This window comes from Zeus faber, assembly GCF_960531495.2.
Source record: "Zeus faber genome assembly, chromosome: 8".
NCBI classification, from domain to species: domain Eukaryota; kingdom Metazoa; phylum Chordata; class Actinopteri; order Zeiformes; family Zeidae; genus Zeus; species Zeus faber.
The window spans coordinates 20,573,774-20,645,862 of NC_137195.1; the positions used below are offsets into that span (position 1 = coordinate 20,573,774).

At 45.4% G+C, this 72,089-nt stretch overlaps 1 protein-coding gene across 1 annotated transcript; it reads left to right on the forward strand.

Moving 5' to 3' along the window:
- The first annotated feature begins 8,798 nt into the window (after positions 1-8,798).
- Positions 8,799-35,804, forward strand: emc2 (ER membrane protein complex subunit 2). The gene is made up of 11 exons (XM_080005898.1): positions 8,799-8,849; positions 10,585-10,698; positions 17,143-17,207; positions 18,334-18,419; positions 20,186-20,243; positions 24,696-24,781; positions 25,006-25,065; positions 28,269-28,350; positions 28,609-28,719; positions 30,563-30,667; positions 35,128-35,804. The coding sequence occupies exons 1-11, from the start codon at positions 8,810-8,812 to the stop codon at positions 35,212-35,214; spliced, it is 894 nt and encodes a 297-aa protein (XP_079862024.1). The 5' UTR covers positions 8,799-8,809; the 3' UTR covers positions 35,215-35,804.
- The last annotated feature ends 36,285 nt before the right edge of the window (positions 35,805-72,089 follow it).

The window sequence follows — 72,089 nt, forward strand, 5'->3', positions numbered from 1 at the left end:
TTCCACTGCATGGGGATGGGGTTTGGTTTCTGTCGTTTTTTAACTCGATCCAGAATTTAGGTAATAATCGCTGCTTGCGTGTATCACGTATTAAACCTGGGAGAGTTCCTGGACAAGAAACTGCTCTCACGATAATCAGAAGGAAATCTTCCCAAAAGAAAACCTCAAGTCGGACCCCCTGAGGGGAAATCCTAAAAATGTTGGGGGAGTGAAACTGAAGCAAACAATTTGCTGAAACTCTAATGAATCTGCTGGAGTCTCTTGTCTTGGGAGGAGAATAATGTGTTCTGGGTGAGAAAGCTGTGGCATTTGACTCAGCGGTGTATAACCATAATGTTGTGGACACTGGTGGCTAGAAATAACACACTATAAATTAAAAAAATTATGATAGTCTGTAGTAGTAAAATAAAAAATATCATTTATTATAATAATAATAATAATAATAATAATAATTAAAAAAAAAAAAAAAAAAATAATAATAATAATAATAATAATAATAAAGATACATGTATCTAATATAACTATAACTATAAAGGAAGGAATCTTTGTCTGTCTATCTGTCTGTATGTACTGCATGTCCTTTGATTATTTCGACAATCGTTCATCCGATCTACTTTTCTACCTATCTACACTTAGCAGGTATTGCTGGGGACCCAGGACGTGCAATGTCGAATTTAGTGCAATTTGGAAGCGCACCAGTCAGAGTCACAAAGGGTGGCGGCCAGCAGGAATGGCAGATCAAGCAGGCTTCACATTCTTGCTCAAGATGAAGAGACACAGAAGCCGCGTTCCCAGCCAAATTCTGGAAGGTAGTGAATTCAACTAAGAATAAAAACACAATTTCCTTGCCCACACATGTAAATTCTGGTCAATGTGTAATATCTGATCACAAGGAAATATGCATAGCATTTCAGAAATGTTTTGCTGCAGCTGGTCACCTATTTGAAAATGAGAGCACGGGATCTGGTAAATCTATCAGTAATCCAAAGCTCACACTCTATAAGTCCTGTCCCTCAGTTTGCCCTTCATCTTCTCACTCCTGATGTAGTAACTGGAGCAGACAGTCTGAGAAGACAGTCTAGACCATTTTTCTCCCTTTGCTTCGATGATTTCAGACTATATAACACATATTTTCAATTTATCCATTTCCTCAGGTATAATTCCCAAAGTGTGGAAAGTTGTTCACATTACCCCATTACATAAAGTAGGAGATAAAAGTGATCTTAATAACTATTCTCCAATCTTGAACTGATCCTATCTTTCTGAAATTCCTGAATCAATAGTAAACGATCAACTCAAGACTTGTAGCTCGGTATTCTGTGTTGAGCCCTCACCAGTCTGGTTCAAGGGCTAACCACAGCACAATCTTTTTAACATCTTTCATTTTAAATTATATCATGACAGCGGTGGATAGAAAGATGCGTTGTGCTGCCCTGTTCATCGACCTATCAAAAGCCTTTGGCACAGTTGATCATTACCTGCTCTTACACAGACTGTTAAGTACCCTGTGACCCTAATGCTTATAGATGGTTCCAAAACTACCTCTCTGAAAGAGAGCAGTGCGTGAAAATGCGTAATGTTCAATCTTGCATTTCTTTCAAAAACAAAAGGTGTCCCTCAAGGTTCGATTTTAGGACCGGTCCTTTTCACAAACTGCATCAATGATATTGTCCAGTCTTTGAATATCGGTAGTGTCCATCTGTACGCAGATGACTGCTCATAGATTTATTACTGGTGATGCCTACACTACCCATCATTGTACTCTCTATGAAAAAGTTGGCTGACCCCCTCTCTTTGCGAGACAAGATCAACACTGGTACTGTATATGGTTCATTTACAAAGCGCTCCTAAAAACGTTACCAATTTACATTACTTCACTATTACACCTTAATGTAGGAGCTTATTAAACCCGCTCTCAGGACTGGTCAACTGTACATTAGATGTTCTGTGGGTCAACTCCAAACTCGGAAAGACTGCTTTTAATTGTTTTTCTCTGGACTCATGAAATAACCGACAAAACACTTTGGGACGTTTAAAAAAAAATATGCTTAAAAATGTCATTGTTTTCAAATGCAATTTTTTTAAACTAGGAATTGTTTTAATCAATGTTGATGTTTGTGTTCTGGTCTTCTTGACTTTTTATTTATTTATTGTTTTTATTTGTGTTATTTTTTTTCTGCATAATGTGATCTGGGCCTCATTGAAAATGAGCGTTGCAGACCTCAATGTATCCCCGAGAACTTAATACATCTGAATTTAAAAAGAAGGACTGAATGATTGACATAAGAAAGCTGGACTCGACTGATCCTCTTGAAGTTCTCATATAGCTATAATTTTCACATTTGGTGCTTAATTTTTATGGCAACATTGTCTGAACATTTTGTTAAACTGTGCCATTAAAATGTCTGAGAAAGTCTTACATCTCGAACAAGCATGCACTAGTCTAACTATAACGGAAGGAATCTCTGTCTGTCTGGCTATCTGTCTGTCTGTCCGTCTCAATGTCCTTCAAGATCTCGACAACCGTTCATTGGATTTACTTTACGCTTGGCGGGTGTACTGCTGGGGACCCAAGGATGTACAGCGTGGAATTTGTTGCAATTTGGAGACGCAACACGTGTAATAAGCAGCTGGGCGGAGCGTCCGGGCTCTGCGACTGAGTCACTTAAGTCCAGAGTCACAAAGGACGGAATCTCTGTCTGTCGGTCTGTGTTTTGAACGGGCATGCACTGGCTCTGCGGCTGAGTCATTTGCTTCCGCAGTGCAGCGCATTTCGACCAGGCATGTTTTGAACGAGCATGCACTCTGAAAAATAAATGGATTCATAAACATTGACGATTTAAGGCTAAAAACAAGGACATCCTGTTTGACTTGTAGTCATATCACTGTAAATCATATGCAAATGCATGTGGAATGTGTAGTGGCTTGAAGTTTAAATAATGTAGAAAAACACAATGAATAAAAAAGTGTGGTGTGGGGATAGTGTGGTTTGAGCAGCCACACCTGACCTGGATCTAGATAATTGGTGGATCCAGGACCAGAGTGGCTGCATACCTGTTGCTCGTTGGTTGGTCTAACGAGCAACAGGTAAAACCCCCATCCTCACACACACTCAGGAGAGGAGCCCTTGTCATGACACATGTTCATCTGCTGCTGGGCTTATTCCAACTGGCCCACTCTCTACGATAAACTGGTGTGTCTACAACCCCGACGTCTGTGGCTCTGTGCCGGAGGGCCCTGCATACGCCACTTGGGTGGCGCGTGGTAGGAGAAACGGCAACAAATAGCTATTTTTATTTTGTGCACACTATAGGGATGTGGCAGTTTCTCCTGCCACGCGCCACCCAAGTGGCGTGTTCAGGGACCTCCGGCAAAGGGACACAGAAGACGGTGGGTTGTAAACACCAGTTTATGGTAGAGGGTGGCCCAGTTGGAATTAGCAGATGCAGGAGCAGATGCAACATGTCATGACAGGGCTCCTATCCTGAGTGTGTGTGGGGTTGGCGGTTTTACCTGCTGCTCGTTTGACCAAACAACGAACACCAGTTATGCAGCCACTCGGACCCAGTCACCTAGATCCAGGTCAGGTGTGGCTGCTCAAGCCACACCAACCCCACACCACAAGGGCTTCATGGTTGCTATGGGTTTCTATGGACTCAGATCGCCATTTTTGGAGGATAACTTCCATTCAGTAGCATAGAGAAATAGCTAAAATACACAAAATGTAGAAAATTGGAGAAAGGAAGGGAGAAAAAGAAGGTTCAAAGTTTCACACAAGATGGTTGCAAGATTTCCTGTGGCGGTTTTTCAGACTTGGACGACTTTCAAGCCATCGTTTAACTCAAAAATGCCGACCGGCATTTACAGTCAATGCGAGTGATCCTCCAAATATGGAGCTTTCTCCAGCAATGTGACGTCAGATTCACATTCCCTATAGTATATGAGTCTAGACATAGAAATGCTATGCTTTGATTGGCTTTGGAAATTAAATCTCCTGAAATGTCCCTGTGATTGCTTCAAATTTGAGTCTGCATGGATAAATGTTGAAATACTTACTTTGGAACAAAATTGAAAGTCGTGAAAAAGAGAAAATGACTTAAGTAAAATTAAAAGCAGTCCGATTTTTTTTTCTACCCAAAATAGTACTGTTGAAAATTTACTTTGGTACTAGTAATGAGAGTAGTTGGAACTAGTTACTTTCCACCTCTGGAGCCGTATATAGGCTGCATGTGAGTGAATACCAGGAGAAGTATCAATCCCATTCCTCGTGATATCAAAAAGATCCTCGTCTCATTTATCTGAATTTAGCTGAATTGAACTAGCTCTGAATCCCCAATCGCAGCAATGCATGACATACTTCCATGTGGTAATAGTCCTCTTCCACAATAAGCCATCAGCACACTAATATTACTACTACTACTACTACTACTATGTTGGGAGGAGTCTGGGGAGCCATACGTCTTGAACTCAACACTGTGCAATATTACTGGTATGGGGTCTGGCTGGATGACACGGGGCTCGATATTGATCTTGGCTCCGAAACCGGAAGTCCTTTCGGAAAGCTGTGACAGGCGGCAGTGAGGAATTTCCGCGTACGATCAAGGTTCCGGGACGCGTTTTCCAACTTCATGCGACAAGTACGACCGGGAGAGACCCTGGCCAGGTTTTTTTTTTTATTGGAACTGGGCTCAAGTACACAGTCACGTATTTCAAAATGATGACATATTTAACGTTAATGTTGGATGTCGCCAAGTTGACCATCAATAAATCTGTTTTATAAATCAGTGAACATGGTTTGTCAAACTGATCAAATCACTGGAAAAAACTAGCTCTCCCATTTTCCATGACATGTTTTTGATTCAAAACCAAGACGCAAGTTTATCCGACGGCCACTAGGTGGAAAGATCCGACCGTCACAGGCGATTACGGACAAGATGTGAAGCCGGAGATTCACAGCAGATTGAAATGGTGAGAAAGGCCTGATTGTGTGAGATGAGATCAAAGTTGCGATGGAGGGAAGACAGTTCTTCACTGAAGTGAAACAACTCGGTTTGGACGACGTGTCGAATCCGATTCCTAAGTAAACATAACGCCGCCGGCTCCAGGGGGAGTGGGGGGTTTGGGGGTGGGGCGGGGGGGGGGGGTGGAAACGTCGTCGCTAATTGTATCTGTCTTAGTTTTCCGCTGCTTACTGTAAAGACAGAATGAAAAAAAAATTGCAAAATTTGATGGAACAGGAAAACCGCAGAGAACACCTAAACCCTACCTCAATTTAACGTTCATGACCGTTTATTTTCGACATTGTGTCAACCCTGATTGCTTCTGTCAGAAATCAAAATAATAAAGCCAGTGAAGTGTTTTCGACTGGAATATTTTTTTTTTTCACACACGGAGAGCAAAAAGGAAAATTTATGTTTGCGCCGTAATATGCATAATATGCATAATGTACTTCCAGAGCACGGAAACCTCCGTAAGCACCAAGTGGACGGTGCTCACGGAGGTGGATAACATAAACTTACAATGTTTCCAGATGGAGAGACATCGATTTTTTTACCTTTTTATTTTTGAAATATTTTTTTTATTTTTACTGTTTATTGTAATTTTTTTAAGGTTTGCTGTACATTGTCTGTTTATTTCTTGTTACTGTTTACTTTTAGATTCATTTTCTATAGCTTTTCATCCATTTTTATCTTATATTTAATGTCCTTCAATGTAATTAACAATTCTTTAGCTGTTCATTGTTTATGTTTAGGTTCATTTTTCTGGTTCATTGTTAGGGTTATATGTTAGGGAAGAGATGTGTGTCACGGGAGCAACCGGAAGAAGAAGATTGTTGGAGTTATTTCATTAGTTATTGTTGATTATTTTTAGGTTCATTGTCCCTGTAAATGTATCTATCTTGTAGTTTGTGTATAGCATTAGGGTGTAATCCTATACACTAGCAATACACCTAATGCTACACAAAAGGTTTAAAGTCGAAATTTTGAGAATAAAGCGATATAACCTTTCGAGAATAAAGTCAAAATTCCGACTTTGAAGTCGGACGCGCCCGGAGCGGGGGGAGTCCCCACACCCGCCACTGGGCTCCGAGCCACACCAGCACCACCCCACGTCACGTGGCACGGTGGCGCAGTGCATTGCACTGCTGCCTCACAGCAAGAAGGTCCTGGGTTCGATTCCTGCCTGGGGCGCTGTTGGCACCGTGCTCCGGCGGGTTATCTTCCAAAAACAGGAGCCTTTCTGTGTGGAGTTTGCATGTTCTCCCCGTGTTCACATGGGGTTTCCTCCACCTCACGTCAGTAAGGACCCCCACCAAAAACATGCACCCATCATTGTCTGACCAGCGATGGACACTTATCACCTGGTCCCCGGGCGCGTCCACGTATGCTGCCCACTGCTCCTGGCTGTGCCCCCGGAGGAAGGACAAGCCAGGATGGGTCAAAAGCAGAGGAGCCATTTCACCGGCCACGTGTGTGTGTGTGTGTGTGTGTGTGTGTGTGTGTGTGTGTGGATCTGAGGAGCGTCTCCACTCTCAACTGTGGGGAAAACCGGGCCTGGTGCGTGGAGAGCTGGCACCCGGACTTCATATGCCCTACGTCCCCGCACTCAAAACATTTCATGGCCCCCGAGATAGCATAAACCATATAAGGCCCCACATCGTGTTTCACCCTCAACTTTATGTCCAGGTCCTGCTTCGGGGAGCTGAGCAGCATGAGCACATGTCTCAGCTCCTCGTTTTTTGCATTAAATAGAATGGGATGACCATCTCACCGCCTCATGGGAGATGAACGGGGGAACTTGCGTCGGCTCACACCCGGGTCTGATGTCACCCGCACTCTGTGGGCGAGAGACAGGGCCGTCCGGCTGAACGCCACGCCGGCAAAACCCGTCATGGCTGTATTCTCACAATGTATTTTGACTTTAATCTCCGAATTCCGACTTTATGCTCAAAACCTAATTTCGACTTTTAAGTCTGAATTCCCAGTTTATTCTCGCAACATACAGATTTTTATTAAATTTTTTGTGTGTGGCCCTTATACTCTTCCGTAGTAAAGGTTAATTGTATAAGACCAACTTTTCTTGTTAATGTTTTGGTCATTTTTATTGTTTTTTTTTGCTACTTTTTTATTCATATTTATTGTTTATTGAATACTGCCATATAGTTGCCATACTGTCAACTGTTAGGTTTATTGTATAATTTCACATTATTTCTCGTTTACTGTATATTGCCATATACTTTTTATATTTTTGTTCTATTGCTTTATTATTATCATTGCCTATCGTTTCTGCCTATCCATCCATCCATCCATTCATCCATCCATCCATCCATCCACCCACCCATCATCCATCCCTCTATCTATGCTGCAGAACGCAGGTTGTAATAAGGACTCTGGCCTGGAGTAGCACCCTGGCACGGAGGGGAAAAGCCCTTCACCCCAAAGGACACTGTTTGCTTGTTTTAATGTGGCCACGTTGGTATGTGGTGTTCCAGCAAAAAGCCTGACCACATATCAACCGACTGCCATGTGCAGACTCGAAAATTACATTTCCACAGTTCACTAGAAGCCCAACGTAACATAAACTGTACACAATGTTATTTCTTGTGTCCATAAAAACGATGATATTTTACAGTCCTCCTTTTTGCACTTGCCCAACACGGATGATGCTGCAGCGTTTTGCGAAGCAGTACGTGTCCGTCAGAAAACGAAATGCGGGTGCAGGCATAGTCTCCTTCGAAAAAAAAGAGTGCATTGTGGTGATAGTGAAGTGTGTAACGTGCGGTAGGTAGGATGATGAGGTCTGCGGGGCCCCCGGGGGAAATCAGAAGGAGAAAAGGGGAGATCTGCAAGGAGCGCACATTTCATGCTCCCGGGGGGGGGGAACTGATATTTTCTCAAGTTCAAACCGATGTTGTCGCCGATTTGTCTGGAGGGAAAAAAAAACAACAAAAAACCTTGACAGGGGGTGACACAGTAACATGATCGTTAATACTGGTGGAGGTGTCATCTTAAACAGATATTATGCTGTCTGTACAGCAAGGCACTAAACCCCCACAACAAATTCCTTGTGAAAATGTGCTTTGTGAAATAAACTGATTCTGATTCTTGTACATAACTTCATGCATTTGTACTATAGTGTTATTAGATTAGATTGATACTTTATTTTACTGAGAGAAATCGCATAATAATTAATATTACTATTATTATTTTATTGTATGATATAAGTATATATATGCATATTATAGTATATACAAAAAAGTAATTCAGTAACTATAATAAACACATATTGCACTATCCACAACCGGAAGCGGAAGTGTCATAGTTAATCGCAGGTGTTTTCTAGTCACGCCCACAACATTCAATCGCTTACGTAACAACTTGCGGTGGGCGGCATTCAAGTCAAATTGGAGAAATGGCCACTTCGAACCTCCAAAAGGGAAGTTGGCGATTTTTGTAGTTCTTCCGCTCAACGTTACCACCAAGGACGCTAAAAATATTTAATGAGGCAAAATGAAACGGATAAGATGTGTTTCACTCACCTTAAAATAAAATACATAGGCTGTAAGATAAATGGAGACACATTTCTATATTGTCACGTATAAACTGGCTGATACACTTAATATTCACGATATAATTATTTTAAACTGATTCAACCTACTCGCGGTCGCTGTTCATAGATGTATTTTGGTGGCGTACAGAACGTTGTAATCGACAGGCGAAACGAGTTCGGCCAAAGTCAAACGCTCTTGTCGGAAGAAAATCCAATTCTTCCCATATGACTTGAATGCAACATTATCGGAGAAAGAAAAATGGCGTCCGTGTCAGAGCTCTACGATGTAGGCTGGGAAGGTAAGACCCGAGGACGTGGAGTTGTTCGAAATATTTGGCACGTTGTGTGTATGATCTCTAGCAAACATCAAGTTTGCATTTTGCAGCTGGCTTCGTCGCAGGTAAACGTGAGCGGAAGATCGCTGCTGTATCGGGACCGACCCGCAGCACTGAGCTAGCAGTGAGCTAATGCTAGCGGTTAGCTAATTCTAACAGTAGCTCGGCTGTGCAGCTGGTCGAACTTCCCCTTCTGGTTGTAGGTTAAGCTCTAAATTCATTAAAAATAACCGTATCGTGTGTTTAACATAGGCCAGCTCTCTCTCTCTCACACACACACACACACACACACACACACACACACACACACACATATATATATATATATATATATATATATATATATATATATATATATATATAAATAAAAGTTCAATTTAACACCAGGAATGGAATTGTTTTGTTTAATTGCATACCCCAGCAAGTTATTACACTAATATTATCGTTTGCTGACTTTTTTAATAGTTAATTATTTGGGAGTAATGTAGAGGGAATGCTAATAAGTTGCATTTAATATATCAAATGTCAAATAGTGGATGAAGTTGTAAATTCTCAACTACGTCCCACAATAATTTCAAACTTTAAGAATACTTCCCACGGAAGCACTGGGATGCATCCTCGGTTGATGTGTCCTGGGGTCATCGGGTGTTTCGGGTCTGTTTGAACATCGTACACCCTCGCCCCGGCGACCTAGCCAGGGGTGATCAGTCCCCGGCTTGCATCCCAGCGGCGGTTAACCATTGGGCCTCCCTCTTCAGCCAGAGCCACTTGGTGGCCCTCTCTGCGGCATCGATGGTTGATTTGATGGCCGCCTTCTTCGCCAAGCCCACTATGCCTAGCTTTGTCAAGACTCTGTGTAAGACTGACCTGCAAAGCTGTTTGCTGGGAGCCATTGAATTCTCCTTTTCTGCGATGCTTTGCAGAATGTAGGGGGCTGAAAGGCGTGGAGATTCTGGGCTCTGTGGCGTGATTCCCGGCCGAGGTCCTCCTTGTGAGCAGTTCACACCACAAGCTCCTTGCTCACGGGAGCGCACTATTATTTTCCTCTGATCTGGGGCTTTGCACGGCGATCTCCAAAAACCTGTCGGCGAGTGGAAAATCAGGCCAGAATCTTGTAGTCTGAACTTGCATAAGTTCACTTGGAAAGTGGTAGAAAAATGGTAGAAAATATAACCTGATCTGGACTGCTTGTGCAAATTAACTAAGCAGTAACAAACGTTGGATATCAAGTACTTGATTATTAGCACACAAGCACAGTTTTCAGATAATTATTATATTATATTTCTTGGTAAGTGATAGGCAAGATCAGTGATTCTCAACCCTTTTTCGTATCAAGGTTTATGGTTCGATTTAGTCCAAACTTCCATACAATCCATACTATAGTAAGGTAGATACCAGTGAAACTATGATCAAAACAGGCATTATTGTACATTCTATAATGGTGTGGTTTATCTGCCAATCACTTTGCTGGGGACCCCCTGGAACCTCTTGAAGGACCCCTGCTGGGTCCCTGGCCCCCATTGAGAACCACTGTTCTAAATGATCCATTTTGCATTTCCAATATATGCAGAGATATATTGGAAATGTCATATTATTGGAAGAATTACTACAAATGATTAGTCCCAGGAAGTATGAAGTACACTATTGTATTGGAATCTAAGTGACAAACCAACAACATCCCCGCCCCTGTTGTTCACAGAGATGAGAGACAAACTGCGCAAATGGAGAGAAGACACCTGCAGAAATAGTGAACAAATAGTGGATGTGGGTGAGGAGCTGATCAGTGAACATGGATCTAAACTTGGAGACGACAGTAAGTCTATATGAGCACAATATACACGTATTTATTTTAAAGATACTGTGCTGGATAGTTTAAAATAAAACTACTTTGTAATCTTAAAGGGAGATCATGGATTTGGTCCAACGCAGAGACCGAATCCCTGCCTTGTACATGACTTTTACTTCCAATATTAATTTTTACAGCATGCTATTGCATATGCAGCAAATGTTGGATGGGATTTGGAGGGAAAAAAGTAAGTAGTAGTAAACTCTCTGATGTGATGAAGGCCTCTGAAGGATTACAGCTTGTATCCATTCCCAGCAACACATTATGGAGGAAAGAGACATGCTTTCATTTCTATTCATTCTTTTAATAGTTGGATTAGTGTTTTGAAAACCTTTTGCTATGTGGACTCAAGAACCACTAAATGTCCCAAAGTAAAATCCTAGAAAAACAGTGAGACTAATGTGATTTACGGCGGGTTCATCCGTGCAGCTGAAAGAGATATTCTGTCCTCCACTACATGACTACGTTTGTTCTGGCTTTTTGTTTTTGCGGTTGTCCTAATTGGAGAAGTACTCTGGATGTAGACAATCCAATGCAAACAATGCTCCTGGAAACTAAAACTAAACTAAAATGTTTTATTTAGTTTTGTCAGTACCTGCAAATAACAGCTTAAAGCACAGATTTTAGGAAAATTACATTTGAATACTGTTTATTTGTGTGCCTACGCAATACATTTTCAAAAATATAATTATCTCAACACATAATTTCAAAACACTTGCTGCTAATCGATAGCTCTGCACATAAGGCGTTTGCATTGGGGAAATGAAGAGGTGGTGACCTTTTCAAATTGACTACGTGAACTGATTTACTAAACAGTTAAACATTTAATTGTGCGCTCTGTTCTCCACTAAGGACCCTGTGGCATGAAATACCAAGCACGGTTACACGACAAGTGTCTTGGTCTTTGGATTTTATCGGTGCAATTCACACAAGACAATCCACACGTGTTTACCGTGATCCAAAAATCTATCCCTGTCTACAAATTAACATTTGTATACATGACTGGAAACAGTGCAAGTCCATTTGTATACCTCAACAGTCTGTCATCTTCGTAATGGTCACATTTTTGGTGTAATTTTCTTTATACCTGTTTTTTGGCAAATCTTTTTTTATTTAGCTGTTTTAAATGTTTTCCGTTACAAAATACATTAACAATGTAATTTGGTTTCCTTCTCCATTTGAATTTCTAGTGGCAAAATCTTCCTTTTCTAAGTTCTGCCTCTAATTTCAAGGCTTCGCAAAGTAGATGACATACAGTCAAGCATCTATACAGGCTTCTCTGTTCTTGTTATGTGGAAATAAAAGGCTGTAATCCTTGCTTTAGTCATGGGAATTTAAAATAAGCTCAACATTACTGCTTTTATAGATGCAATGAAGACCAGAAAGGACAACATATGCAAATCGACAGTTGTAAAAAGTCTTATTTTTTATTACACAACAATTGTTTTTGAGGCACGGCAGTATAGACAAATGAATGGAATATCGATTTCCACGAGAACCGTGCTGTCCTTCTGAAACCCCACTCCTTTTGATTCATAAAGTTCATAAAGAGAAGGATAAAACTTTTAACACGCTTTGGTTTTTATTCAAACCAGCACTCAAATTGGTTGTGAAACAAGACGGCAATCATCAAAACAAGGGTTGGAATCATAAAAAGGAAAGAAAAACTTTCAACATTTGTTTGCTTTGGCGTAGCTGTCATTTGTTCTAGAGTAGATTTATTTTTATTGTTTTTCTTTTTCAATTAGAAGGATGTGTTGATTTGGCAGAGGAAGTTTGGCTTGCTTGTCAAACAGACTGCGCTGATATTTGGTATTAATCCCATTAATTGGGCTCGGTGGCCAAGACATCAGTCAGTGCATTATATTATTATAGCCGACCAATTGAATAAAGTTTCCAATAAACATTTAAGCTTTTATTACTACTCACTGAGCCACGTGTGGAAAGAGGAGCCAGTGGAGTTCAAACGGCTGCTGCAACTCTCGGCCTCAGTATAATAAAAATGAAGGGACATTTGTGTTGAGACGATAAATTTAATAGGGGTCCACAATATAGTGATTAATACAAAATCAATGAAAGAAATCAAAAGATTCAGGATGAAATTAGAGATAGATATGCTATCTGTGGGAGACTACCCACAGATACAGGTTCAGGTAGGGAGAGACTTTCAGGCAGTGAGGTGCCGACATGGCGTGTTTACTTAAAATAAATTTTAAACGGGTTAACAAAAAGGCTCGCTGGCCAAGAAGTGAACATAAATCAATTATCAGCGTCCAGGCCCTTTTTGGGTTGCAAGCGGTCTGCAGCATCTCGTGTCCTGCACAACGTGATCCCTCATTGCAAGACAGACAACACATGAAACCTCTCCCAGCTGGGTCAGGCCGATCAGTGGCAATGTGACTGATTTGGCCAACCTAGTACAGCTGACGCAGGACCGTGCCAGCCGTTTCACCTGCCGACCATGGCTAAACTATGCCCCCCCCCCGTCTGCCACATACCCCCACCACCTGACTCCACCTGGGCACTAGGCCCCACCTTCAAGAGTGAGAGAAGTCAGCTACAACCATTTGCACCTCTGGCCTATGGATCACCTGGTATTTAAAGGGCTGGAGAGCCAGGTACTAATGAGTTATCCGTGTGTTGGTATCCTTCATGTGGTGACGCTACTGCAGCTGGCGTGGTCTGAACAGAGGGTGACTGGGCGCCCCAGAAGGTAGTAACGGAGGTTGCTGACCGCCACTTGATGGTCAGACACTCCTTCTCCACAGTGCTATACTTGGTCTCCTGCTTGGAGAGCTTCCAGCTGATGTAGACCACCGGCTGGTCAGCGCCCTCCACCTGCTGGCACAACACTGCCCCATTCCTCTGTCAGACGCATCAGTTTGCAATTAGAAAGGGAGAAAAAAACGGGTTTAAACAGCACTGGCTTCACACAAAAAGCTGATTTTACCTTCTGAAACACCTGCTGGCTCTTTGCGTCCACTGGATCGAATCTCATGCACCCTTTGGAGTTAAATCAGACAACAGGCTAGTCAGCTCTGAAAAGTCGGCTACAAACCTCCTGTAGAAGCCGCCCAGCGCCAATAACTGCTTTACCCCTTTCTTGTCTTGGCCTCGGATTGTTCGTGACCGTGGCAGTTTTATCTACCTGGGGCTGGACCAGTTCCCCACCCAAGTGGTACCCCAGATGCTGTACCTTCCTCCTCCCAACTCCACACTTCTTCGGGGTGACAGTGAACCCCGACTGGAGCACTGCCCCCACCTGCTGCATGTGCTGCCACCAACTGTCACTCTGGATGATGATGTCGTCCCAGTAGGCGGCGGCTGCATAGGCCGCGTGTGGACGTAGGACCAAGTCCATGAGTTTCTGAAAAGTGTCCGGGGCCCCGAACAACCTGAACAAAAGCATAAAAACCTGGTACAACCCCTGCGCAGTGGAGAGATACCATTTTTCCTTGGACTCTTGAGACAAGTGAATCTGCCAGCAGCCCTTGGTTAAATTCAGTGTCATGAAAAATTGAGCCGTGCCTAACTGGTCAAACAGCTTGTCGACTTGAAGAATCGGGAACGTATCTAATTTTGACTTCTAATTCACCTTTTGGTAGTCTACACAGAACTGGACTGACCCATCAGGCTTACTATCACGATTGGGCTACAGCAGTCACTTGTAGACTCCTATCACCCCCATGTCCAGCATGGCCTTCAGTTCTGCCTGCGATTTTGTGCTTATGCTCGGACAGGCGATACAGTTGGAAGCGTACTTTTACGCCCAGGGTCGTCTCCACATGATGGTGTATGAGGGGCGTGCGGTTTGGCAGAGGGAAGAAGACGTGAAAAGCGCTGCTGTAACGCGGCCATGTCCATGCTCTGGCCTGGTGAGAGACCGCTACTGGAGAGGGCCAGGGTCGCTTTTGGTACCTCCAGCCCAGACTCACCCCTACATTCACCGCAGTGGCCACAGACACAGACTCCCGCTCTTTCAGAAGGTTAAGGTGATAAATCTAAGTTCGCCCGCCCCTGTCCTACCACTCAACCCTATAATCAACCTCTCCAAGGGCACAACAAAGGGCCCTTGCCACTTTGCGAGAATTTTAGAGCTAGACGTAGAGAGCAACACTTACACCGTGTCTGCCGGTGCAAATTGCGTGAGTCGAGCCCCTGTCATACAACCGGCACTGATGTTCCTGGGCCTGGAGCAAATTCTCCTGTGACAGGTGTCCCAGCACGTGTAGCTTTGCTCGCAGGTCCATAACGTACTGAACTTCGTTCTTACTGGTGCCAGGCCCTTACTCCCATTTTTCCTTAATTAGGTCAGGCACCCCTTGGTCTCCTACCGAAGAGGAGTTCAAAAGGAGCAAATCATGTCGAGGCCTGAGGCACCTTCCACACTGCAAACAACAAAGGGTCCAACCATTTAACCCAATAACAAATATCGTCATGCACAAACTTAAAAACCATGTTCTTCTGCGTCTTATTACTATTATGTACTTAGTACTGCGCCATCAGCCCATTGGTCTGGGGGTGGTACACGCCGCTCTGAATTGAGTGAATGGCCTTTAGCTTGTAGAGTTTGGCGTGTACGTGACATGAAGGAAGCGCCCTGGTTGGTCAGGATTTCCTTCTGAATCCCGACTCAGGAGATGACCTGAGACAGTGCCTACGCCACACTTCTGGCGGTAATACTGTGAAATAGCAGCCTCCTCAGGATACCGGGTTGAATAATTCACTAAGATTAACATAAAATCATACTCATAAGCACTGCAGTTTAAACTGCCTGATGAGGTCCATTGCGAGTCTTTCGAACGGTGCCTTGACTCGGGAGGGGCCTCTACGGAGCAGTTGGTGTCGCTGGAGGATTGACTCATTGGCACTTGGGACATGCGGTGCACTATTTGCGCTCGTCTGACCAAATGCCAGACCAATAAAAGCGAGCCATTGCAGTGTTTTATTGTGTACGAGGTGACCGGCCACTGGGTCATAGTGGGCCGCCTGGAAAATAATTTTCTGGCGGCTTTTGGGAACCAACAACTGGTTAAATTTCTCTCCTGACTAAGTGACACGGCCCACTCGATATAACCTTTCCCTAATCACCGAGAAATATGGGTGAGTTAGCGCGGCGCCAGTACACCATAAATTTTTAACTACCCATTCAATGGCCACGCGTAGGATATCTTCCCGCGACTGCTCTACTGGGAAATTGTCCATGGAGGAGACCACTGGGACCGGGGAGGACCAAGTGGGGACTTGTCCCCTCCCAACCCCGTAGCAACCGCTAATGACTCCTCAGCATCACCGCACGCCACGCAAGTTCCCTACCGACCGTGAGCCCTCAAGTGTCAAACTCTGGCCAGTCTGACCCAAAATCAGGGAGTGTGACAGGTGGGAGCTAACCGCAGCCTTCACTGTATTATTTTCCCCTTGGAACGAATTTCAAGCCCCACCATCAGATAGTTGTGAATATCTCCATGCATACACAGAATCTCCACCCGTGACACCTCCACCAAAGCCCCAGGTCGAACTAGGCATTGCCAGACCATCGTCTGAGAACAGCCTGTTGAGGTCCCTTGACCTCAACTGACCCTTGGCGGACAACCTGTCCAACCTCCATCATGGGGCAGTCCCACGGAATGTGGCCGGGTTGCCCGCAGCGGCACCACCACTGTCCTGGCGTTTGAGCAGCTGTCTGTGGGCCCACGGTGGCGCCGCCCTGGGTCCTAACGGGGGACAGAGGGAACAGCACGTGAAGCAGCAGGATTAAGTCAGCGCTGTCAGTTGCAGACCGTGGTTTAACTAGGCCCTCTCGTCTGCCACACTATCAAACATAGCTTGAATCTGGCCACATCAAATCAATATAATATACTGTTTTGCAAAATATAACAAATATTGTCTTGCCAATAGTCTTTAAGTGTTTGCTCTGACAACATAAAATAAATGCCCAAGAAGTTTGGACTGTATTTGATCTAACTTGTTGCCTTTGCTGTTCCTTTTATTAACAGACTTGATTACCTCTGTTTACAATTTTGTATGGATAGGCTGATTTTAATTTTTAATTTTATGGATTTGTTTCTTTTCAGATATTAAGTTACTAAATACCCAGGCTCAGACTCACTCAAATATGCACTCAATTGGTTGGTACTAAAATGTGTAACCTATTACATAAATTTTCACCTAATTTTCTTGATATGTAATATGTTCTGAATTGGCAAAATTATTCTGTCAAAGCTCACGAAAAATGTATCTCCCGCTGTGGAACAACATGTACCATATTTATCGGGGTAGCAAACGTGGCGTGCCACTACGGAGGTTAGAGCGCCAGATGGTACGACAAGTCTACCGGACAATATATCACTTTTTCATGTTCCACCACTCAGTTGGTGACAGTCTTCCTCTCTCTCTTTTCTGTCTCTTCAGTTTGGATTATTTACGAGCAGGTGATGATCGCAGCGCTGGACTGCAGTCGGGATGATTTAGCCCTGGTAAGTTGGCTCACAAGCTCCAAGTCTCCAAAAGCCATGGCTCACTTCCCCACAGCCATTGATACTTTGACGATCCCATCTGCCAAATGGGAGAATGAGTCTGGCAAACAGCTTTGCCCAGTGAGTACACACAGTTTTGAGTATTGGAATGAGAGATTATCAAAGGAGTAGAAAAGCAATCTGTGATCAGAGCTATGAATATGATATTAAGGGTTTTTAGAAAATCAAACCTAATTCTTTGGTCATTGTGAATCATTTCACTTTCTTTCATCTTTTAAATTGATCCAGTATCGAGAGAATTGCTTAAGGGCTGTGATTGCAATTGCCCAATTGTACTTTGCATTGCAGCTAGGTGCGCGGCAGTTGTCTGACGGTATTCTCTCAATGCTGTATCAATTTCAGATATTCTCATGTCAATAATATTCTTTCAAGAACCCAATTGAAAATATACATCATTTTTGGAGCAGTCATATCTGCAGTCTTAATACAACCGACTTATATTATTATAACAATGTCACTGAGTGATGACAGAGCAAAATACTGTTTGGCAACTGGAGGATTGTTGGTTCAATCCCATGGCTCCTCCTGGCAATAAGCGTCGTATGTCCTTCAGCAACCCAGCTGTTCCCAGTGAGCTGGTGGTCGCCTCGCATGGCTGACATCGCAGTTGATGTACGAATGCTTCTGTGTGTGTGTGTGTGGTTGAATGAGAGGCATAAATTGTGATGCACTTTGCGTTGTCGTTATAGCCAGAAAAGCTCTGTATAGACGCAGTCCATTCACATTCCTCACCTCACTCACGAGTGTGTGGAGGAAGAAGAAGAAAAATAAACCTGGTAGGGCAGACTATCCTCGCTCCTCTTACTGTAGCGATAACAACTGCCCACATGGGGGACATGCTAGCGGCAGATTTGCACGTGTTATATGCTGTCATTGACATTCAGGGCAAAAACATACCTGTCTATTTTTGGAACTTATGGTCGACTGAATGCTGTTCGTTTGCCCTCCCCAATAACAGATTTGTGAGAAGTGTTCGTGTTCTAGGATCGGTGTGCAAAATTGTCTGTAGCGTAAAGCAAGTTCCTGCCAACTATAATTGCCCATTCTGTGCCCACATCCTTTGCAGACCTGTCTACAGGAACTGAAGAAGCAGTTTCCAGATAGCCACAGAGTGAAGCGATTATCGGGCATGCGGCTGGAAGCTTCGGAAAGGTAAGCACCTAAATCTGGAAAGAAGGGGCTGGGGGCAGCATGGCCTCAATGGTGTGTGTGTGTGTGTGTGTGTGTGTGTGTGTGTGTGTGTGTGTGTGTGTGTGTGTGTGCGTGTGCGCGCGCGCGCCATGTTTACATTGAATCACCCGCAACTCGTTTCTGTAAAAGAAAGAAACGGGGGGGGCAACGGAGTAAGAAGGGTTCAGTGCTGGGTAGTTCTGTGGCCCTGTAGCCTGAGTGAGGGATTCCCGGGAAGGAACTGGTCGGTTCCCACTGTTATTCTGGTGGTCCCTCAATCGTCTCTGGTTTCAGTCTCTTGCTCCTTTATCTCTCTCCCACTCTCTCTCCCCTTCCATCCTTTACCCTCAGCCTTTTTATATTTTGGTCTTGGTGTTACTGTGAGGTGCTTTGCCCCTGTGAATATCGGTGAGTTACCGCAATCTAAACTTCTTTTTCCCACTCTCACTCAACTGTTTTATTTTTAAGTCTGCGATTCATAAAAAAAAAAAAAAAAAAAAAAACAGCCTGAGAGCGTAAGGAAGAAAGATAAACAAAGGGTATTTCGGTCTTCACCGAGCTGAAGTCAGGGCAATTCAATTTGCTTACAACCTCCCCTTCACTCACTTTCCGCATTTCTCTGATCACGATCGCCGGTTTATCGGTTATGTCGGACTTTATGTGATAATTGAGAGTGATTGCTTCGGCACCGTCAAATTAAATAAATGCCACACTGGGCTTCTAATTGGCAACAGACAGTGCTAAACTTGAATGACACAGCTTCAAACAGCAAGGCCGCTTCCTCCAACCCTCTGAGACACACACACACACACACAGAGTGCCTAAGTAAATAAAACAAATCAAAGTGGCTCATGAGTGGTTGCCTGGTGCCATCTGAAATCTCCCAGAGTGTGTCTGAGTAATAAAGTGAATGTGAGGGAAGGAGCGGGGCCGTTTCACTGCTAATGGGAACCAGAGTCCCTTCTGTCTGTTGTAGGTTGTTGGCTGGACAGTTTTTGATCCTGGAACACCCCCACACCGAACTTCGGCTAGCAAACAGACTTCATTGCTGAGTTTAACCACCCACTCCAAAAATTCAGATTTTTATATAATATATATATGTGTGTGTTTTCAATCATTCTTCAGCGCCTGATTTTACAGGACAACCGAGGTGCACATGCCTGCTGTTTCCCAGATTTCTTTACCTTTTATGATTTGATATTTACAGCTCATACCCTCCCTTGAAATAGAACCACGTGGACGTGCGCTGCTAGATTTTAGACAAACTTTTGGATCCAGTTGCTTATGGGATTCATATGTTCAGAGTGAAGGGGTTTCCTGTAAAGCGAGCAATGGATTCAACAACTCCCGCTGCTGGACGAGCTGTAAAAGCAGCAATTTGATTTGTTTAAAGGTGAATCAAAATGGATAACGATCAAATGAAAAGACAATCTTCAAATCAGTGGGCTTTGTTTGTATTGATTTCATGACTCATTGTGAAGTGATACAAGTCCCTCACGATGCTGGCTGTTTGACCAGCATCCTTAACTTTAATGACTGTTTATTTCTTCCTTTGGATCGCTGCTGCTCTCTGCTTGGCCCCACTGTAATCATAGGAACCTGCCGTGCTGTATACAGAAACCTGATTGCTTAAGGCTTGGACTCTGTTTGATTTCCCCACTACCTCATTTCACTCAGCTGGTGGCTGTGATTGCTTTGAATTAGAAAAAATGCTAAATCCTTTTCCTCTATTTCTCTTTTGTCTCAAGGTATGACGAGGCTAACAAGTGCTACGATGCAATCCTACAAGACGACCCCACCAATACGGTAGTGTGTGTGTGTGTGTGTGTGTGTGTGTGTGTGTGTGTGTGTGTGTGTGTGTGTGTGTGTGTGTGTGTGTGTGTGTGTGTGTGTGTGTGTGTGTGTAAATAATTTGTTTGCGGTCCCAAAACCTTTTTTGGCTGGCTTTAAATCTGCTGAGGCACTTTGGTGTTTGGCACCATGACTTTGCTCGAGTTAAACTCCCCGGTGACCCCTTCTGACCTCAACCACACTGCTGATCGCACTCTCACCCACACGGCTAACAAGTGTTTGAGGGAGACGAGTGGGGAGGGTGCGGGGTGATTCACTGTCTTTAGTCAGTGGTTGACTTACTTAGTTGAACTGAAGCTTAACTGAAGGTCTGGCCTTTGAAGGCGGTGATTTACTGGTCATTTCAGAGCCTTGTTAACAGGCCAATGCTCCTAGCCCTGCCTCTTCATTTATTGTCTATGGGCTCTGGGGTCAAAAGCCAACAGCGTCTAAGCAGGTGAAACAGACTAGCCTTATTAGTTTGTACCCCTCTAATGGCTGTTTATGCATTTTTTTTTTCCCCCTTACCATCTGCTTTTTTTTTTTCTTTTTTTTTTTTTCCCTTCCTGGTATCGCTGTGCAATAATGCAGAAAATTGTAGTGTGTGCTGCCAATCCCATACCAGCAACCTAAAACATTATGTACCTGCTGCTAATTGTTTCCATAAAGACATGTGGCCATGCTAGAAAATAAATGTTTTTAAGGAGTTTTCAAAAGCGACCGCAACATTATTTAATTTGGCAATGTCGTCCTCCCAAAGAGATTTGACAACTTTCCTGCGCTGGTCTGACACATGGACTCGCTTTGGATGTATTAAGCAGTTTCTCTCGGTTGGCAGACTCTGAGAGACGAAGCGTAGATTTTTGTTCTTTGGATGCCATGTGAAGATTCCTCAGATCGTTGACTATCTGTTTCAAACAAACGGAGGCCTTTGCTGACAAAGTCAATAAACCACACCATGCTGTGATACACTCGCTCCCTCTGTGGCGCAAAAATAATGCACGCCTCATCTTTATCTATCCCTGTGGCTAACGAAAGATGCTGCCTCCCTGACGCTACATTTCAGTCTCACCTTTACTTTGCCATGACCGTCGTGCTTATTTTACCCTCATGTTGCCCCTGGGACTGATGAATCAAATTGGTAGTACTGAAAACCTGAACCCCTGCTGATGTGGCGTCATCATTATTATTATTAGTTATTTATTTTTCTCAAGCATAGGATAGGACACAATTTGGTTTTGGCAACAGAGGTGCAAATGATTAGATCGTATTTGTGTAATTGTTGGCGTTTCTTCAAGTTAGTGTACGCCTAGGCCAGGCCCTCTTGTTTTTTCTGGGGTTGTTTTTTATCAGTTTTCTAACCAAACTCTTATGTCTAAGGAATCAGCTGACAAGAGTAACAATATTAAGATGGACATGCACAATAGTTATTAAGGTACACGTCCAGTCATGCTGTCAAGTAACTGCGGTACATGAACTCAAGCAGTCTCTTTATTGATTTTCGTGAAATGACTTTGACTTCCCTTTAAAAAGTCACGGGTGTCTCTTCAAGTTTAACGGAATGTGAGTTGGCATGTCAAGTCCCAGGGTGCCACCCCATGACGGTACAGATTCTCTTGGGCTCCCAGGGTCATATCTCGGAAAGGGAGCAGTGTGTTTCCTGCACTCTGAAAGCCGGTGACTACCATCCGCAAGTACAGAGGCTTTAAGTTAATCCTGGGAGCAGGAAGACAACTTAAAAGACAAAACAGGTCAAATCTCCCTGGGGTGTCAACTCAACTACTAATCCACGCAATGTTGGCAGTTGCACACAAGAGGGTTGTTGTAGTAGAGTGAGAATGTGACATATCCTCGGGGTCACCTGTCTTTGAGTGGTGGGACATCTCCCCGTATGTTCTCCAACATGTTCTTTAAATCCAGGCCGAAGATGGGCCAGAGAAAAGGCGGAAAATTGGCGACCATGGAGCGGACTTGTGAGGCATCCCAGTATGGGGAGCAGAGATTGGAAACTGAGTTGTTGTAATTACAGGCTGTGGAATAGATGTGGTACCCATTAACCAAAATTGTTGAATCAACAAAAATTGCTCAAGGTTTCTTTGCCATAGCGGTGTCCAAAAAATGTTTCAAACTCTAGCCCTTCCATCGCTTGCTATGTTCCAGTACCTACAGCAATGATCTGGAGAATTTCTTGTCTGCTTGTGTCAGTGCCGTTCTTTTTTTCCTGTGTTATTTGTGCCATTTTGAGCACTTGGATCATATGATTCTCATATCAGGAAGTATCAGTTAATACATTTTTGTTTTAACATTAAACTGACTAAATGATTGATTTCTAATTGAATTCTAACCCTGTGATTTCATTCTAATTGGTTTGTATATAAAGCTAGCCTTTCTTAAATAAGCTGTTGAGGTTACAGAATACCCCACTGTGGTTGATTTGAGGATTATAAGAAATTACAGCCCCTGTGCTGGATGTTTTCGGAAGTCAAGTGCTCTCAAATCGCAAACCTTAATAGAATATTTGGTAATATTGATTTGAATGTCAAGTGTCAGAATTATTTTGGGGAGTTTATTTTTAATAAAAAAAATGTAATTCTCTCTGTCATCTTCATGTCTCAGCCAGCAGAAAGGTTGCAGTCTATGCCAGGGGTAATGTAAATAATTCAGTCCTCACTCGTAAGGCTCAACTGAACCCTAATTAAAAAGGAATCATGACAACAGTGGGATCAGATCAACGGCCAGGTTTTTTTCTGGAACATTAGTTAAGAGAAAGAAGGCAAGGGCAAGAGAGGAGTGGTTTGGAATTGCTCCTCATTTAATAAAGTGCCGTGTGACTCTGGGCTACCAACTTCCATATGCTGTTCCTTTGAGTGTTCTTTTCATCTTGCTCTTGGGGGAGAAGTGGATGGGGGACACTGAGAGAGCCCAAGTGCGAGAATCCACATTCGCCATTGCACACTTATGTCCTTATCGCACTCCTGCTTCGTCCTTTTTATTGGATAGGGAATGAGAACAGATGCTTGTAATTTAATCAAATGTGAGTATGAACTCCAGAATCTCGCAGAGCATCGGCTCCCAGTTAAACACACTCTTGTGTAAAACGTGCGATTAGTGTTTTACAGTCAGAGGGGTGAAAAGAGGAAATGCTGATGTGACCTTCCAGCGCTTGATAACTCCATTTGAATAGAGCGCTCGTAAATTTCCCAAAGACCACCCACCCACCCTCTTTCTGAATCTAAACTTGACCACTTTTTATTATTTTTCTTTTTTTTTCTTCTTTTTTTTTTTTTACATATGTTTGTTTTGGAATAAGCTGCAACATAGTACGGGTCAAGTTGAAATCCTTTTTGTTGACATTAGAAATTCTATTAGGCCTCTCGGTATGAAGTTTTGCTTCCTGTGTGTCCCGTCCAGTAAATGGCCAAGCATAGCAAGTCTCCCTGGCTTGCACTCCGCCAAGGCAGCAGCGCCCCTGCAGGCCCCCCGTTCCTCCCTGTGATGGATAAGTAGATTTCTGGTTCTGCTGGTGTCAGAGGAGTCCCAGATTTACAGCCCCCTAGACATGACTCATGCACAGCCCTCAGTGGCTTTGGTTATGAGTGTGGGAGAGGGAGAGAGGAAGCCTCACTCAATCAAGTGCCAGTCCATAAATAAAATGGGCTGTGGCAGGGGCCGTACACTCCTAATGGAGCGGTGGCCCCCCTCTTAGGTTTTTCACTCCCTACTGGGGAGAAGGAGAGTGTGTGTCTGGGCGTTGGAGGGCGGGGGTCTGGAAAAGTCGGAGGAGCAGGCGTAATACTCTGTGATTCAGATTGATGAGAATCTAATCCACCCTAAGGTCACTTCCAACATCAAACGAAACGGAAAGCAATTTTGAGCTGATGTAAGTTGGGCTGGTGCAGCTCGGGATGCATGCAGCGGGAGCAGGCGTCGGGTTTGGGGGAGAATGCCATTTTCCTCACTTAGATTGCGGGGGGGGGGGCTCAGCCGCGAAGTTCGCTTCATTTTCCAGGCGTTGACTCATGATACAGAGATGTGTCCATCTCTGCTCTCGCTCCCACTCAGCCACTACACGGCCATTAACTACCTCTAATGATGTACTCTTACGATGATATTAATTATAAATTCCCAGTAACAATATCAATAGATTTGGCGTCACTGACGATAAAAGTGACGTCTTCTTAACCACCCTTCCCATCTCCACAACAGTTAAAAGTACAGCAGCAAAGTGCTGCTTTATCACGCCGCTGTTTAGTCGTGTTTAAGTTTCACAACAAATGGCAGAGGAGAGCTCGAGAGCACTAAAAGGCCTTAGCATCTACCCACAATGCACATGCTCTGCATTAATGTTGACACACACAGGATCTCCAGTCTGACAAACAAATGGGGAGAAGAAGAGCCCCCTAATCCTTTGCTGATGCCTCCTCACAGGCAGCGAGAAAGCGCAAGATCTCCATCCTGAAGGCCCAGGGGAAGAGCACTGAAGCCATCCGCGAGCTCAACGAGTATCTGGAGCAGTAAGTGTGTGTGTGTGTGTGTGTGTGTGTGTCTTGTAAGACTGTTTTAATTAAAAAAGGGTTTTCAATTTGGATTGAGAAGGCGTAACCTGTCTTAAACCTCCAGCAGCCTTTCTCTCATTGTGGGTCATTACCGACCATAAGAACTGCAATGTAATGTTTGTGTATATGAATTTTTTTTTTTTTTTTTGTGGTCTGTATAAACTTTCTTTTCATATTTGCAGGTTTGTCGGGGACCAGGAAGCATGGCACGAGCTCTCAGAACTCTACATCAACGAGCATGAGTAAGCATTTTTGTAACTTATTTAAATATATATTTATAATAACATAAAACACATATACAGATTTTCATCATGTACTCAAGAAAATAGTCCTTCCTTTTTATTTTAGCTTATCTGTTGGTTTAACAAGGCTTACATCAGGCTGATGGCTTGATCTCCATTGGGCCGTTGTCCGGCCACAAAGGCAGACAGTGAGATGCCTAACTCTGCCAGGGGTCTGAATCGAGCCCTGTCCATGTTTGTCACATGGAGTAGTTTAATAGGATTTGGGTCTTAAGCCCCCTCTCCTACACATGAGAGGCAGAGAGGCGCTCGCCCCCCTGCTGATATCTCTGTTGCCAAGGAGAATTGTCAGTGAGACAAGGGGATTGTGAGAAGAAAAAAAACGTGAAGAAAATCAGTTTGTTTTTGTCACCTTTTATCCCTCCTTAATTGTCTGGGGCTTGGAAGTCAGCGGAGCAACATGTGGAATTGAACAGTGCATGTTTTGCGTGTGTGCAAGGGCTGCGGTTGCCAAGGTGTACGGGCAGCAGCCGCAGGAATGTTCAGCACGGTGAGAAGGCTACTTATTGGATATTTCATGCTTTTGTCTGGGCGGCTTTATTGCTGTAGCAGCTAGAGGAAATCCAGGGGTGAGCGGATTATCTCTGAGCTTAACACAACGTGTCTAATATCACACCATTCACACCCACGGGCTCTTATCTGCGGGTGGGTCAATTTCTTTTCTTTGTTTTCTTTATTTTGGGTGACAAACTCCTTTTTTCCCCTCCTCCTCCTCTTCCGGATAGCATGGCATTATCTCCCCTCTTTTCTGCAGGGAGAGAGTGGGAGAGGGAGAGTTAAAGAGAGGGAGTGGCTGCTTTTCAATTCCCAGGAGAAGGTGGTGACACTTTCCTTTTTTTTTTTTCTGTCCGGCCAGCGAAAACAGGCTTACGGAGAAGTGAGGAAGATAAATAAACACTCCTCCCTCAGCGCACCGGGGGCTCAAAAATAAACAAGCTGCTCTCTGTTTCTGCACGGCCATTGTTAGGGTTCACGGCAAGCAACGGCGCTAACACATTAAGGCTGTAATTAATAGCCCCTAAGTTGACACTTTTAAAACAATCCCTGTGCCAGTGGTGTTTAGACAGGAGATTGGCCTGTCTCTTTGCGATGTTTGCACGGAACTGCTCAGTTGCTTCAACATGTGTTAGAAACATGTCAGAAAATCCCGCTGACTTTATTCAGACCTAGCTTATGAGGTTCATTTAAAAAGAAAAAGAAAAAAAAATGGATCGCAGGATAAATGGGCATAGTTTTGGTAATGCGTGTTTTTGCCCAGCATGGATCTGTTGTGGACTGTGGTATAGAAATGATTGCTTCGCTGAACTTCCACAGACATAAAATTGTGATTCGTACAGTGTGACGTTCAAACAGCTTTTTTGCTGGGATCCCGCTTCAGCACCAGAAAAGGCATCGAGTGGCACGACAGTGGTGGGGTTGGAGGACTTGGTCGAGGGCAGGATGGGTTGGGGGCACGGACCAGACACAGGACTCTGGACTCTGATGAGGCTGGCTCTGTTGCAGGCTGAGGCCACTGCACAAGCACATCTGAAAGTCTTTATGGGGAGGAAGTGGTAATTGTAAGCAGCTCCCAACCTTCCGAATCCCCCTTCCTCCTCCTCCAACCTCACCCCCCCCCTTTCATTTTTCTTTTTCTTGATTTCTTCCATTGTCCCAACCTTCTTTTTCCCCTTGTATGCCTTCATTGTCTTTAAACTTATGGAACTAGCAGTCTTTAAATGGACTAATTGGTCCTTCATATCTTGGCAGGCAGCTTTTGGACTACTTTGTTCCCGTGGGACCCCCCCACCCCATCCTGCGTCAGAGCATTTCCCTGCCTTCTTCATTGGCAGTGAAATTACTATAAATTATCATCTTGATCTGTAGTTGTGAAGCCTACCGCCACAAGCACTATTTTAGTTTTTTCTTCTCTGATAAAGTGCAGAATCACGCACAGTCTGGCAGGCATAAGCACTCTTGGAAAAAGGAAAAAAAGAAAAAGCTACACAGGCAATAGGGCATTAGACAAAGGGCAAAGGTAACAAATTGTACAGAATGACGTCGCCTTTTTGATTTGTTTGGATGTGTTGATAGAAACCCAGCTCTTTTTTTTCTTTGATTGGTGTGTATTATGTATATGGCCGTGTATTTGAAATTGAGTGGCAAGGGATTAGTGTGAGGTCAACAGCTCAGCAGTCTACTGAGAAGTGATCTCATCAGTGTATGGGCACGGCATGCCAGGCCTTACTGTAGCGCTGACCTCAGGAAGGTGGTTAATTACACATTAAAGACTGAAAAATGCACACAGACAGACAAGATTGATCCTCACGGTCTGCTCCCCCCTGCTCCTTGCAACATCCCCCTAAGGAGGGAGAATCACAGTGCTAGATGTAAGCTCTTACCTTACGCCGACTGTCTGGATCTGGCAACCCCTTTCTGTTGCACTGTCAATATACTCAAAGTCTGTGTTTTATTTATCAAATGCACAGCATAAGACATGGTCATTCTGAACAGTGACATTGTTGTGACAGCTACGGAGAAGGCATTGAAAGAAGATATTCAATTGTTAAAGAGTCAGCAAATGAGGGCAAAACTAGCAAAAATATGGCAAGAATAGCAAATATATACATAATAAAAAATAAAACAAAACACTAGCAGCAGTTCCAGAGAATTTAAAAATGGGCGATATAGGATATGTATCCTGATGGTTGTAGACAGAGGGTAATACTGGATAATAAGAGTTGAAATATTATAATATAAAGTGGACGTGTGCCGATGAATATGTACATTAAATTAGGTAATCCACATTGTATGTAAAAGTGATCATATGTAGAATTGTTCATGTCATCAATCTGATCAGAAGCTTAGTATTGCTGGTTAAGAAGCCTGATGGTCTGGGGATAAAAACTGTTTGAGTCTGGTAGTCTGTGCCCAACTCACCGCCATGCAGTAGAACCTCACAGATCCCCGTTATGCGGGCTTAAGACCCATTGAAGGGAAACGAGCCGAGAGGTTTTTCTATACAAATATATTCCAATAAATGTATGGACGAAGACTTAGTGCTTCGCAGTTGAACGAGATCCAAAGTTTCACTTCAGTCTTTAAAGGAGGACACATCCGCAGCCATATCAATGCACTGCCTGCTTCCCTTGTCATTTCCACAGCTATGGGAAAGCTGCGTTTTGCCTAGAGGAGCTGATGATGACCAATCCACACAATCACTTGTACTGCGAGCAATACGCTGAGGTAGGTACCTCTGCCTGGATGTCCGTCATGAAACCGGGGGGGCGCTTATCTGTGGTATGAATGTTACCTCCCTGTGAGCAGCCCCCTTCTCGGCGACCAGAAAGATGCAGCCGCTACACTTAACCTCACTGGGAATACAGACTTGTGAATGAGGAAATATTTATGTGGATCTGTCATGTTTTTGCTTATTCAGATGTCATTGCATTAGCCGCCCCTCCGGAGCAACTCACAGCCGTTATTTAACGCCTTCTCACACAGGTGAAGTACACTCAGGGGGGCCTGGAAAACCTGGAGCTGTCCAGAAAGTATTTCGCCCAGGCACTGAGGCTGAACAACAGAAACATGAGGGCGTTGTTTGGGCTGTACATGGTGAGTACTGCCTCTGAGAAACGAAGAAGGGAAAGAAAGAAAATGTGGTCATGCGACAGAAGTTTTTTTTTTTGTTTTTGTTTTTTGTTTCACTCTGTGGTTTGTCAAGGTTGAGGCATGCTACTGAGTGTTTGGACAGAGACTGTTGTGTGTTATGTGTAATGCGTGTATGTGTGTTGGGGGGGGGGCGCGTAAAGAAGGGGCTCTCAGACAGGTCAAGCTCCTGCTGACTCAGACGGTGAACTCCAGCGCGAGGAAAAGTCTGCCCCTCTGGAACCCTCCATTCTAGTAATAATACCCCTTTGGTGAGACCTTGCTCATGTTTACGACTTGGATAAATAAAGTTGTCATGGAGTGAACAAGAGAGAATGGAGTTCTACTGCAGTTAGCATTCTGGTGCTGCCAAATGAAGCAGCCAGATGCTAGCTCAATTTTTTTTTCGTCTGCACCAAAAGGTCCTTTCATCTGCATATTTGTTTAAACAGGATGTTGTCCATTAGCACCAATGCATCATATGTAAGTGAGTCCTGACATAAAAACACAAACAGAGTAGGGCGGGAAGCGCAGGGTGGAGCAGAGACAGGGGGAGGCGGCTCCCAGCACAGAGAGCGCCACTGTTTCTTCTCTCCAGCACTGGGATCCTTCAGGTGGTTCAGACACCTTCCACCGAGACAGGACCCATACATACCCCCCTCTGAAACCACTTAGGATGCTTATAGGTGTAGGCACCGTGCGCAGGAGGAGCGCAGACATATTTGGCTCTGTTAACTCTCAAGTATATCCAAGAGACAGAGCAGGCACCAATACGGTTTTCCTTGAAGTTCTCCGCTGACACGTCGGTGCTTAATGAGAGGTTCAGGTGGAAGTTAAATCTCGATCAGCGCTCTGTCGTGATTGTGTTTTGCGGACTGTCAGCCGGTCTCTGCTCTCGAAACTTTGACAGGTGCAAGGAGTTCATTGCAGGGGCAGCCCGCTTCACCTTCAACCATCTCCAACAGCAGCGGCGGCAGCAGCAGCAGCAGCAGCAGTAGTAGTATTCTAGCCCCAGTCAAAAGACAAAGACCTGGTAGCATCAACCGCTTTCTTGGGGAATGCCCTGTCATTAATGGTCCACATTGGCATTCAAGGGTAGCCTGTCTTTGTTAAACCATCTTACGCTGAGGTAATGAAATGAATGAAAACACCCCAAAAAAATGACCCAAGCCATATTTAAAGAGAGAAACCAGTGCGAGGTTGATTGGTGTATGGTTAAAGTTTCAGCACGCTGGTCGGGAGGACTTTGAAGTGCAGGTCAGCTCAGCCCACTGGGGTTTGCAGTGTGGGGATGATGGCAGCAACGTGGGAAAGACATGGGATTTGTGGTTCTAGGGGGAGCTGCCCCCCTCAACCGGAGAGCGTGATTCACATGCCGCTTCTCTGGCCGCACGTCGGGCCTCTTCGCCTCAAAGACATGCAAGGGCTTTTCATCGCCGCAAGTTCACGGTGTCTGAGAAATTAGGGGAAACCATTTTGGTGACACTTCACATCGGGGTGGGGAACGGTGGAGGTTTTTTTTTTTTTTTTTTTTTTTTAACGTACGGAGGCATTAAAACACTCACTTTTTCCTCCCCGTAAACCACTCTCCCGTGTCATCAGGGAAACAGCCTGTGTTTTATTTTGTTTTTCATCCCCACTCATCCTGCCGCAATGACTGGTGAGGTGGTGGATGGTCGGGGGGGCTGCCCATTCATCTCAATTGAGTTTTTCGTGCTCTTTTCAACCAAGTTTTGTTCTAAGAACATCCCGCTTTATGGCTCTGAGACTTGTCTTTTCTTTTTCTCCTCCCCCCCCCACACTTTTTCAGTCTGCTAGCCATATTGCTGCCAGCCCGAAAGTTGGTGCCAAAGTGAAGAAGGACAATATGAAGTATGCTGCCTGGACCGCCAATCAAATTAACAGAGCCTATAAGGTGAGTGAACACGTGGCCGGGGATGTTCTTTCATTAGGCTTGATGACAGAAGAGCAGTCACCTTTTCGGTAATACCCTTGTCATTTTCCTGTCTGCTCATCCTTTGTTCTTCCCGGCCTTCTTGCCAACATACCTATTTTTTATATACAGTTTGTTTTTTCTCGTCACCCTCTTTTCACTTTGAAAGTGATATTTGAATGTTTGAAAGCGCCTTTCAACTGTTGATTAAATTTTAAAAAGTACCTAAATAAAAGGAAGCAAAATGTAAAAGACATGTTGTGGGCTTTGCGTTTTTTGGGGGGAAAAGAACAGTTTGAGCAGGATTTTTTTATTTATATTTTTTATGGCTATTATAGGTTAATAGTAGTTTTTTGAGATAAACAAAAAATATATATTGGATCGGAATCAACAGGTACTGAAAGTTGCGTCTTCGGAACGGTAATGAAAAAGTGGTATCATCCCATCGCTAATCTTTTATATAGGACTCTATGTGATTAGCTCCAAATAGCCTGTCAAAAACACTACTACCACCGATTGTCCTTGAATATCCTTGACAAGAGTAGAGGTGCTTTCCAGTCACCAATCAGAGCTCCAAGTCTTACGTTGTTTGCTGCGAATGCATTTACCGAAGACAGCCCGGCCTGCTGCATGCCAGCAGTTCACAGATGAGTTTCTATGAGTTGATGAGTGTTAGCACCTGGACATGTCTCACAGGGGAAGCAGGGCGTTGCTATTTATTTATGAAGGTATCTATGAAGTATTCTGCTTTACGGACTTCCAAGGCAGTGATGCCAATATCTGTTGCCAAGATATCGACAGTTGACATCCACTGTCATTACTGCCACCTGTTGGTCATTGGAGACACAACTAGAACCAACTAGGCTATGCATTTTGAGAATGATTTCTGCTACAGATTTCAGATAATTTTTTTCTTTGTTTTTCAACTCAGATTACAAAATCCTTATAGTTGTGTATTCAAACATAAATTATGCTTTTATTTTCCATTGTGTTTCCGAAGCATTGTCTAAATTGAAGTCTAATATGGACTTTGGACAGTTACAATTGTTGACTTAGGTTAACAATGTCAATTTTTTTCAAACTTGTAATTAAATAATTTTAATTCAATAAACTAAGGTTATTAAATTAAGGCGCAACATCCTTCTGTCTGCTTTACAAGCTAACCTAGTAACCCAAAAAGGTCTGGTAGTACATCTCATTGTGAGGAAAAAGTTCAAAGTATTTCAAATAACATCCATGCAGAAAGTGAGGTGTAGCTTAGATGGTATCACTAAAACTGTTTATGCGTTTGCCACATCAAATTTAAGTACAAATGCATATTAAATAGAATCCCTTAATGCAATACAGGTCATGAGTATTGCTTATTTAGGCTTTGACAGTTAAACGTCTAATAAGGTGGATCCCGCAGAGAGAAGCCCCCCATCTCATCACATTTAGAGATCTCCTCCACCCCCTGCCGAGAAAACACCCTCTGCTGCTTCCCACACACGCTCTCAGACAGAGTACTGGTGTTCTCGTGGGTACTTTTACACGAGAGCTGCTCCTCTACCTTTCATCAGCATCATGGCGTTCAAAAAAAAAATACAAACTAACCGAATGATGATTAGTGGAAGTAGAAATCTTCATTTGGCTTAAAATGCCCTTGCTGATGATGAAATCCCCTCCAGTCAGACACGCGGGGTGACCTGCGTTCCCACGACCACAGTGTTAGTTTACGTCGCCTGGTTATAGTATGACCGGTGCTGGGACCTCACCTCTGGTGTGTGTGTGTGTGTGTGTGTGTGTGTGTGTGTAAAATGCAAAGGTATAAGGTTCCTCCCACCCCCACCTCTCTAGCCTCCAGTTAAACGCCCTCTGCGTCCTTTGAAAAGGCAGTGGCGGTGTGGGCCTCTGTCGGACAGCTGTGGGCCGCTGCAGGCTTGTGCTGGCTGATTGATGGCCCCTTTAAAGCGTTGCTCGTGTCAGTCGTCCACTTTTATTAGGGCCTCCGGTACCTGGTGATTGTCATACCTTAGTGTGAGAAAAAGGTGGACAGGTGAGCGCAAGCGGGAGCAGACGTCAGTGAGAGGTCATGGCTGACTGGGACTTGTGTTGGTGCAGGGGGTAAAAAAAAACGCAATTACTTTGGTGGTGTCATTGACATGTAATGTGTGGGTGCAATTATGGGGGCGGGGGGGGTTTTGTAAGGTAGTCCTGCCCTCCTGCCTCAACTCGCTGACCACCCCCCCAATTAGATCCTCTGTTACGCACAGTCGGCCCGACTCTCCATCCGTTATCGGGCGTGGCGCTCTCTGGCTGTCGGGGCAGGGAGCAGGGCAGGAGTTAATGTGCCAGTCTCACCTCAGCCTCGGGAGATAATTGACTTACAGTGTCCGGGGTAATGGCGCATTGGACCGCACGGTGGACCGCACTGATTGTCGCAACCACACTGCCACACACTATATCGGGACGAATGAGTCACACTTGGAAATTAGATGGCCGATCATACACAGTGGCCGACAGCCCTTTTTCTAAGTTGCAGTTTTGCGGGGGAAAAAAAAAAAAAAGGAGGAAGAAAGTTGGAGATGCAGTAGCCTGTGGTCTGGTTTTTGAAGCTCAGTCTATCTGGATGTGTTGTGTATGGATTTAATGTAAAGGAGGCTGAATGGCAGCACTGGTTGTATTTCAGAGGGCAACACATTCATTTACCTTGAGTGTAGAAGTTTCTAGTTTTCTTTTGTCTGTTTTGCAAGTCTGTAAAAAGTACTGTGGAAGTGCCCTTTTTGGAAATGCGCTTGGACGGTCTCGCGGATACTAGAGTAGATCCACGCACTTGCGGATTAATAAGGTGTGTTCTCTCTCTCTATCCCTCTCTCTCTCTCTCTCGCCCTACTGGATTTAAACACTATCTGCGGGCTGTGTTTAAAGTTTGGGTAATGGTGTTTTCATAATGATTTAATTGAGAGAGAACCCACGATGCCCCTGCCGAGCTCTTATCGCTTGTCTGCCGACACGTCTGCAGTTGCTCCACCCGCCCGGCAGCACATGTTGCTTGTCTCCACCATCACCCCCACCACCACCCTCTCGCTCTCCAAGGACCAGTATCATAACACTTGGCTTGATGTACTGCCCGCTCACCTGTTTAAATATACATTTCTCATTTCAGTGCAAGATTTCAGATAGATACAGCGACATTAGTTTCCCTGAAAAGTTGAATCGATTTGACAGAAAATTCCACACGATTTCTCTCAGGACTCTTAACGCTTGACGTAATTAGTTTTAAGGTTTAACAGGCCTTTGAGTGGGACGGGGTGAGAAGCCAAGGGGAGAGGCCCAGGCTTCCTAACATGGTGCTGTACTGTAAATGTTTGGTCAAGCTGTATTTTGGCTTATTTATTTTCAAAAGGTAGATCTCAGTTTCAGCCATTGACTGCATGAAAACAAACTAGAACGAGCTAGATCCAGGGCTTTTGTACTGGAACCAACACATGGAGAGGGCGAAGAAAGGTGATCGTTATACATCTGTTGGGTGAAGCAAAGTATCTGCAGCAAATATCTTCTGTAAAATGTTTTCAGACAAATTAGATGACACTTTGAGAATAGCGTAAAGTAACTTGAAAACAAAACCCCCGCCAAAAAAACCACCAGGGACAGTGTTTAACATGAGGTAAAGCAGCTAAAAGATTGGGTTTGGGGTAATCAGTACGGCCCAAGCGTAAGACAGGGCACTTACGCAATGTGGGAAGGGAGGAGTTGTACCCCTACCCTAAGAAAAGTGTGAGAAGAATCCCCCCCGTGTCAGATCTTAAATTTAATTGGGCAGGGGAAGCGTGCGTGTGCATTTTGTATTTCGGTCTTCTCGAGCCCTCTGTGGGAAATGGACGAAGTTGTGGCCCGTGGACGGAGCGCAGGAATCGGGAGTGGGGTAATACTTGCTGCCGGGGCTCGGCACTTGGAGCTGCGGATGCAAGACCGTTGATGTGAACATCCTGGGTCAGACGCCTCGCGCACACAGGAACATCTCTAAATACCAAAATGACACTTATGTAACCGTCCAGGAAAGAGTACAGATGCTGCTTTGCTTCGCTTTGCCTGACCTGCGCACCAATCCTAAAATCCATCTAATGAACAGTGCTGTCTCTGTGAGCCCTCGGCGCTCTTGGCATCCGATATTGGCGTGCCGCCGCCGGCTTTACAGCATCTAAATTGGAAGTGATGTTTTTGCTTGGTTTGGTGAAGCGTGGTTTTGGGTGTATGAGGTTATCATGGCCCGTGAGAGTGTGTGTTCAAGTGCGCTTTGGCTCGCCGCTCCCTCGCTTGGCTGAGAGACACGATGAACTGATGTTCTCTCTTTCCTCTCCCTGCCACCGCTGCCCCCTCCCCTCCCTTCCCTTTCCCTTGTTCTTTTTTTTTTTTTTAATTTTTTCTTTTCCCCCTGTCCTGCTCCGTCTCTCCCTCTCTAGATGGCCGGCCGCGGGACCAAGGAGAACAAATGTTCCGTGAAGGCTGTGGAGGAGATGCTGGAGTCCATGCAGATCACCATGTCATAGACATCCTGGTCCTCCACGCAACGCTCATCTCCCTCACCTTTCTCTCTCTCTCTCACACACACACACACACACACACACACACACACACTGAGACAGACGGCAGCTCAAACCGCCTTGCATCGTGATGGAAGTTGGATTTCAGTGCTGTTTTTGAAATCCCTTCAGGTTGCCTTCTGTCACTGAGTATGGATAGAGCAGGGCATTGTTTCAGTGTAGAAGCATCCAGGACTCCTGACCAGTCCAAGGTATTCCCACTAGTACTTTCTTCATTATTTAAGTTTAAGTCTTGGACTCCAGCTACAACAAAGCTGCGATATCGCCCAAGTTGTACTGCCCCCCCCCCCCCCAACACCAGTCTTTTAAGATACATTGGGTAGATATTTCACGTTTCTTTGTCCTGGCACAAGGAACATGACGGTCACACATATAACATAGACTGTAAATGGTGTTTACAAAGAGAATCTGGAGGTCCTACTTGTCTGCACTGATGTCCTTAAGAGGTTTCCTTAATATCTGTAAATGAAACATTTTTATCTTAATAATTTTTTTCTCTCTGTCAAGTTCATTAAAATGTGTTAATAAAAGATTAAATTGTTTTCATGCTTGTTTATATATTTTTTGGGCTGCCAATTTAATGATACTGTTTATTTATGACCTTGAGTGATGGATCTGTTGTCCTCTTAGTATTCTCTGCAGCATCCTCTGACTCAGCCCCACTCAAACCGGTGAAGTACTCAAACGGAAAGGACGGGACAAGGCGGTGTCCTCAAGCAGTGGGGGGGGGGGGGGGGGGGGAATCGGCCTTGTTTCTCCTGGTGATTCCAGCTGGGAAATCCTGCTTTTCCGTTACCCATGAGTGAGCAGCTGAACCAACTACAACACTGGAGGAACACCCTTTGTCATTTTAGATTAGCAGGTTTTGGCCTGCGGTGCCAGAAATTAACACGCCACGGCGAAAGAAATGGTCCTATTCAATAATCTCAGAACGTTTATAATGGCGGGCGAATAGAAGGACATTTCGGTTCTGTCAGAGACGGCTTCGGTTTCCTAGACTGCAGCGGTACAATAGCTCGGTAACTGGCGAATAACTTCATCCAAATGAACATCTAAGGCTCTCACTCACCCATGAAGGGTCATCTGTTACTTCCATTTATATTGTTTATTAAGTCGCAGCAATTGTCTCATAATTTCACTCTCAGACTGATGGAAAACTTGAGTGCTGAGTTTATGATCTTTTTGGACAGCATTTAAATTCAGAGGTCATAAGCTCAAAGCAGTGAGTTGGGGGAAAAGACTTTCGCCAGTTTTTAATGTTCTCTGGCCTTGGTCAGTGGATGGATGTGTCTGCATTTGATTTTCCTCACCAATCTCGCGGAACCAATGAAAGCCAGGGGGACGCCCGAGCATAAACTGACGGAGTGGTTATTTTTACAGGAGAACGCTAAAGCTTAATGAAGCTTTTGAAGGGGCAGAGGATGAAAGATGTTTGATTTGAGGGAGGTGGAGGTCTCTTCAGTTTTGGTTCCCAGGCAAATATGGCTTTACTTGCAAAGGAGTATTTATGAACTTGTAAAATGGGAAATAAGGATTGTCAATCAGTTTGATGGGAGTGATCATTACAAGATACTGGCAGCCCAGGCTGTCCACATTGAGGCAATAGTGCCATCTATGGTCTGGTTGGAGAATGGAGGGAGTCTGGCTGGAAAGCAAGTTGTGTCTTAGTTAAAACCCAAATTGCTTTTAAGTACCACTATTAAGATGGGAGTGACAGTACTTAAGGCATTTGTCTGCATTACTGTCAGCTAAATGGAACCTGGAGCTATTTACTTAGAAACTGCACCTCAGTGGGACTAAGGGAAAAGATATTATGCATCGATTCTGATGTCGTTTTTCCTCTCATTCACCCATTTCATCCAAATACGCCCTTTGTGAAATTGCATGCCATCAAAACAGCAAAACTGATTTGTTTAAATGGTTTCGCCCTCTACAGTTTGGAAACAACAGTTTGAAAACTTTCAGCAACATTTGTCACTGTCACCACCGTCACTATCTGCTGGTCCTTACCTCAGTGGTGAATCCAAACACTGGGAGGAGAGCAGGAAAAAAAAAAAACCTTGTGACACCACTGGCATTTCATAAGGCGTTAGTCACCAAGTGTCGTGGATTCCCTGATTAGTGTTCCCTGTGGTCCGCAATTCCCGGGGAGATTAGCCCTGAAGAAGGCTCACTTGTACCCTGGCTGTTGTGGTAGTCGGGGTGGCCTGGTCAGCTGAGCAGAATGAGGTCTGGGTTGATATAGCTCGCACTGGGACACTCCTACGGCCTGCCTGCGAATGAGAAATGCATAAATGCACAACTTGATAAATGCATGCTTGTCTAGCCGCAAGTACAATTTGTTTCTGATTTGAACTAGAATGGGGAGGTCACTTCCTGAGATGCTGCTGTGTTGCAGGACATTTTCCATGTGTAGAGTAGAGAGTACTGTTGGTTATGGGAGAGCCAGTCATGGAGACGAGGTGACGGGAATGGAGTGGTGATGGAAGCTTAAGGGGGGAGTAAGGTAGAGCGGGTCTAGGGAACACGGCCATGAGGAGAAGAAGAATGGTGTGAGCTGGGGCGGTACCAAGGGAGGAGGGAGACCGGTTAACCAAAGGACAGAGAGAGCCGAGTCGGTGGGGAATGGGAGAAGGATGAGGCAAACCACGGTGAGGATGCGAGCAGGGCAATGTCCCAAGGTGAGGGAGGGAGTGGAAAAGGGAGAACGGGGCTCCAGTGAGCCCATCCATCTCCGTCTCTTTTGGGGGGTGGAAGGGGGCTGGGGGGGGGGGGGGGTGTGCTCAAGATGGATGAGGCATGTGGCTCTAAATCCTGCCCTGTCCAGTCGCAGAGTGCCGGCCTGGTGATGAAATAGTGTTTTGGCTGCGGGTAGGGGCGGCCCGACCCACTCCTTTCCTGGGAACGCAGAGCGAGGAGCAGAGAACTGGGGGCAACGCGAACGGATCAATCAAGCAACACCTGACATGAGGAAGAGAATCATCCCGAACTCGCCTGCCTGAATGACACTCAGATTGATAGTCCACAGATAGTCTTAAATGCAAAAAAAAAAACCAACCCTAACCTAACCGCCCAAGACGAGAAGATAGTCGAGCATCGTTCTCATTTGTTGTATTTTGCGCTGCGCTCCAACTTCAGTGAATTTGGACATTTCGCTCCAGAGTCACTGACGCCGATAAGCGAAAGGCGTAGATGGAAGTGAAGTAATAAAATTAAGAAGTGGTCATTTCTCCAGCCTCAGAACCACAGAAGAGGTTTTGTCCCGCTGCAGATCTCTTCCAGAGGTCACCGCGTAGCCCCTCCGGAGGCCTTTATTTGGTACTCCGGGCTGGGCGCGACTCTCTGCTCAAGGGCTCCCTGGCAGGAGAGGGTCTGGCTGCATCCTGTCCCGCTCTCCGTCAGCGCGGAGCATAGAGCCAGGCTGCCGGCTTCAATAGACAGTTGTTCTTTCCAGCTCGGGCTTCACAGACCACAAATCCCCTCTCCGCCCAGGCGTCTTCTCAGCCTGCAGGCATGCGGCTTACCCCACACAAGGCCAAGGGGCTAATTACAAAAAAGGAGAGAAAAGGGTGGATTGGCTACTGATTGAGCATCCTGGGTGAACGTATCTGGCAACCACAGCGGGATGTAATATAAAGACTTGAGTGTGTTTGGTGGCAAGGCGGCGGGCGGGGTTGACACGCAAAGGTATACATTTCCAAAAATGTTCTGAATGGAAACGGGCTGCAACATGTTGCTTCAGACTCTAGGTGTTCGGTGTGTCGGTATTTCAGACTCATCAACCCGTGGCGGGCGTAGTAAACATCATTTTGCAGTGATATTGAGGAGTCGACAGAGTTCCGCGGCACCGAGCCAAGCCTCATTCCAAACGGTAACAAAGGGACACGGTGCTTTCTTCCCACATTCTGGGGGAACATTTCCTCCTCCGATTATTGCGAAAACAATGGGGTCTCATATCGCGCTGTAATCACGCAAGCACCTCGAGTCTTCGCTCCCGATCCGTTGAACTCTTTTTGGAGACATTGAAGCATCGCCCTTCCCGCGCCTTTTTTAGTATTTAACCTCCATCATTATGAATCGCAACTTGTCTATGCGTGGTTTCATTTATCAGTCGGCCGTACCGGCCAGACCTCACGGAGGCATCTCCACATTTCCACTGTCTGCCTCTGGTCACCGCTTGGTTCCTCCCAAAGCCTATTCAGAAGAATACACTTTAGAAATTAAAGAAGATCCTCCATTTTTGTGGGGTGGGGTTGGGATGTGATAAGCCTCGCAGCGCTCACAGATTGAAACACTCGTCCGCGGCCGAGCAACGGACGCCGCCGCCCGCCGCGCTCGTCCGACGCGCTTTGACCCGGTCGCCTCCCGTTCCGTGGCGCGCCACCTCGCTCGCCATACCGCCTCCCCGTACCGTAGGGTTACCGTATTACATCCTCTCTCGCGTATAGCCAGTCAACATCCATCATTCTTTCAGGCTGTGACGAGTGCTGTAACGTGACACACGAAAAAAAAAAAAAATAATCACATGTACGCCGCTCCACGTAAAAGGAAAAGCGGAATTCTTTTTCCCCCCGAAAGCCTATTGAGATGGATGGAAATGAACTCTACCGTGTTATTGCCACATACAATTTTATGTGCGGTCATACACACACACACACACACACACACGCAGGCACACACGCAAGTGAATACACGCATGCACATTATCTTCAGTGTAAACTTGGCAGGCCCGCCACGCTACCATCTGCTTGCGGGAAGAGGGATATGGCAGTGGGACGACCGCAAGAAGCCAAGGTAATAGTGATGGGTTCCACCGAGTCTCTATCTCTCAGACTGCAGCAGACTGCTCATTCCACAGCGTTGGCCTTCTGCGCCGACCGTGGCGCCGTGACAAAACTCCTTCCCCAGTTAATCGGTAACTACTGTAACATCGCCGAGACTCAAAATGGAAGCGTTTGTGCGTGTGCAGCTTCATCCGCGTTAAAGACATCGTCCGTATCGGAGACGCAAAGTGTCGGGGGGGAGAACAGTCGTCCTACGAAGGCCTACGACGGTTTGAAACAGTAGAATCGGCAATTGGACAAGCATAAGCAATCAAAATGAAAGCGCTCGGTTTATGAGGTGAGTTTTGAGCCACATTCATACTCTTGGAACACCAGCCGGAGGGAATACGTAAATACAATATGCAGAAACCCTAATGCTGCATTCACATGGAACACGGTAGATGGGAAAGGGCAAACAGCACTTTCTGAATGGCACGGGGAGCGAGGCGGGGGTACCACGTCAAAAAATGACCATATGTTGCTATGGGGACGTACAAAGACTCAGATAAAACACATTTAACTCAATTATTTTGAGTCGGTTATTATATATAATAGTTTTAGTAAATTTGAGAAGAATCAGAAATACTTTAATAATCCCAGGGGGAAAGAACTTTTTTTTTTTTTTTTTTTTTTTTTTTTCCCTCTCAGAATCAGAAATAAGAACAGATACTACACATGATCTTAGCCAAAAGGCCGAGAAGCGATCATAAATCATGTAGCTATAAAAATGTAGCTTACTATTAATATTTTATTGCTAACTTATGTAACTAATTTAACTTAAATTCCCTCCAAAGTGTATTGTCATTCATAGTTGGTTAAACGACTATAAAGCATCATATTAATCTCCAAGCAGGTTTGACTATGGATTATTTTGCAAATTGGATACACACCAATCAGCCACAACATTAAAGCCACTGACAAGTGAAGTGAATAACATTGCTCATCGCATTTCAATGGCCCCTGTCAAGGGGGCGATATATAAGGCAGCAAGTGAACAGTCCGTTTTTGAAGTTGATGGGTTGGAAGCAGGAAAAATGGGCAAGCGTAAGGATCCGAGCGACTTTGACAAGGACCAAATTGTGATGGCTAGACGACTGGGTCAGAGCATCTCCAAAACGGCAGGTCTTGTGGGGTGTTCCCGCAGTGGTTAGTACCTAACAAAATAAGTGGTCCAAGGACGGACAACCGGCGACAGTGTCATGGGCGTCCAAGACCTCATTGATGCAGGTGGGGAGCGCAGGCTAGCCCCTCTGGTCCGATCCCACAGAAGAGCTACTGTAGCACAAATTGCTTAAAAAGTTAATGCTGACTATGATAGAAAGGTGTCAGAACACACAGTGCATCACAGCTTTCTGCGTATGGGTCTGCGTAGCTGCAGACCTGTCAGAGTTTCCATGCTGACCCCTGTCCACCACCGAAAGCACCTACAATGGGCACGTGAGCGTCTGAACTGGATCATGGAGCAATGGAAGAAGGTGGCCTGGCCTGATGAATCACGTTTTGCGCCGGGTGCGTGTGCGTCGTTTACCTGGGGAAGAGATGGCACCAGGATGCACCATGGGAAGAAGTCAAGCCGGCAGAGGCAGTGTGATGCTCTGGGCAATGTTTGGCTGGGAAACCTTGGGTCCTGGCATTCATGTGGTTACTTCGACAGGTACCACCTACATAAACATTGTTGCAGACCAAGTACACCTCTTCATGCCATTGGTATTCCCTGGTGGCAGTGGCCTCTTACAGCAGGATAATGCACCCTGCCACGCTGAAAAAATTGTTCAGGGAATGGTTTGAGGAACATGACAAAGAGTTCAAGGTGTTGACTTGGCTTCCAGATTCCTCAGATCTCAATCCCATCAAACATCTGTGGGATGTGCTGGAACAACAAGCCTGATCCATGGGGGCCCCACCTCGCAACTTCCAGGACTTAAAGGATCTGCTGCTAACGTGCTGGTGCCAGATACCACAGGACACCTTCAGAGGTCTTGTGGAGTCCGTGCCTCGACGGGTCAGAGCTGTTTAGGTGGCATGAGGGGGACCTACACAATATTTGGCAGGTGGTTTTGATGGTATGGCTGATCGGTGTATTTATGGATATTGTTATGCGGCTTCGAGAGAGAGCACCTATAGAGATCTGTTTCCAGGTTGGCATCAATGATCTGTTAACTGAGTGATCAACGGCTGATCGCCTGGTTTCCACTGGCATTAAAAGCCCTTCTTTTATTATGAATCATTCATTTTGAATTATATTATTATATAAGTAATAACCTGGAGCCGCAACTTTAACGAACCAACCGTGCCACCACCACCACGTCCAAATCCTCCATCTGCTTCCACGCTACAAGCACCAAACAGCATGCAATAAATAAATAGAAAAAAACACCTTTTATATCAATCCACGGGTTTTATCTAAGCCATTGAAGCGATATTCCAGAGAATTATGACATTAACCGCCTCCGACTCCAAAACTCCGGGTCTCCGGCAGCCGCAATAGAGTTGGCTCTGCGCCAAGGCAACATCCGGCTGTAATTCAGTCGTGGAGGACGGCAAAAAGATTAAATATTTTAACTTTGCATGGCAAATGAGGTGTACCGTTGCCGTTGTCGGTGCTCTCTGCCGATCTGCCGTCATGCTTTCGTCCACCAACAAAACTTCCTGTTTGCCCCTGTCCTGTGTTCCATGGGAATGCAACATAAATCCGTGACTGTACCTAGGGCAAGGCTAATGGATGCTTTGTTTATCTGGACTTGCAAGCTAAAGCTGAATCATGCATATCTGTATTTTATTTGAAATGAAAAGAAATGGGGTCACATGGGCCACGAGTCACAGTGTCACAGAAATCCACCCAATACAATCAATTTCCTCGCGTTAATTACTGTATAAGTCATTAAATATTGCAATTCATCAGCTGTCCATGTGTCTTAAACTGTATTCTTTTTTGGCCCAATACAAGTAAACAAAACATTTCCAGAGTCCATCTTTAACTAGGTCACAGACCTCTCTTGGGTCAAGGACACAACTCAAAATACAAAGTAAATATCTCTTATTTTATTGCAAAAGTCATGCATAGAAACCTTACTGATTAGTTGGAACAATTTGGGGACAGCCCTCACAGCAGGTGTTGAAGCTGCGCTCCGGGCGTTCCTCTGCTGTTATAGTCATTGTTATCGCCGGCAGGTCGCTTGCTCCTTCACCCTCGTGTTTTGTCGAATTTAGTCGCAAGACATCTCGAGAAGGCTGCATATTGTTTGTCTCCTTCACCCTCTCATGATGTACGACTGGTACCCAGAAGCACAATGAAACAAGGGTGCTTTAGTGGATATACTGCCTGTCCTTTATCCTTCCGTTACAGCTCACTCCTCCTTCCCTATTTGCATATCCGCAAACTATTTGCCAAAGCGCAGAGCAGATGGTTGTATTGTAAGGGCTTGGCCTTCACTACCTCCGGCTGGCCATGGTTTTAGGGCGGTCTGTTTTGAAGGCTTTCAGTTTGACTTGACTTTGACTGTTGGTCTGAGAGCGGTATACCGCAATGGAAGTACTATGCAGTAACTACTCACATACGTTACTGGATTCGAGAAGATAGTTGTAACTGTATTTCTCAATCTGTTACTCTACTCTTACTCCTGTGAGGTAATGCACTAGTACTCTGTATAGGCCATGCTTTTAAAAATGCCACTGCCACAAACAGTTAATTTCATTCAGTTTGAATGTTCGCATTGGGTAATTCAGCCCATTGGCATTTCAATATTGACTAAAATATTAACTTTTGTTGAAACACTGAAGGAAATTATTATAGATGTTTGGATGTTAAGTATGACTGACTGAGTTTTTGGGTATATTCTTCTCTTTACTCAGACTTGTTAGGTTATTCATTGAATCAATATTTTTACTTGGAATTTGTGATACTATTTTCCAAGTCGTGGTACTCCTACATAATTATTAAGTACCGTTATTTAGGTACTTCTACCATTACTCTTCTATTTTCACAAATGTTCAATGATCTTTCCAACCTAAGATCCAACTTAAAGCTCTCAAATTCATTACGGCCCAGTAAGTGAGCTGTTCCTTTGGCTGTCAATCTGACTTTATGCATTTCAGCCCTGTCAGTATCCACTGGATGTAATAATATAGTCCACTATAGTCCACTTTATTCCGACCATTTTACACAGTTATGTAACACATAAAAGATTTGATATGTAACGATTTTGCTCACTGAACTTTGCCCACTTGCAGCCCGACTAAATTTGATCTTCGCAATTTTTTTTAAAATAAATAATTGGTATTTTTTATATTTAGCAAGAATATTCGAAGATCATCAACTCTTTTTGACTCTTTACTCCAAATCCAGGATGGACCAGGAAGGACGAAATTGGGTTTTTTGGGTCTAAAAACCAAACTATTAAGTGCCTTTACAATGAGCGTAACCTATTCTGTCCAAACACACTTATGGTTCCTATTTTCTTTTGGCACATCGTTGGATTGTTGTCAAGCCCTTAGAGCAGAGTCTGGGGGTCTACCTGGATTCTTTGTGGCCATATTTGGACTCAAAATGGAGACAAAATGCCTTTTCCTCTCCTGGATTATAATACGATTTGAGGTCAGCATAATCTTGGATGGTGGACAAGTTCAAATCCACATTGACAGAGTTTAAGTTTCCCTGAGTTTTTGGTAATGCTTGTTTGTTTATTTGTTTCATTTTTTGATTGATATATTTCAAATTCAGAGCCCGGCCATGGATACCAGAGTGATTCAAGCAGCCAAAGAGAAAGAGAAGGCTGGACTGATCATTCCTCCTCGTTCCTCTTTTTTTTTTTCCTGTTGATGAACCCGAGCCAGATCTACGCATTACGAGCGTCCCCCGGTGTGATGGCACGACCAGAGCCCACGCTGGGATCGCTCTGGGACAGAACCAGTCCACCGGGAGATTGAGGATGTGGACCCAGGTCCCTCAGACAGCCTGCCATTGCTCACACTGGCAGATGAAGGACTGGCAGGGTTGGCTTCTTTTGCGGTTGTTAATTACTCTCCCTGGTGGCACATGCCACATCATACTGTAGTATGGTGAGAAGGATGGTCTGAAAAGACACATTCTTTACTTGGTGCCTGAGTGAGAGAGTCGGGTAAACAGCCAGTTCATAATTTGTTCATGATGGTTTGGTCCATGAAGACTTTATTCCCATCCAGCCACCCAAGGGAAACCCTTGTGAACCCAAAACAAGATTCAAACCCAGATTGCCTTTATATCGCAAGGAGCGCGTTTGTTAAAACGTCCAAGGAGGCATGGTAGCCTCTGCTTATACAGACTCATTATTATTGAATTCAAGATGTAAGGGGCATGTGCCAGTCAGAGGTCTCTGAAACGTTGCCTAATGGAGCAGGTCTCTGCGTTCCAACACCGCCCGGTGTCATGTTCTGATCTTCTGGCAACGTTGACCAATCCACATGATTGACGTTGAACCTCTGCCTCCAAATTACCAACTTGCTGCCATGGCCCTCCAAACGGACGTGAAGTCTCAATAAAGAGAGCGGAGTAACAGCGGGGGCCTTGGGTTTCCAAACCCCAACATGACTGACAGAATTCCACTCGTGTCATTCTCCATTATCCATCACGATCCATCTCTTCTACTATTTTTCTGTTTCTGGGTGTTGGATTAGTGCAGTGGTCTGTGATGGTTTACATAAAATGCCTCCATGTCGCCCACGACCAAGTGCCGAATGACTGATGCGGTACCACTGTAGACCCCTTAAGATCGTTCTCCCTTTCATCCAGACCCAGTCGGTCCTCGCATACCTTTCCTGATAATAGTGATGGGACATTGGGTGACGTTGAGTGGGTGTGTGGAGATCTGTGACTCGGGCGATCAGCTCTCAGTTCCTGAACAGAGCCATTAGCGCTGGGCAGACTGGTGGTCTGGCTCGAGGGCCGTAGCGAGCAACAGGGGTCCTGCGGTAGGAAGTCGCGGTCTGTCGAGGGGAGGAGACGGGGCTTGGGAAGTGTGAAGCTCGGTGCACATGGTCCCACTGGCCGGACCGGAGTATGCCAGAGAGAGAGAGAGAGAGAGAGAGAGAGAGAGACAAAGTCTGAGAAAATATGTGGATATTTGGATACGTGACCACAGACTGCATCGAAACGCACTGAACTGATCGTGCACACAACGGAATTGTTATTCCATCCGTTTCTTTTCCTCTCTGCATCTTCCTTTCTTCCCTTCACGCTCCCTCTTTGTCTCTCTCTTTCATTGTTTCATTTCCACTCTGTTAAACAAGACCGAGGGGTTTCCAAATATGCTACTGTAAATATGCTAAAAACAGGGAAGCTTCCACTTCAGCGCTGAACAACAACACATTTATTTGGATTCATTTTTACGCCTGAACTTGCTTCACACCGAATCCGAAAATGCATCTGACAGTCGGTTCCTCTCCCCTAGTGGCCGTCGTCCAATTGTGTCTTTGTCTGGTGTTATTCAGAAGTTCTGTAGAGCCACTGTCCAGACAGTTTAAACCCATATAAACACTCATCTTTATCCACAGCAGCAAACCTTCTCAATAAACTGCCCAAATAAACTAGATTCCATCTCAATTACTGTCATGCTTTTTCATTATCTTTTTTTTTTTTTTTTTTTACCCCAAATCCTATTTTGTTTGCATGGGTGTGCTGTCTCTTGAGTTGCTTCCCTCCTGGGAAATAAAGGCCGAACCAATCAAGACTTTCCAGGCATGTAGGTATGCACCGTGGCGCTGCCTTCCAACATAACATTTTGGAAGTAGTTTGCCTCCCAAATGGCTCAGTGCGAGGATGCACATTGTGGCTTTTGACCACATGTTAGTCTCAACAAAGGGTGGATGACTATATTTACCCTCTGTCTATGTACCCATTACAGTGTTACACTGCTAATAGTAACTTGAATAATAATAAGTACTCAAAGTCCCACAAACAACTGTTGTTGGGGAAATTTTGGGAACTTGGTAACCACCAACTTTGGCTCTTTATTCCGGCAAACATAGAATAGCACATTTGAAATAATTGCCATTTTTAGAAGTTATTGTAGAATTAAATCCAATCTCAGCATTTCTTAATTTTGTACTTCACCTTGATCATGAAAGGCTTCTGGTTATCAATTCAAACACATACTGCGTCCTTCCATAAACAGCTTTACCTATGGTTACCGGGGTGTATCCTATAGAAGCCAACCTGCTAATTAATTTACCATCAACCCTCTGGTTCTCCTACATGTAATCATTTTTCGTTTTGGTAGCTCCTGGCACCTGTCTACTGTTTATTTTCTCAAAAGGCAGAGGTCAGCCAGACCGTTCTGGAGTTTGGAACAGCGTAGGGGTCGTGCAATCACTCCCATGTGGTCGAGTCCAAGAAGTGGAACGGTAGGGAAAGAGTTCCAGTTGCTGATTTAGGCCCCTGTGGTTCGGTTTTACTCTGTGATGTACTGGAAAAAGTGATATATTTTTGGGGAGAATAGCAATTATCATGCCATAGTTGTTTATCAAATCGAGATTGATTTGATTGTTACTTGGGATTATTGTTTTTTTTATTGGATGGTTTTATAAACTCTCTCCTGTACAATCATTCTCACAACAGCCTCTGTTATATCAGGGCAAGTAGAAATATCAATGTGACTTTCACTAGAGCCATTTTGTGTCAGGATATTTGTACTTTTACTTAATGAAAAAGGTCTTTGTGGCAGTTCCGCCTGCCGCACGCCACCCGAGTGGCTTTTTCGGGGCCCTCCGACACAGAGACACAGGCGTTGAAACGTACCAGTTTATTGTAGAGAGTGGGCAAGATGAAACAAGACAGGAGCAGATGGAAACATATCATGACACAGGATCTTCCCGTGTGTGCGTGTGTGTGTGTGTGTGTGTGTGTGTGTGTGTGGGGATGGGTGATTAAACTTGTGCTCGTTGATTGCTCCGATGAGCAACAGGCGTACAGCCACCCTTGGTCCCGGGCCCAATTAACTAGACCTAAAACAGGTGTGGCTGCTCATATCACACCACCCCAAACCACACTTGTTCGACGACTTCACGTAGATTACATGGCCACCTCCGTTCATGACAAATCACAGTCCTGCTAAGGGACACGCGAATGCTAATCTCCCATAAGGCAAATTGAATCATTCACATTTATTCCTTCAGCATCGTAAAAAAACAAAAATGCCCAGGGACTTCAGCATGGATTTGTCCAGGTCCCTCTTTTCTCCCTCAATCTTTGATCGCTTCCGCTCTCCACCGAGGCCATCCAAGAGGAGAGAGAGAACATCTGAAGACCAGTTCAGAGAGCGTCTTGCTCAGACTTGGTCTCGCTCAGCGGCCATGGTTTCGTTACAGTGACTCACAATGGGGTTATGTATTGGTCGCGGTGGGTCGTCCGTCCCCCAGGAATGCCCTCTTCAGAGGATCATCTTCCTAACCCGCCGCGGGTGGAGCAGAAATTCCACATGTGCGTGTTAACTTCTGTTACTTTGTGTGACCGGGAGAAGGGTCAGCAGGTGTTACGTGTTAGGCTGGTATGAAGACACTGTGCCCTCACAACATAAGAGGAACCTAGGTGAAGTCAAAAACAGGGGCCTGACTCTGATCAAGCACCCATCATTTTTCCAAAGGCAGTCCATTGGAAACATTTTTATTTCTTTCTACATTTGCCTACAAGGATTTTGCCAACTAATGGCTACCATGAATGTCATTCTGCCTCTAACCAAAATCATGGGGTCCATCTTTGCCATCATTCTGTCGAAGTCCAACCCTTGATTATTTATGATTATTAACTACCACTAAAATGTTATATATCCCTGCACAACGCCAGAGCTACGTACCTTGGTACCAAGACCCACACTTGGAATGAGGAGATGAATTAACGAATGACATTTCCGTGTATCCCCCGTCCCTAGCTCACCTACGCTTTCCTTATTGTGCCTTCGACGCCTTGGGATTTATGGTGGAGCGATTTCATCATCCAGTGGGGAAGGTTTTTACGAACCCCCCAGTAAAATGTTATTTGCACGAGCCTTCCAAATGGGCGGACCGCAAAGTGTCCGATCGTGGCATTAACAGTCGTTTTTGACCTGTTTTTCTGTTGCAGCCAGCTCCCGTGGCTCGTCATCAAAACTCTCAAGGCCCAAAACCTTCTTCTGCCTGGGAGTAAGACGGCCAGAGAGAACAAACTGAATGAAGCACTTCCATTCTGCAGCGCTGGGGAGAACCAGAATTTGGACGACTTATTTGTTCTTTTATTGGTTCAGGCACCGCTTGGAGCCTTGCCGTGATCACGCCAACGAAACCATAAGTAACTGGGAAGTTTTTATCTATCCCGAGGTGAAACAAGGATTTCACAGGTCAAGTCGTATGCAGAATGCCATCTGCTCTGTGCCACGTCTGTTTTGTCTTTATTAAACGCTTATTTGAGATTCACTACACTTAGTGGACAAAAGAGATTTATATCCATTCGCTGTTAAAGCAGATTGAATATGAATTTTGAGCAACGTTCTTTTGGATAACCGAACGGGGGATTTTCAGCGCTGAAACAGGAAAAATAACCTCAACCAAATTCTCAGACTATTTCCATTTAATTTGTCGTTGCACAGTAAGAACTTCTGCAATGGCTAGGTTATCATTATTTAATTTAGGCATAATGTCGTATTAGACCGGCCAGTAGAAATGGCGTGTTTAACTCGTGAATTTGAAACCCCTTCATACGTTTTCAAAGGGCGGTTGGCCGGTGCTGTCGCCCACAATGATTGTCTCGCTGCTTCAGAATCGGATGCCTGCTCCGTGACCGCACAGAATCATATCTTCGCGAAGGTCTGGCTGCACATTGTGATTGAAGGTGACATGAATGGAGAAACAAAATACAACTGTGTCTACGTTCGCACCGCTCTAAAGCTTCTCGGGGAAAGACCCCGTTCTGTAAAATAAAATTCCGTGCGCTTTTACGCAGGAACACACACGCTCGGAAACAGTTCCTCTTTCTCTGACTGTGGAGGATCTGCGCAGTGAAGAAGGAGAGATTTCTTGTCTGTGAGGAGACACTTAAATGTTACATCATCGCTCTGATACTGGCCTTTTTTTTTTTTTCCTCAAAAGAATGTATAAGACTATTTTGTTATTTTAGAAAGGCATATGCATTGCCAGTGCACTGTTCATTGCCAATACACTGTGCTGAGGGCGATTAAGTGATAATATATCATACGGTGTTGAAGGAAAACTGTTTTTTTTCTGCTTGCTGTTCCACACTTATGGGGTCTAATAATCGCTGGCCCTTGAAGGAGTCACTGGAAGGTGTGAATCTGGATATGAGGCGGCCATTATACGCTTGGTTCCATCTCCCTTGCATCGGGCGGAGTGAGAGAAAAAGAGAGAGAGACGTTCTCCACTGAACTTCTTAATGGGATTGGATGCGGTGGCCGCTAATGAGGCGTTGGGACCCTCCAGTCGCAGGGTTTATTAACTGCTCTCGCCTCAGAGAAAGCTCTCCAGGCACCGGATGGGACGAGAAATGAGCCGTGCGGGCTCTGAGGCTGGACTTTTGCTGCTGTCTGAGGCCATGATGATGATGATGATGATGATGATGATGATGATGACGCGGGGGCCCCTATTATGTGAGCACCGTGGTGTTATGAAATCAGAATACCTTTGCCGTCTCGTTGGGCCAAGCCCCGCTTCTATATATAGTCTCTGAATATAGGATGAGGAGGGGGGTTGAATAATAACGAAAAGACCCTCCACCAAACTGAACCATAATAAAAATTATTCAAAGAGGTTATACAGACAATGCGAGTGACATTGTTCTCAACTGGTCACTGCTTGTAATGACGATAAATCAAAATGGCGACGCTCGGATTTCACATTTCCATTGATAATTACTTAGTAATAAGAGTTGTGATGCATTATAACATGGATACAACCTACATTACTGATACAGTGTGGTGGATATTTCCAAATATTTCTCCCTCGTAGATTCATAATCAGAATTTTTATTTGGCCAAGTCCTTTTTCATGTACCAGGGATGTGTCATGGAACATAATTGGTTGGTGCATTGTATTACAAACCCCCCCCCCCATAAAACAGAAGTAGCTTAGAAAAAGAATGCTCAATAGTCCAAAGAAAACAAGAAATACAACAACATACAGAATAAATTTAATTTGCTCTATGCACCAGATAAAGATAAAAAACGCAAAAGGCTATAGTAGGGGATGAGTGGCAGTAAGTTTGCAGTGTGTTTTTTATGCATGTATTGCCTGTGTTAATATTGATAATCATAATAATAATAATAATAATAAATAATAATGAAAAATGAATATGGTTGTATACTTCTGTAATAATAATAATAATAATAATAATAATAATAAATATAGCTGCAGGGCCAAGCTGAATTGTGCTGGATGCATTTTACAGTTTCCCGGGTTCTCCGAAACGTAGCACAATTTTCCGAGTTTACTTTGGACGCCGCATGGGCTCCCCCTGTCGTCTCCTGGTTGCTCGTCTCGCGGAACAACCACTATTCGGTCTACACAGCGCAACCCTCCTGTCTTTAAAACAACCGTCTATGTTTGCCTGTAAACCACAACCTCTCATTGTTATAACTCACTGTGTTGTCGGTGGAAATAAAACTGCACTCTCAGTGACGGGTGGCCGTTTGGTGCCCTGTTGGGTACGTAATTTATGTGTTGAGTCTTACCTCTTCTTTGTAAATTTGAGGTGAGCTTTTTACTTGGATTACATTTTTCAGTAAATTAGGTTTCCAATACAAAAAACGTTGTGGTAGTTCTGCGGATAATTACCATTGCACAGCTTTAATTTTTCCGACACTGGATCTTGAACGCATCACTCAGTCGCACATTTCAGTGTTTTCAAGTGGACACACTTTGGTGGACTTTGTTTTATTCACAGTCAGAATCTGTACATTTATAGTAAATAATATGATGACGCCATAAAGTGTCTTACTGTAAATCTCATCTTGTTCATTTTAGAACGAGACGAGACGTGTCAGTTAACCAAGACCGACCAAATATTTCGGGTCAAAGTTGTTCGGTTTTTCACTGATATCTGCTCTCTATGTTGATCGATTTGGATGAAATTGAAACCACAAGATCCTTGTGACATAGCGGTTCTCAACCATGTTTGTAGGTAATGGCCAAGTATGTCTTCCAGATAGTTTTAGCCGGGTTGGACATATTTCGCCATCAAGTGCGTTGGCTCGTCTCTGTAATATTGATCTACATTTGGTCGGTTTTTCGCTAATATCTACGACAGTATGTTGACTGATTTAGATGAAACTTCAACCACAAGATGTTTGTGACAATGCGGTTCAAACATGACGTCAACTTTGTTCGTTGTGTTTGTTTTTGTGTTGTACCGAAGTTGGTGTTCCAGAGAGTTTTAGGCTTCAAAATTCCCTACGGGCTGGACCCCTAATAATAATAATAATAATAATAATAATAATAATAATAATAATAATAATAATAATTAATAATAATAATAATAAAGTATTGATATTAATAATAATAATAATAATATGTATACAGCGCCATGAACATGACTAATAACGGATGGATTCGACTACTTTATCACTGTGTTATTTATTTAGCTTCTTAACACAATGACACATTGAACCAAAAATACAATGTTTTGGGTTGTTTTTCTTTCCTGCTGCTGCTTTTACTGCTGGTCACACATGAGTGTTTTATGGTCCCTGTGGCCCCCAGCGCACAGGCCCCAATGTAGTAATGCATAGGCCCCAATGTAGTAATGGTGCTACCCCCCTCCCCCCCACCCCCATCCCCCCCCGTTCCCGTAAGCCTGTTTTTGAAACAGGCCCAGGCTGTAATTATGCCTGGCATAAAGCAGGGGGGTGGGGTGGTGGTGGGAGTGTGCATCTCTGCCACAGAAGAACGGACCAGAGGACAGGCACGGCAGCGGACGCCGCTGGACCCGAGCTCGCACGTCCCTCGCTAATAGCGCGGCCGGCCAAAACCACCTCGCAGGGCAAGGTTCTGCAATAACAAGGGGAACAATGGAGGCGCCAGGCGGCAGCCCGGGCGGCTCTGGACACACCTAGCGATGGGAATCCTGCTCGGAAAGGCCGCCGCTACGTGCCGTTTGGGCTGTGAGACAGCAAAGGCGGACGCAGTGAAGTGTTTTAGGGCGGTTTATCCAAAAACCACATCCGGTCCGAGACTCGCGAGTTTCGAGGTGTGTGTGAGGGGTTTCCAAAATAGATCATTTTTGACCCATGACCTCATTTTGAGGCCCCAAAATTCTTGCGACAAAAGAGTCATCCAGAGTTTATTAATTTTTTATTCTGTTTACTTTGGAGCCAGAACCACTGTTTTTATGCACTGCAATTCACATTTCGGCCGATAAGCACTCACTTGAGTGGATTACTGGTCAAAGGAAGGAAATTCCACGTTGCATATTGGATACTGTTTCATGTGAATTTAAGAATTGCATAGACTACTTTTATATACATACTGAGTTACACTTGCTTTCATAGTTTATTGTATTTTGTATACTTTATTAATTCCTCTGTGGGAAACTTGTTCTCTGCATTTGGCATCCTGGTATCTTAAGTATCTAGGAGCTGGGGGCTGCCACATAGCGCCGGCCCGGGACCAACTCCAGATCTTGACTGATGCCTTGCTCAGGGGCATGGGCAGGCACGACTTACCCTGACATGTCTTTGGGGTTGGGGAAACTGCAGGACCTGGAGGAAACCCATGAGAACATAGGGAGAACATGCAGACATGCGGATGTTTTGCTGTGAGGCAATTTTATTTTTATCGTTTGATTATGGAGGGAACTTCAAACGGATTATAAAGAAGTGATTATGTGTTTCAAACCTATTTGACTTAATTATTAAAAATATATCGAATAAATCCCAATATGTCTCATCCCACGTCCCCCCTGCGCATATCAAATCGCCCCACGTGGGGCCGCGACCCAAGGGTTGGGAATCTCTGGACTAGAGCCTTATGGGTTTTATGCCGAATGCCTCCTTTGATTTCTCTGGCTGGTGCCCGGCGAGGAATGGAGGCCGACTTATTAGCTGTCAAACTTGTGCCCACATGTTGGATATCTGTGTATATATTTTGGGTTTCCCTGGCAACTTCCTTCTGCCCAAATGTTAAACCCAGATTGTGCACTCGGACCAAGAGAGCTGTGTGTTTGTGTGTGTGTGTGTGTGTGTGTGTGTGTGCGTGTGTGAAAGTATCAGAGATGCAGCCTCAGCACAGACAGGAAGTGTATGACAATACCCACCAGCAACACCGTGCACATGTGCGTCCTTAACATTTTTATTTGCTCTGTTTCACTGTGAGCCCAGCAGTAATTTGTTCTCCGGCAACAAGTTGTGAGAGGATTTATGGCGCTCTCTAGTCAGAATGAGCCATAAACTTCATGTCAATAAGACGTGAGATCGAAGTCACTGACACAACACGTTACATGGGAACCATAACAATACACACGCCCGTTCCCAATGAGACGAATGTTAATAATGAATGAATGAGCAAACTTTTTATTGCCGCCGATGGGGCTCTCATCCTCCCTTCCTTAAGGATGGTTTACGAGGAGGACGAGGCATGTTGAAGACACTTTAGCTAATTTGTGGGAGTCTCCACAAGGGCGGAAATCCAACAATTTGAAGGAGAGATTTCCGTCGTGAGCCTGTTTATGGACGCGGTCGTCCGGTCTCCGCGGACCTCCTTACAGCTTCCTAACACTGATTGGATGGGGGGGGGGGGGCGTGGCATGCACCTTCCAGGGCGAGCGGGCATTGCGTCCTCTCTCTTCACCGGCACCGTTCCGCTCCCATTTCTCCCATGTCTTTCCGCCCCCATTTCTCAGGCAAAAGAGTCGCTCATCCGCGACTCGGTGACTGCAGCCGGGTCCACGGGCTTCGCTGAGGCTGAGACAAAAAGACCCAAAGAGCCCTGAGTCGCGAGTCACGCCTGCCCCGCAAGCCCCACCACACCATCTTCTACTCGCGAACGGAAAATAGCGTCTGAGGATTAAATGAAGCCGATTGTTGTGAGAATGCCGTTCACAACTCAGAGCCGAACCGACGTCTCTGACTCGTTACACGGAAATCGAGCAAATCCTTTTTTACCGAGCCACTTGTGAAAGAGCCCAATCTCCAAAAAGAGCCAAACTTTTCATGGCTAATTGGGGCGGCGTGCCCCCCGACGGTCGCACCAGCGCTCGCCGCGTCCGACACGGACGCGGCGCAGGACAGTCCCGTCACCCCTCCCTCACCCCTCCCTCACCCACCCACCCGGTAATAGCAGAGCGGGAATTACCACATGTCTGACTGCGACAACAATCATGGTTAGCAGTCAAAAGCATAACAATAGCAAAACCTCCGCGGTCGTAATTCTGCCTCGCAGGCGAACAGAGGCAGAGAGCGCTGAGCACAAGCGCAGCCCCGGAGCCCCCCCCCCCCAAAAAAAAAAAAAATTTGGAATGCCGTCAAGGTCACGGTGCCACAATCCGGCTCAGGCAACGGCGCTATGGGAAGTGAAGGAGATGTTGAAACAGATGTTTTTCATATTGCCTCTGTGGCGCAGGATTGATGAGCGCTCTGGTGCGTTCGCGCAGCGTGCTGCACCGCGCTGCCGTAAGGAATTGCCTTCCTGCCGTAAGGATTTCATTCCTCCCTAATTAAACACCGCGCCTCCCCCTCTCTCGCCTGCACCGACGATCTCCCAGGAACGTGTGTCGGTATGTTAGTCACCAGCGTCTCTGTACGCCGCTCAACGTTCTCATTTGTATGTTTGGATATCTCATAATGCAGTGTTTCCCAGCCTTTTTTCGGCACTTTTTCCCAATTAAATGAACCCGCGGCACGCGACTATCCTGTTACCCACTAAACCGTCACAAGCCCATAGAGCTGTGCTTATTATTATGGCCCACTAAAAGTGATGCAAGACTCGCAAAACGATTCGCTTGATTGGAGATGAGAGAGCAAATCTTTTAAACAGTTGGGAGTCACTCCGGCAAAGTGAAAATAATTGCAAAAAAATTAGTGAACGAAATTAAAGGCCTCCGTCTCAAATTTGAGACTTCTCATGGCTCACCTGGCGAGCTACCACGGCACAGTGGTTGAAAAACACTGACATCATGTTTAATCAAAAATGCCTCGTTATAACATGGTTTACATGATTTCCATTTGAAGTGAAAGCTGTGTGTGTGTGTGTGTGTGTGTGTGTGTGTGTGTGTGCGCGTGTGTGTGTGTGTGCGTGTGTGTGTGTGTGTGTGTGTGTGTGTGTGTGTGTGTGTGTGTGAGAGAAGTCAAAATGAATCCAAATACCGGAACCCCCAAAATAAATACTCATTCATGATTAACTTTATCGACAAGAAGTTGAGGTGGGACTATTTAGCAGGTTTCCAACCGGGGCATTTATTACCGGGATATTTAATATTTCGGTGCACCTGGCTTTGAAAGTTCAACAGGATTTGTGTGAAATGATCGCTAATGATGTTTTGGACACAAGGTAACGGGAGGGGAATGTTGCGGTTTTCGTGATAAATAATGACCTGATCTCATCCGCCGGTTTGCGGTTTAATGTGAATGCATCTGACATTGACCAGCTCCGTCCTATAAACGACAAGTATATTGGTCTCTCTCTCTCTCTCTCTCTCTCTCTCTGTCTCTCTCTCTCCATCCCGTCTGGGGAGTAGAAGGCCATTGATAAGCAGTTACTGTAGCGATATTAAAAAGAGTCATTGAGACATTGATTGTCTCCGTTGCCCTATCCGAATGTTTTTCCTCCGCCCTTCTTTGTGCCTTTGGGCTTTCACCTACCAATAATTGTAATATCACTGTAATAACATAGTAATAATTTAGTAATAATATTAACCTACTCATTCCAATTGTCTGTACAACAAACGCACCAATGCTCTCCATGACAAATTCCTCGTATATAAATGGATGAATTCTGATTCAGATTCAGATTCTGATTCTGAAATTGGCCAGAAGTACACGCTCTCAATCCATAGACACTGGGGAATTAATTGTCATCTCCATATGAACAAAATGATTATTATTTGGGGATCCAGAAAAGTCGTAGAATTTTTTTCAAATTCCGTTTTTTACAGAATTCTCAGAATCTTTCAGGCTAAAACTATTTTAAACCGAACAACGGCAGAAGTTATGAACACGGTTTTTACGTCTCGTTTGAACAGGTGTGTCACAAATATCTCGGGGCACACCTTTTATCCAAATCGATCCACATACGGAGCAGAAATGAGTGAAAAACCGACCAAATTTGACCCAAATCACAGACATCAAACATCTAAGTATCAACTACAGTGCCTAAAGCATCTTCAACATATTGACAGAAGTTACGAACACGGTTGAGGTGTCATTTGAACTGGTATGTCACAAGCATCTCGTGGTTTAAGTTTCATACAAATCGATCCACATACAGAACAGAAATTTCTGAAAAAACGAAAAAGTCGTGCTTCACCCACACGCCAACGTTCGAAAACAAATGGAACGAGATGAGATTGACTGTAAGACGCTTGATGACATCATCATACTGTTTACTATAAATGTGCAGGTTGTGGTCCAGAATGTACATTGGCACCGTGTCCGTGCGTTGTAGACTGTCGCCCTGTATTGGTTAGAGATTACAAACTAGGTGTTTGTGTGTATTTATGTACCTTCTTACCTGGTAGATGTCTGTGGATCTGTTAGATTGATGTTTTATCTCTTTGGTCCCCATTACGGCAGATTCATAAAAAAATTTGAAAAAATATTAGTCCACAAAAACACGTGACCATGTCGAGTCCAGTCCACTCGACCGTGTGAGTAAGTGATGTGTTCAAGATCCAGCAAGGCGTCGGAAAAATAGAAGCCGTGATATGGAAATTACGCACAGAAATACCACAACGGTTTTTGTATTTAATGGAAACGTAACTTATTGAAAGTGTAATCCAAGGAAAGAAGTCACCGCTAAAATTCTGTAAGTTCGGCAATACCTTCGTAAACCTCCATAGATACATCACTTCAAACACGTGACATGAGCAGCCAATCGTACAGAGCAGAGAAACTACCATGTGACACAGACGGGCAATCACACAGCAGGAGCGCCAATGTTTCCTCCGCACGCAGCAGTGGTGAGGCCCCCCGGAGCTGACGCGGCGGGGCTAAACGTCAATTTGGACTTGAACTTGCACTCCAACCCAAGCCTGGCGTGGCCCCCTTCCCTGCAAAAGGAGAGTGATTAAAGAAAAAGTCCCTCGGTCCACTCCAAATTTCCCTGCATATAATCACAGAGTGCATATTCGGGAACCTCCGAAACCTGGAATACGTATCTAACATGACTAAACTGGACCCTGTGTATTGCTGCTTGCAGCTATTATTATTATTATTATTATTATTATTATTATTATTTTATTATTTTATTATTATTATATTATTATATTATTACTTTATTATTATATTATTATATATTATTATTATACTGTTATTATATGAATAATGAATAAATACAAATTAACTAACAGTTTTCAGAGTTCCCGTAAAACACACCATCACTTCATCAACACAATTACAAATTTTCGAGTTCCCATGGAATGTAGCATCAGTTTGTGCTGTCACTCCTTTTTACATCAGCGTTACTACTAAAACGACTTTAAATTTTCAGAGTTTCCATTGAACGCCACATCGGCTGACATAATGACATGGTGACGACTCTCCGTGACTAATTATAGTTTTCCGAGTCCTGGTGACACACAGAATTACTACCAACACAAGTTACAATTTTCCAAGTCCCATGGAAAGCATCATTGGCTCCCAAGTCTCTATGTTCACGACTAAGGTTGGGTATCTTTGTTTTTTTTTCCGATACCAGTGTATCTCTTTTCCCCGTTTATTTACAAAAAGGGGAAAAGAGATATACCAAACGAAAAAGCTGGATGTTGTGCAGATACTGCCCACAACAGACCGATGGAGTCTACACCACGCACCTAGCACGGCGACCTAGAGCCACAACCAACACCACCGATGGAGTCTACACAAAGCGCCTCGCTCCACAAACTCATCTCGCTCCACCAACAGACCGCAAGTTGGGGAACGATCTGCAACTTCCGCTAAATTTCCATTGGTTTTTCATTAATTCATGCTCCAAATGTAGATCGATATGGATCAAACTTGAAGTTTGATCCATATCGCAAGTTGTCTGAGAGGTCCCGGTTCTAACAGGACCTCAACCATGTCTCTTGTCGTGCGCCTTTTATCCCAACTCTTTTCGCTGACACTATCAGCCCAAAAAATACCAAGGGGAAAAATGTTAACCCCAAAAAAATAAATAAATAAAAATAAAAAAGACCCCTAATAATTGCCTCATCCCTTGACTCATCAGTTCAATCCAGCACGAGCCTACACCCCAAAATAAAGACGTATAAACACAGTGGAAAAATATGCCTTCAAACGGTATTGTTCTCAGAATCTCTAGTCACGGAGGAGCATGAGAAGAAGGGAACTCTGGACTCTAATAGGGAATCCAAATATCGCCCTGTTTTAATACATAAACCAGGCTGCAAATGTACCCAATAAACCCGTCCACTTGACATATTGTCACAGGATGCCTTTATCGAATGCATATTACTTGTGACTCATCATTTTTGCAAAGAGAGCTCTGAGCTCACATCGGTGGTCCGCATCCCATACACCACCCCCCAGCCTCCCCACCCCCGTCTCATCCCTCCTCCATCACCCCTTCACCCCAGAAAGAGGTTTATATTCCAGTTCACTGCAAAGCCCCAACAGCCCTCAAGCCACACAAATGATTCTTATTTTCACTGCAGCCCCCCCCCCCTCCCTCTCCATGTCTCTTTTATGAGGGGTTCTGCCAGAGCGAGGCCTGACTCTCTGGGGGGGGGTTTTCGGAAAAGAAAAGGCACGGCGGCTGCCAAAAACGCGATCGGCAGTGGGGAAACAATGGCACGCCCTGTGTGATTCTCACTGCTCCCCGAACCCGAGACGTCCTCCGCGCAGTAATCCTCTGTTCCCTTTATTTGTCAGATCACGGCCGCCTCCACCGATTGGTTGTGTCAGCTTTGGCCGGCGAACAGCAAGACGACCCGACCAACATGGTCGCGTCCCTTGCCAAAAAGGCCCGGAGATGAGAAGAGGAAGAAGGGGAGAATGAGAGAAATGCTTTAATTGCTGCAGGAATCCAGACAGTTCGGGGGAGAAATTGTTTGGAGAAATGTGGGGGTAATACTCTAACACGGAGGCCTAGTCGGTGGGATACAGCGCTGCCCTTCCAGTGATGGCGTGTGCGGCGGACACTCTGTGTTGGGGATTATGGTCCATTATGGAGCAAGTATTCATTTGTTTATATCAGCGGGAAGGCTGTTATGGAGACACAGGGCTTAGGCTGCGGAAAGTGATGTTGACAGATATAGAAGGGGCCCGTCGTTCAAGATGCAAAGTGAAAACAATTGAAATCAGTTATTTGTTCACACGGTCAAACATGAAGTTAGCAAAGCCCCACTAGGCATTGTGGGAAGTAAGAATTTAGCTCTACTGTATGAATAAGTTCAATGAGTCTTTGGGTTTGACATAGTTTACCAACAGTTTTGGGTCATTCTGCAGAGGCGGTTTGACTTTCTCAACTGAGGCAAATGATCCGGGATGAATTATACATAAGGTAGGAAGTGAATATTTTGCATCAGCCCCGAGCCTTGAAGGTCACATTGCAAACTGTTAAAATGATTACTTACATGGGTTTTTCACACATCTCCTGCAGTTTCATTTAGTGGCATAAAAACATCTAAAGCTCAAACCGCTGTCATGAAGAAGCGATAAAGTTCATAAGCTCGTAACAAAGAGAAATTTATGCCCTTCTCATTGCCTTTATTGGAGGGCGACCAGTAGGGGCTGGTGGGCCAGAATTAATGTCTATAACTATTATCTCGGCAAATCAAATTCCAGTAAAATCCCAGAGAAAAATTAACATCTGGCCAGCGTGAGCACTGAACTGCGTCTTGATTGATGCAAGAGGGGAGTGTTCCAAAAGCCTGCAGGTGCTTCCATTGCAATGCGATATCTAATCTGAACTGAGTGTTTTATTAGCAGGAGACAGTGTTGATACAGGACTGCTCGTTTCCCTAAATGAAGGGCTGCTCACCTCGACATGTCCGGACACAGTGGATTATTTACCGACATTGATTTGTGTATGATATCTCTACATAAACTAAAGGAAATTCACTTATAGAATCTGATTCATTGGATTGGTTTACATTGAAAACCTTGCTGAGCTCTACACGATATTAGACTTCAATAACCACAGCACCTAGACATTTTCATAACCTCCAATGACCATAAGATATTCATGATTATGAAATGTTGATGGAGCAAAAATATTTCTTGGCAGACAAAATGCTGGCAAGAGGTGTCTGGAATTGTGCACCAAGCTAACCCCCTCTCTGTTGATGCAAAAGTCAAATCTCAAAGTTTTGTCTTTGGCCTTTTTGGTAAAGACTGCTTCTCAGGTCGACCAAAAAAAACAACACCTTTTTACAATTATGTACAGTATATCTCTAAATCTGAAACCCTTTTCCAATGGAGATAGTTCCCATGTAATGATTCTCTCTCCCCATCTGTGCTTCTTTTCCATTTCCCATTCTGACCTGTTCCCTCTCATGGCTCACCTTATTACCCCCTCCCGCACATCAAATGGTTGCAGAGCAGATTTTAATCTGGGCTTTTCCTGCTACTCCTTCTCTGGATGCCCTGCTGGCTGCAGGGGTTCACTGTGAGGGCAGCACTGTGGAAGGTTGCATCCCTGGAGGCGCCCGGGCTCGGGGCAGGCCAGAGGGGGGTCCTGATGGATGGAAGCCATTACGGTGTAGGGCCCCTCCAGAGCTTAGGTCACAAAGGGCTCGGGTGAGATCTGCAGAGAGAGAGAGAGAGAGTGAGAGAGAGAGAGAGAGAGAGAGAGAGAGAGAGAGACAGACACCGGATAAATATGAATGACCTGACAAGGGAGGATAATCGGAACCCCTGCTCGCCATGCCGAGACCATGGTCCGTTTCCTACATGGGGTGCCCTCTTGTAATTTAGCGTAATTTGAGACAGTCAAAGCAATGGCGGAGGAACAACGGCAAGTACATATCAACACAGGCACACATAAAGAAAGTCATTTTTGAAAACCAGCATAGAGACAGAGCCACAAACTCCAATGACAAACTTAGCCGAGCCATGTGCACCCTGCTGAATGGTGCCTTTTCCTGAGCATCTGGTCGCTGGGCAGAGGCATTTTGCGTATGGTGAGGACTGGCGGATGACAGTGTGGTGGCCTGTGGTCGGGTGCCAGTCAGGCCATCAAGCAGGCGAAGGCCATCCCCGCGAGAGGAGATATCACCATAGCCCGGCTTGGCTGACAGCTTCAGTGCCCTCATTGAAAAATCAATGTCCATTTGTGCGTCCAGCTCACCTGGCCGCCTGCCAGCTTGGATGCAGCCACCTAATGAAGCCTGATCCCGTTACCTGATTCCTTATTCACTGAGTCAAAGTGACTTTGCAGCTGAAGTCATCCGCCCTCCTGGGACCTCGGGGGGTGAGTTCAACCCGACCGAGCAGTGTTTCGCTGTTTGTTTTTGTTGTTGTTGTCGTTGTTTTGGCTCCCGGTACTTTAGTTTGTGTCATTCGACAATGGCGTCTTGACTTGTACTGCGGGCAGACGGGATTATACACTTTCAGAGTTAAAGGCCTTATGAGCATGTTTTGCTGAAATCAGGGGGAAAAGCATCGATACACGTAGAGAGTTCTCAGTTTTACTGTCTATGTCAACGGAAAAGTCAGGTAACCCTCTGCCAGATAGCCTCCTGTGAATGACTCACAACGAGACGGCTTGCCGAAACCCAAAATGCAGCCCCTGTCCTAGACTTCACAACAGCTACAATGGAGATTTTAGCTGTGGTCATCCTTGTCAAGCACTGTGGGTAGACCAAGGGCTCTATCGCCGTCGGTTCCCGGTAGTCCACTCACAGTACCATGAGTCGGATAATGAAACTCGGGCATGATGCGTTTTTTGTGATTCATTTTTAGCCAGGGCTGGACTGTGCACTCTAATTGTGTCCGGGAAAACCTTTCCGCGCGCATGTAAATGCTCAGGCTCGGGCTCGGGCTCGGGCTCCTCTGACCGATCATTATGTTAAATGTTCTAGGTTGTGGCTAAGCCAGCTCAGCGGTAAAGCCACCCCTTCATCGGTGGATTACCGTTCCCTGTGAAGTACCCGTCCGTCCACGGGTGACTGGCCGATGGGGAGCGGGCAGCAGCGGGCTCGCAATGCTTTCGGCCACAACAGCAACACAAACCGATCCGAGGTGGAATGAAAAAAATCCAAGCGTAAAACCCCAATCAGAACTGAGGACCCCGGTAACTCTAGCGGACTGGGACACGGAGCCAGGAGGCCGGTGATTACAATGTGACGCAGATACACAATCCCTCTCTAGGCTGGGCACCGCTTCCCTCTCTCCCTTGGTCACGAAGACGGGAGAGGCGAGGGGAGGGGGAGAGGAGAGGAGGAGATGTGGGGGAGGCAGTGAGGAGGACGATTAGGAGGAGGAGGAGGTGGATGAAGGGGGGGAGGGAATTCGGTGGAAAAAAGGAACGAGTCAAAGGCTGATGATGGAGGGAAGGGGCAAAGGGATTCTTGGGTTGGGAGAAACTCTCCTCCAGGAGTCAGGGTGTCCTGCCTTTTAAAGTGGCGGCGTGCTTGGAAAAAGCAGAGGAGCTGGCATTCATTAAGCGCAATGACGTAGTCCGTCTGCACACCTTTATCTGTCCCGGGAACGACCATGAACTCAGACGGAGAACCGGCAGAACCAGGGTGGAGGTGGATGTTAGATTGTTCGTGGGCCTGGTGATGGTCTTCCTACATCCCCGTGACATGAGCGCCCTTCTCCAAATTGGGAATGGGAATGCCCCCCCTGCCCCTATTCCCTGCCCCCCCTCCCTACTCTCACTGCTTATATAGCCTCTATACACCCACCCACCCCCACACACACACACACACACACGCGCGCGCGCGCGCGCACTCACACACACACACACACACACACACACACACACACACACACACACACACACACACTCAAACTAAACAGACTCTCCCCTCTCGATCCCCGTCGATGGCGTGGAGCTCTGCGAGGGAAGGAGGCAGTGCGTAATGCAATTTGGTTGATTAAAAGAAAACATTAAAGCCCTACCTTATTGAATTTGACAGCACGTACGGATCCGGATCTCACCGGCCACTCTGTTTTATTGGCTAGGATAAAGGGGGATCACGTCATTCTCTCCCTCGCTCGCTCTCTCCCTCTCCCCATCCCTCCCCTCGCTCCCCCTTGTCTTCTGTGACTGTCCGTCCCACGTAAGGCAAACCTTGGCGGGGGTGGGGGGTGTCCTGGCAGGACACAGATTTGTTTGGACCCCCCCCACCACCACCGCCACCACTCCACCGCCACCACCACCCACCACTCCACCGCCATAGACTGACCCCTCTATTCGCCCACGTGCCTTATTTAACCTTGTTCGGAAGACGTACAGCGGGTAAAGGGAACAGAGGATGAGAGAGACGAACTGAAGGAGACATCGAGAGAGAGAGAGAGAGAGAGAGAGAGAGAGAGAGAGAGAGAGAGCAAACAGCGCTGAGGAATGACAGAGACCTTGCGCGTAATCATTGAGGAGTCATTCATGTCAATAAACAAGCTGATAGGTCATCAATCACGTGTGTGTGTGTGTGTGTGTGTGTGTGTGTGTGTGTGTGTGTGTGTGTATGTGTGTATGTGTGTGTATGTGTATGTGTGTGTGTATGTGTGTGTGTGTGTGTGTGTGTGTGTGTGTGTGTGTGTGTGTGTTGGGTGGGTAGTGTTGGTCACTGTCTGTAGAAGATGACTCATCCGTTGTTTAAAATGGACTCCGAGTCTCGTACCAGAGGGTTTAGATACAGAGACGGCTTTTCCGGCGGGTTGTGTGTGTGTGTGTGTGTGTGTGTGTGTGTGTGTGTGTGTATGTGTGCGTGCGTGCGTGTGTGTGTGCGCGCGTGTATGCGCGCCTGTACGTGTGTCTCCGTGAATATCCAGCAACCTGCCAAATGCCTCGGGCACAATCTCAGCCCCACCACCAGCACCGCACTCCACTCAGTCCATTTATCAAAGTTATGGTGATGAGAAGGCCCTCTTTGCCCAGTCTGCGTACGGAAGCAACAAAAAGAAAACTTCTGAATGGAAGTCCTCTGTTTGTCTGGGTGACATCATCGATGGCCCGCCACCGCCACTGCATCGCAAACGGCGGCGAGCCAAATTACGTAATTAATGTATCCCGAGTATATGAAGTCACAGAACCGAACGTCTAACTGAATTGAAAGCGGATTGCCGTCGTGACTCAGGGGAACTTGATCGCCCGCCGCATCCACGCTCGGTCGTCGGCGTAACGATAATTAGAAAAGGAGAAAAACATTACATCAGGGGGACGGAGCGGCCGCCATAGGGTTTTAACCTCCACAGCGCGCCAGGGTCGGAGTTTACATGTTCTCCGAGGGGATGAATGACAGGGAAAAGGGGCTGATACAGACTGCCCTGTCCAAGGGCCCGTGCAGAATCCCATCTGTGGCTAAAGACTGCGTATACATACTCCCTGTAGCCTACTCTTTTAATTTAACCCTTCACTTGCATTTAATATCAGTCATAGCTACTGTGTTTTGGCTATTTGGAAACTCAATGTAATCGCTGTGGACGTTGGAATCAGTCTACAAATTAAAAAAAGTCGGTCAGCTGAATGACTTCTGGACTTCTGGAAAGGACAAGGCTCCCCAGCTGCTCTTGAACCGATCCACATGTCTTCTCATTGTCGAGGGGGGAAAACGCAATATGCATTATGACAGGAGAGAGGGATGAAAAAAAAAAAAACGTCATCATAGCTGATTGTCGGTGCGCAGGCAAGCCGGCGAAAGAAAGGTTCGACTGATCGACGGGGTTACCAAGCCTTCCTCCGTGTCAAGGAAGGGGATTATTTTTCTAGTCATCTGAGCGAAATTTGGGAAAATGACGAAGCGCAGTCGGTGGAGGAGAGAGAAATTTGAGAGGAGAGCACACTGGGAGAAGGGACAGAAGTTCCAGAAAGAAGATGGGAAGGAGGGGGAGGAGGAGGAGGAGGAGGAGGAGGAGGATGAGAGAAGTGAATATGAAGGTTAGGAACCTGTGATGAGGATGCATCGCCTGCCATCGGCGCGCCGGGGCCGCTGGGAAACCCGAGAAGCCAGTAGATACGGGCGGCGTGTTAGTGTTTCCCGCAAAGAGAGCCCCCACCTCCACAGCTGACCAGCAAGATGGGGGTGGAGGGGGCGGAGGGGTGGGGGAGCGAAGGTTATTATTGTGTTAAGACACCAGATCCCCGGGACTCATCGTCAGTGTATCAGTTCCAAAACACTTTTCCGCGAGGCAAAGCAGGAGAAAATCTGCGAGGGAGGGAAAGCAGAGACGGGAGGTGAAGGCTTGCGTGGAAAGAGATAGATAGAGACGCAGAGAAGAGGAGAGGGAGTGGGGGGGGGGGGGGGGGAGTGGTGACTCACAGGTGAGAGAAGGCAACTCAGAGCGAGGTTGAGAGGGGAGCCATTTTCGGGGAGTCCAAAGCGACGGGTCGAGCTGGAGGTCCGCGGAGGTAAAACCGGGTGTATTGAAACGCCTCATTATTCCGGAATGAGATGAATTATTCAGCTCCTGGCCCCGACACGTCTCCTGTGGGACCTCCATTCCGCCTGCTTTTGATGGTAAATGCGCGGCGGGACACAAACCCAGAGGTCCTCAAACAAAGAAAGAACCCGAGCACTTAACTCCAGGCTTAGCCTCCCTTCTTCCCGTTTTGACCTCGGCCAAGATCAATACGCAGACGGAGCCAGATGTTGCACAACAACCCTCACAGGGGATGGAATGGAAGCTGTTTCCGCCCTGATTCCGCAAACACGCTCATGTGCGAGGGAATACATTGTAGGAAGGTTTGGGCATCCAAATGGAATATGCTGGACACTTGGAAATAGCCTGGAAATGAACTGAGGGAGTATGTAATCCGTAATCCAGGAATTTGGATGAGGCCTGTTCTCTGGGTACCAGCATCCTGGTGGGATGGCTGGGTGTGATGCTGAGGGCTGAGGCGCCTGTGTCCGGGTTCCATTTGTGAGGTCTGTTGCTGCCATCTTCAGGCGGTCTGGAGTCATTCAACTGAAAACCCTCAGGGTAGATAACTGTGACCATGACTCACAAATAACAATAAATATGAGTCATAACTAAGGGCGCTGCCTCATTGTTAATACATAAACAAGCTCTTTGCCCCTGTGTAAAGATGGCCAATAAACACCAAATTAATGTCCCGACCATTGGTGTTAGCAGAATTATCACCTATTCTTATGGCCTTTTCAGTAAAACATGTAAAAAAAAAATGATACGCCAGTAGTTAAGATAAAATGTTATCTTATTTTACTTTATCCTTGGAAAGGTAATGTGTAAGCACTATACGTATTTCACATTTGTGTGTAGTATTTTGTATATAATATATAATTGTATATACAACTGCTTTTGTCAGACTAAATGAAATAATATTAAATCAAATAATAATATTTGGACGACCTTGCGACAGCTGTTTTGTGGTTATGAAATCCCACAGATGTGCCACATGATTTGCTTGATGGAGGTGCACGTTCAAAATTCTAATGCGCAGGCTTTAGTGCTTCGTGCCCCATCTACTGTGCAAAAAGTTCACCGGCGGCCGCTTTGTCAGAGCCATACTATTGTATTAGAGCCATTTAGATATTTATATTTTATTGGATATTATGCATGATGTCGCCTTACCTCTAAAGGGTCATGATCATCACCAAAGCTATTAACACACAACTACATTGAATTTTGGCTTTATGCTCCATTTCTTACTTTCATACTACTTTGTCCATATGCCATGGACAGGCATGTACCATTCTTCAATCAATCGATCAATCAATCACTTAAATGTTCACACCAGTTATTTGTCCGTTATTGTTCATTTAAGGTGGCAGATCACTCTGAAGGCCCACGCTACGTCCTCCATGCAGTGCTGAGCTGAGCACCAGTCGCTGATCCAGCATCTGCGGAGGAGCCGCTCGCTTGGGATCCAAATCCGCTTTTTCCTCGTTCAACAGCAAGCCCCATTCACTTTAATCAGGGGAAAAACCAAGAAGCGTATGTGGGGAGCCATGCACGGAAAGAAAATTAAACCAAATTAACAACTTGATACAAAGCCAATCAAGGGAGGAATAGAGAGTGTGATTCGCAGACAAAAATGGAGCGTCTCGAGGGGATCAAAAGCGGGAACCCATCGCATTTCTCGCGTGCGCTTACGCTAACAACACCCGTCGCGCCAGGGAAACATCCACTCCACTGACAAGACGCTAAGCGAACACATTACCCCTGCGGGGCGAGCTTGTTAAAGCAGTCGCTGTGTAACCGCATCACCAGCGAGGCCACGGCCTTTGTCCAAGCAGACAGAGTGTGCGAATTCCACCTCTTTGATATTCTATTAAAATTCCCAGACACACACGGTGGACGCGCTGCCAGAACCACACACACAAAGAGAGAGAGAGAGCGAGAGAGAGAAAGCGGAAAGGGGAGATTTAACCAATAATGCGTCCGTCCCTGCAGTGATTGAGTGGTCTCACCATAAAATTGACCCAACTGATCAGTTCATTTCCTCTCTAGACGATCATGGCAGTCAGTGGTCTGACGGTTAGAGGGGTTTATGCCGCTGTGATCACGAGTGCCAAAGGTAACAGCACGGGAAACAGTTTCCAGAGACATTCCTGGGTCTGCCCCCCCCCCCCCCCCCCCCCTCCCCATCATGATGATACGAGAGATTTACTCCATTTGGCCGGCGGACAAGTGACAAAGTGCTTCTCTCCGTCAGCGAGGCAGAACACGGCCGTCCGGAGAGGCATAAATCCATTTATCACTGGGTAATGTACAAAAAAAGGGCCTTTTCTGAGCTGTGCCTCTCACCAAGCGACGAGATCATTTGCAGGACAACCATGGTGTGCACAAAGATAGAGTGTTTCCGAAAATAAAGGGCCGACAAGCGGTGGGTCAAGGTATAGAGCACATTTCCAAATTTAACCGTTTGCAGATGATTTCTAAAAAAAAAAAAAAAAAAAGTGCCCAAGAAGGTCCTAGAAGGGTGAAACAATAGAGAGTAACGCCGGAGCCAGGTAAGAGCCAGACCCAGACAGGCTCCAGGCGTGCTGCACAAACCGCCTCCTCACGCCACATTTACATTACAATGAGCTTTACGAACATCCAGCGTGCACGCACGCTCAGCTGTTTGAGTGCAGAGGAAGGAGGCAGCGGCGGGAATGAGAAGTCAAACCAAACCCTCCGGGGTGTTGCGCCACAAGTGCGGCCTCTTATGGGCGGTCGATAAAAGGTTAATGAAAGGAAACTTTTGCCGTTGTCTTCAGTGACGTGGAGGGAAAGGGAAGCCCACATCAGACGAATCTGCCGAGGCAAGAGAAATGTGTATTTTTTTTCTATTCAGAGTCGGACGCAGGCACACACACACACATAGACACAATGTCAAGGGCTCGTCCTCACGAGTATAGCAGTACACACACACACGCACACACACACACACACACACAGTATCAAGGGTTGGTCCTCACAAGTACAGCAGTGCACACACAAAGACACACAGCCTCTCCCAGCCACACACACAGGCGCATAAAAACACAAATAGAGCCACCAATTGCGCCACATGGAAATAAACTCTAAATATGTACTGTATAAATTCACTCTCTATATCCCTCCATTATGAACTCTGCGCTAACACACAGAGACGGATATATTTATGTGTACACGCAGCCAGAGGCATACGTAAATCCATCCTTTTTTGTACTTCATTACACACACACACACACTCACACACACACACACACACACACACACACACGCATGCACGTACAGATACACACATGCGTATACAATCAGTCCCTCTCCGTATCGCCCTAATATTTGCTTTGTACCACGTGCACACGCAGGCGTTTAAACCCCCACGCAAGTGTATCTCCTGACAAGCCGGAGGGGTGTAATAATACCTGGGGGGGGGGGAATTTGCTGATGGCGGCGGCTCAGCTCAGGCTGCTCTCAGACTTTTTTACCTGAAGAGACGGGTCTCGAGTGGAAGCCGACCGAAATATCAATAAGGTTGACTTAGCTGCCTCGCTGCCTCAAGGGGGGGGGGGATAAAGAGCTTACGCATGAAACCTCTGGAAATACACTTGAGCTCGCTGTGTAAAATGCTGTCGCCTTAAGCAAATCCCTGAATTAAAAACCCCTAAAACACATTTAGCTTGCTGTGTAAAGGAGGTGGGGGGGGGGGTGAGAGTGGAGCAGGAGAGGGCAGGCAGGGGGGGAGGGAGGGAGGGAGGGAGCCCGAGTGTGTGAATAAAAACCCACAGTGCATTACATGGCGGCGGATGAGCCCGCTTGAAGACGCCCGTGTCACGGGCTTCCCCTCCGGCGTGCGCCATCCCCCGCGCGCCGCGACAACAAGCTCCCTCCCGCAGACGATGCCACTTTGGAATATGGCGCCGACGCAGGAGGGAAGCGGGCGGAAAATGCAAATAACGCCGGCGCTGCCGGGATTAGAATTAATTACCGGCCTGGCATGAAGGGGCAGGCGGGCGGGCGCCATGACAGTTGGAAGTGTCGAGCGAGATTCCCAGTTTTGGTGTACGGAGCGCTTGAAGGAAACGAATGGAGGGGGAGAACGTGAGCAGAGAGAGAGAGAGAGAAAAAGGAGGAAGGCTGCAATTGGCAGGCGTAGAGATGAGTGTCCGGTATTCCGTCGTCTAATACCGACATAATCATTGCGAGGGCCATTAATGGAAACACCTGTAGTGAAATGGCCGTGGCTCCTGTTGTGTGCACAGAGGGAATAATAGGGATTACCTCCTTTATTACCATTCCTGGAAATCATCACTCCATTTTGGCAGTTTATTGCCTTTTTATTTTTTCCAGAACGTCTCACACGATGGTCCCTCGCTGGTCACAGAAAGCAAATACAAAGCAGCAGCGGCACTTCCTTTGGAGGATCTGCTCATGATTAAAATAAATGTGAATCCAAAAAATGTATCATTGTTGTTTCACTCGAACAGGGGCCGTAGAGGCTCTCTTTTAAAGCATTCCAAACTGCATTGGTTCAGACCCATAACTTTACAGATTTTCATTGACTGTGTAATACTTTAGTTAATGATCAATAATAATAATAATAATAATAATAATAATAATTTCTAAATAATAATAATAATAAAAATATATTTAATTTATAAAGGCCTTTTAAAGAACCCAGTGACCCTTTAAAATATTAAATAATAATAAAAAATGTTTTCTGTACGTATTTATGTTACTTCATAACTCATTTTGGCAAGTCACATGAGTTACTTTACATTGACATGAGTTACTTTGTAAATTGTAGTGCATTTTGTTAGTTTCATTTCATTGGCTTTGCAAACTAATGTAAACAAACGGTCCTCGGATAGAAGTGTCACTAATTATCCAATGGAAAAAATCATTAGCTCGTACTTACAGTACATGGAGGAGCAACGCAGCTGTGTGAAGAGCAACAACAGCGCGCGCCCTCCAGCTGTGTACCGCCGAGCAGCGAGCCTCGCTGAGCAGCTCATTAATGGAGAGTGACTCACGTCGCCTGGAATTCAGATCCCCGAGGCCCGAGCAAAAGGAGGAGACGAAGAGCGGGAGCCAGAGTTAAGAGAACGGCATCACAACCTGAAAGCGTGAGTGGTGCACGGATCAATGGATGGGATCTTTATTTGTTTATTTTCCTTTGCAGCGGTTCCAGAAATACAGCCCGGGGATTTGGTGGATCTTCTGACATTCAGACGAACACACACGGGAGGAGGATTAGTTGCACAAACACGAGGTAACGGTTCATTTGAGACTAAAT

Excerpts from the sequence above, each read along its gene's own strand:
- emc2 (XM_080005898.1), top strand. The coding sequence starts at position 8,810 with ATGGCGTCCGTGTCAGAGCTCTACGATGTAGGCTGGGAAG. Across the intron at positions 18,420-20,185 it reads CGGCTGGAAGCTTCGGAAAG|GTATGACGAGGCTAACAAGT; the intron begins GTAAGCACCTAA and ends TTTTGTCTCAAG. Across the intron at positions 25,066-28,268 it reads CTCTACATCAACGAGCATGA|CTATGGGAAAGCTGCGTTTT; the intron begins GTAAGCATTTTT and ends TCATTTCCACAG.